The 69,271-nt window shown below is 54.6% G+C and overlaps 2 protein-coding genes across 3 annotated transcripts; one reads left to right on the top strand and one right to left on the bottom strand.

Moving 5' to 3' along the window:
• Positions 1-7,903: 7,903 nt before the first annotated feature.
• SLC16A1 (solute carrier family 16 member 1) lies at positions 7,904-13,477 on the bottom strand. 2 transcript variants are annotated; one of them, XM_075722412.1, is made up of 4 exons: positions 13,261-13,477; positions 9,902-10,045; positions 8,488-9,356; positions 7,904-8,176 (listed from the first exon to the last, which is right to left on the bottom strand). In XM_075722412.1, the coding sequence occupies exons 1-4, from the start codon at positions 13,475-13,477 to the stop codon at positions 7,904-7,906; spliced, it is 1,503 nt and encodes a 500-aa protein (XP_075578527.1). The 2 variants fall into 2 exon arrangements, with proteins under 2 accessions (XP_075578527.1, XP_009479186.2); XM_009480911.2 differs by having other exon boundaries at positions 7,904-8,181; positions 8,493-9,356.
• Positions 13,478-43,317: 29,840 nt separating this feature from the next.
• Positions 43,318-66,169, top strand: LRIG2 (leucine rich repeats and immunoglobulin like domains 2). Its single transcript, XM_075722238.1, has 18 exons — positions 43,318-43,360; positions 49,111-49,182; positions 49,643-49,717; positions 50,211-50,345; positions 50,858-51,001; positions 51,132-51,275; positions 51,890-52,033; positions 52,315-52,458; positions 55,218-55,298; positions 56,141-56,212; positions 56,352-56,420; positions 57,853-58,016; positions 59,212-59,532; positions 60,454-60,735; positions 61,554-62,003; positions 62,484-62,633; positions 63,918-64,199; positions 64,825-66,169. Exons 3-18 carry the CDS (start codon positions 49,647-49,649, stop codon positions 65,052-65,054), a joined length of 2,883 nt encoding a protein of 960 aa, XP_075578353.1. The 5' UTR covers positions 43,318-43,360; positions 49,111-49,182; positions 49,643-49,646; the 3' UTR covers positions 65,055-66,169.
• Positions 66,170-69,271: the final 3,102 nt, after the last annotated feature.

Below are 69,271 nucleotides of genomic sequence, written 5' to 3'. Positions count from 1 at the left end.
AGCTCTCATGCCCGGAGTTGCAGGTGCAGGCAGGCTGGGTTAACTCAGCACAGCCCTGCCTGCATCCCGGCCCGCAGCCCCCAGTTCCCATCCCAGCTCCCACCCGCATCCCCCAAACCCACCAGCCTCCCCATGCCCTGCCAGCACTGTGCCCGCACCGCCGGCAGAAACCGTGCCCGCGCCTTGGCCGCCCACTGCGGGACCAGGCTCCAGCAGGGACGTCGGGGCCGCGGGGGCTGCCTGGGGTGCAGCGTCCGGCCCCCCGGGATGCCCGTGGGCTGTGGGGCACGGCGGGGATGCAGGGTGCAGGTGGGTGTGCTGCTGGGGGAGCGGGGCCGTGGGGGGGTGGTTGCCACGAGAGGGTGCTCATGCAGCTGGATCCAGCGCTGGACTGCCTGTGCAGCGCTGTGCATGGCGAGGCACGCGCCTCCCAGCAGCCTCCTGCCTGCGAGCTGCTCCTGTCTGCACGCAGCCTCCTGCCTGCAAGCTGCTCCTGCCTGCACACAGCCTCCTGCCTGCACAGCCTCCTGCCTGCAAGCTGCTCCTGCCTGCACACAGCCTCCTGCCTGCACGCAGCCTCCTGCCTGCACAGCCTCCTGCCTGCAAGCTGCTCCTGCCTGCACACAGCCTCCTGCCTGCACGCAGCCTCCTGCCTGCAAGCTGCTCCTGCCTGCAAGCTGCTCCTGCCTGCACACAGCCTCCTGCCTGCACGCAGCCTCCTGCCTGCACAGCCTCCTGCCTGCAAGCTGCTCCTGCCTGCACACAGCCTCCTGCCTGCACACAGCCTCCTGCCTGCAAGCTGCTCCTGCCTGCACACAGCCTCCTGCCTGCACGCAGCCTCCTGCCTGCACGCAGCCTCCTGCCTGCAAGCTGCTCCTGCCTGCAAGCTGCTCCTGCCTGCACACAGCCTCCTGCCTGCACGCAGCCTCCTGCCTGCAAGCTGCTCCTGCCTGCAAGCTGCTCCTGCCTGTACACAGCCTCCTGCCTGCACGCAGCCTCCTGCCTGCACAGCCTCCTGCCTGCAAGCTGCTCCTGCCTGCAAGCTGCTCCTGCCTGCACACAGCCTCCTGCCTGCACGCAGCCTCCTGCCTGCAAGCTGCTCCTGCCTGCAAGCTGCTCCTGCCTGTACACAGCCTCCTGCCTGCACGCAGCCTCCTGCCTGCACAGCCTCCTGCCTGCAAGCTGCTCCTGCCTGCAAGCTGCTCCTGCCTGCACACAGCCTCCTGCCTGCACAGCCTCCTGCCTGCAAGCTGCTCCTGCCTGCAAGCTGCTCCTGCCTGCACACAGCCTCCTGCCTGCACAGCCTCCTGCCTGCACACAGCCTCCTGCCTGCGCAGCCTCCTGCCTGCAAGCTGCTCCTGCCTGCATGCCTCGCAGTGGCCATGACCCCACACAGGCCACCTCCCTGTGCTGATTTGGGCGGAGGGTTTGCCCCTTCCTTGGGCTGGCTCCCGCCTGCGCAGGAGCATTGCAGCGCGGTGCAGGAGCCTGGCTGGCCCCTGCCCGGAGCACCGGCTGCCCGTGGCCTCTGTGAGCCCAGGAGGGGCCCCCGGCACGGCCCCGGCCCCACAGCCCCATCCCGCTGCTGCAGGGCCGATGGACCCACTGCAGCCCCTACCCTCTCACTCCCACCATGCATGGGGACAGCTCCTGCTCGCTGCAGCACTGACATTTTGCCAGTTCTTGCGCAAGAAGTGTTTCTCCCAGTCTCCAGGGCCGTGTCCTGAAATGGGCACATGCAACATCCATCATATAGGAAGCAGGGCTGGCGGCAGGCCTGGCTCGGAGCTCCTGGAGGAGCAGCGGTTCATTCTGCGCCCTGCTGGGACCAAGTCTTTGCCCTTGCCGTGGCAGACGGCAGTCCCGAGGCAGCCCAGCCCAGAGCCATCCGTGGCGCGGGTCACCAATGCTCTGCCCCAGCCCTGATTCTACCAGCAACCGGCTGCTCTGGCTGTAAATCTTGGTGGCTGGCTCTGCAAGCCACCAGCACAGCCCCTTCTCGTGATTAATAGTAATAATTAAATTCATATCAAGCCACAGGAAAAACATCACGGGGCAGCACAGCAATAAAAGCCACTGTTGAGATGCTGACAGCCCAAGAGGGATGAGCAGGCGATGCACTGCGGCCCCAGGAGGCTCTGCTGATTTACAGCGGGGTAAATCAGCTCATCCTCATGTGCCCGGGGACTCCGGCCTCGCGGCTCCCTCCTGCTGGGCCCAGCGGGGTCCAGGGTGGCCACAAGCATCTCCTCCTCCCCCCACCGCACACCGGGGCACAGGATGGGCAGGGCAGCGGGCACGGCTCCGGGCACAGACAGGCATTTGGCCAAGGCACCGGCTCTGGCGGCTGCGGGCACCTCCCGGCTGCCAGTGTGGCAGAAAGCCTCGGGACATGTCTGGGCCCATCATGGGGCTGCTGCAGCCTCTTCCCACCGTGTGCAGTCACGGCACGCAGTGCAGACGGGACCAGCCTGCCCATTGCACGCCTCCAGCCAGCTTTTCGCACAAACACCTCCTTTGCCTCGTTGGCCCGGAGCCACCCCAAGCACCTTGCGGGTACCCCGGCTGCAGCGCACAGCCCCTGCCTGGCCATCCCCACGTGCCCCTGCTCCTTGGGGCTGTTCTCCAGGCTGCACCTGAGTAACACAAGGACGCCACGATTTCCATGAAGCAGAGCAAAGGTCCCTGGTCCACCCAGGGAAAAAGCCCGGCCAAAGTGCAGCAGAGATTGTCCTTGGCGGTGTTTGCAGTGAACACAGCCCATCCACCCCGCGGGAGCCATGCCAGGGCACGTGCTGCACCCTGCAGCCACCGCTCACTGCTGTGCAGCAACCGAGCATCACTCACCTCCCCTGTAATGGCTCCATGACACCGGCAAAGGGCTCTCATTAATGGAATATAAAGTGCAGTGAAAATAATTGATGATCATCTTGTAGCAATTGATTATCTGTCTCCCGTAATGCTGCTTTGCTCATGCATTAAGGGGCTGTTGCTTCTCCCCACAGAGTGCAGACCAGGCAGCGAAGGCTGAGCACGCAGCCACGGCCGTGGCCATCTGCCTGGTCCTGCCCATCTACCCCGTCCTGCCCGAATGCCCCCCATGCGGGGCTGTGGGGTCCGCGCCAACCCCAGGGCTGAAGCAGAGCGCTCACCGCGCGAGTGCAGGCAGAGCGCGCTCTGCCTGTGCCAGGGCACAAACCTGGAGCCAGCCCTGTCCCACAAATGGCCCGAGGAGGAAGGCTTCCCCGAGAGCCATGAGTCTCTCCTGCGGGTTCCTCCTGCTCCTCAGCTGCAAGCCGGGGGGTTTGGGTGATGCTGCAGGAAGTGTCTCTGCAGCCACGGTTCATCTCAAAGCCTCTTTTGGAGGGGAGCTGGGTGCTGCAGGGCTGCAGTCATCGCCATGCACCCGCCTGCAGTGACCCCGCCGCTTCTCCTTGCCCCTGTCCCAGCCAGGGTGGGCGCCCGCTGCTGCGGCTGAGCCCAGGCTCTGCACAGCCCATGGGACAGTCACCTTTCCCGGCAGCTGCCCTGCCTTCCCGGGCACTCGCCTCAGCATCGCCCAGGGCAGCTGGGAACGGCAGCGATTGTTTGCAGAGCAGCAGTCCCAAGCACTTGGCCGGAGCCGCACACTCAGCAGAACCCAAATCTCCTCAAAAACCTGAATAAACTCCCCAGGCGGAGTGGGAGCCAGGCAGGGACCCAGATCCCCTCCTCATGCTTGTCACATGAATGAGCTCTGCGGCCGGGCTCCCCCCTCACCGGGAAGGGGATTTGGCTTCATCGTGGGGAGGATTAGGCCACTGCGGGAGGCCAGGAGCATCTGTGCATGCGGGGCTGCCGCCTCCCCTGCCTGCCCTGGCCCCTCACAGTACCGCGGGCATCATGGCAGGAGCTTCCTGCCCCACAGAAGGGGCAAATGGGCCCAGGGCACCCACGGAGCTGGGGTGCACTTGGGCAGCCCCCAGCGAGGCGGTGGGCGGGTGGAGGATGCCCCAGCGCCAGGGCAGAGGCAGGAGCAGCTCCCCAGCTCCTTCCGCTGCATCCACAGGGGGTCACCCAGTGACCTCCCCCCACACCTCCCAACTTGCCTAAAACAGGGAAGAAGCAAAGGAAGGAGGGCAGCCCACGGCCTTGGTCTGCCTGGCTCACCCCGGCTCGCCCCGCCAGCACCAGCAGCCAACTGGGGCTGCTGCCGGCCGTCAGCAGCTGGCAACAGCTCCCAGCCGGAGCGACCGCCCGCTCCTCCGGGAACCCCTGAGCACCCCCCCAGCTGCTGCCGAGCATTTCTGGGCAGCAGCCTCAGATGTTTGGGAAAACAAACTGCACAGGAATTAGCTCCCAAGTATTTCCTCAATTCTGCTAGCTATGAAGAGAATTTTATTTTGCTACCCCCAGGAGGAAGGAAGGCGGCCTGGCAGAGCACGCAAAGGAAATCTGTGCAGTAACTCATGGGTGCTGGCTCCGCAGGGCTGCAATCAGCAGGGACCAGCCGGCAGTGCCCGCACTGCTCACCCGCTGCCCCCAGGACCTCTTGGCTCAGGGATTGGGGTAGCACCTCGTCCCAAGGGCCTTCCATGGCCCTTTGCAGAGGTATCGCCTCAGCAGGTCAAGCAGTCCCCTGGGTTCAGCCCGCAGGGATGTCCCTGCACGCAGGCTCTCGCAGAGCAGCACCTCCTTGAAGGCACCAAGGGCTAGTTTGAGCATCCACCACCCGCTCACCCATCACCATGGCAAAAGCCAAGGCTCCCACCAGTTGGCCCATGGCTTATTTTAGCTCCTGTTTTATGGATAGGTAACAGTGAGGGGGCTCTGGGAGCTGAACACCGCTCATGTACTTCTGGCACTGCAGATCGCTTTGCTCACAGAAATAATGTGACTAATTATAGCCCGGCTCCTTCTGCGAGCTGAGCTGCAAGGGAGGAACAGGGCAGAGACAGCCGCTGCCTGGCCAGGCTGCCACGGGAGAAGCTTGCCACAGGGCAGAGTCCACACCCTGCCGCAGTGCGCTGCGAGGGCCCCCGTGCTCTGCCCTTACAAGCAGGGCAATTATATGACTACTAGCCTGAGTCACTATAGCCTATATATATGGCAAGAGTAAGTTTCTCCTCCTGAACTCACACACACCCCCCCTCCTCCACATCTGCTTCCACAGCAGCGGATCCAGGAGCAGCCCCACAGGAGGTCCCGGAGAGGCCATGGAGCCGAGACAGGGCTGCACCCAGCTCCAGGCAGCACACTGCAGAGGGGACCGGGCGCAGAGGCCACCTTTGAAGACAACCGCGCATTTACTACTCGGGTGTTCCCAGCCAGCCAAGTCCAAGCAGCAGGAAGTTATTTAAACTTTTTTTTCCCCGCCTTACAAGGGGTTGGCACCCTGCCCCAGCAGCGCTGGTTACGGTAACACCTGCGTCAGCACCACAGCCCAGGGCAGACAGGAGAGCCCCTGCCCGGGGGGCCAGGCGAGGTCGGGCACTGGGAAAGCAGAGGCTGGGGCTGAGGGTTTCTCACTGCAGAGGACCCTGGCTCCTCTCAACGCAGGCATCGGCGGTGCTCGGTGGCCCCCACCACCGCAGCCCCCGAGCAGCCAGGTGACCTTGCCTGACGGGGAGACTCGGCCCCAGCGAACACCAGCCCACGCACAGAAGCGAGCAGAGCAAGGCTGCAGCTTGTCCGTACCTACAAAGACAGGGACGCCAGGGGCAGCTCCTCAGGGTTGATTTATTGCGACGGGAACCCATTACTGCAGCTACAAGAGACATGCCATTTATGAAAATACAGTTACTTGGCTTTACAGTATCACAGCTCAGCACTGTACAACAAAATCCTTTTGTACAAAATACTCTGTTGGCTTTATAAAGTTACTCTACAGTATGAAAACACCCTGGCCTGCTTTCTGTGAGATTTGGACCAAAATGAAGCCCAAAGTGGCCCCACAGCTGAGGGAGCACAAGGAGAGCGGCCATAGTGCAGGGCCTGACCCTGCCAGGGGCTCCGGGGACCCCGGGGCAGCTCAGGCATGAAGACCTTCGCTCACCCCCCGGTTTGGTTTCAGCACCGCCAGTGCCAGGCCCGCAGGCAGGATGCCCCTGGGCTGCGCACAGCGGCTCGGCTTGCTGAGCGAGGCAATGGGGACGGACAGACAGCAGGACAGTCTGTCTGTCCGCCTGTCACTGGCGAAACAGACATTTAAGTGTGTGTCCATCCTCCTCGCAATAAAGAGGGATCTCAAGGCTTTTTAGAGGCCACCTGTAAAGACAGGCAGGGGAACAGAAATGTTTCTAAAAGCGGAGTGCATGGGGAGACTCGGTTGTGGCCATCCCAAACCCCAACCAAAGCCTCCTCTTGCGGCTGAGGAGGCGAGAAGAGGCAGGGAAGGGGCATCTCGATGGGGAGCACCTTCCACAGTCGGTGGGACCCCTCATCAGGAGCCCTGGGGTGCTGGAGCAGCAGTGGAGACCCAGGCTCTGCCACAGCCCCACTCACCTCTCCCCAAAACTGACCCAAAATACATGTTTGTCTGGCACACAGAAATGTGATTCTAGGAAAGAAGTCCAACATTTGATGGGTAAACAGTAAAAAAAACCCAAGTTTATTTGAAAAAAAAAAAAAAAAAACCAAACAAACCCAAAAAACAAACCAAACCCTCAAACCCTCAGCCTCTTACATGATTTCTGATCAACATTTACTAGAACTTGAGAGCCATTAACTTGCTCCACGTACGCTGAGATATTTTCCAGCACTAAAAATAAAAAATAAATACATACAAATTCTTTCCTCCTCCTTACATGTCCTAGATGTGAGTGGTTAGGCATCCACTGCCTTAAGATCTCAGTTGAACAGAAGCAAGTAAAAGAGGTTTCTCTAAGAGATAAAAGAGCAAAAGCAGGCGGCCTGTCTCAGGGATGCAGCGTCTCCACCCACCCCACCCGGCCCCTCTGCTCTGCCCGGGGCCAGGCACCCGAAACACCCGTCTGGGTGGGACTGATCAGCCCAGGGATGCTCCGGTAGGCACCTGCCCCGCGGGGAAACCGAGGCCGGCGCCCTGACCCGGCACCCCCAGCCAAGCCCCCACGTTCGCACCCGTTTCGCATCGCCCAGCGCTGGTCTGAGAAGAGGCAGTGCCAGGGCAGGGGCGGGGGGCAGGGGGACCCCATCCCTCCCCACGGAGGGCTCGGCTGCAGCCGGGTGCACGGGGCTGCCACGGCCCCGGAGCGGGCGACGCTGCCCAGCCTGAGCCGCAGCCATCCTTCTCCAACCCGAATATCCCGTGAGAGCACAACTACAAAAGAGGGATTTTAAAGAACTACAGTAGCTAAAGTGTTTTCAAAACATACCTAAAAGACCACCTACAGAGCCAGAAGGCACCCGGCACAGGAGCCAAAGACCACCCCGCCCCGTGCCCGGATCTCCCCCTCCGCGGAGGGCCTGCGGTAAGAAGCGTGTGAAGCAGCATTCATCCGGGGCCAGCCCTGAAGGCCATCGTGCTTCAACAAATCCAGTATCCTGCTTTTTATGGCTTTTTAACAACAAAACTCCCCAAAACACACGCACGCTCACACACACACCCCCCAAGCAGAATACAGAGCTAAAGCACAGTTTAGAGTTAAGGCTCGTCCAGATTCAGCTAGATATGAAGACTGTAAGGCACGTATTAGTACATTCATGTTACTGTTAAAAAGCCCGACTATAAAAAGCCCCCCTGCCCCCCGACACACGAGGATACTGCGTGTGTAGCCCTGTTACCTTTGTTGAACACAGATGGAAAGACAATTCAGAGCCCGGTTAAAAATGAACACCTGGTTTAAACACTTCTCACAGCTGCCCAGCGCCAGCGGAGCACTGCCCCAGCCACCGCGCCAGGGCAGCGGCGCTTCCCCGACACTCCGGGATTGAGACCGGTCCCTCACATGTGGCTCTCCTCCTCTTTGATGCCATCCTCCGCGCTCTTCTGAGGCGAGGGGGCCACGTCGTTGTTTGCCTCTTTCTGCTTCTCAGTTTCGTCAATGTTTGTCTCCTCCTCCTTCCCTTCGTTCCTCGCCTTCTCCTCCACCTTCTGCTCCTTTGCCACCAGGCGGTAGTTGATGCCCATCCCGATGAAGAGGTAGATCCCGGAGACGATGAGGATAACCCCGCAGGCCCAGTACGTGTACTTGTAGTCACCGTATATGTCGTTGAGCTTCCCTGAGGGACAGAGAGGGCACAGCTTAGCAAGATACCCCCAGAACTGCTCCAGGTTGTGGAGGTGTTCCCAAGAGCACCCCAAGCCCATCACCCTCAGCTTCAGGCCTTTATTCCTCCATCCCCTGCTCCCTCAGCCTGTGCCAGGGGCTCAGACCCCACTTCCTCAGCGATCCCCCAGATGCTGGGGCAGCCTCAGGGCCAGTGCTTGCCCCCTCGCCCCTGCCCCAGCGCTGAGGGCTGCCCACAGCTCGGGGGGACCCGCCACCGCTCAGCGAGGCCAGGCAGAGCTCCCCGGGCACAGCACACCCTACCTAGCAGAGGGGGTCCCAGAAGCACGGGGCAGCACTCCACGATGGTCACCAGGCCAACGGCGCTGGAGAACCGCTGCGCTCCCACCAGGTCCATCAGCGTCTCAAACAGGACTGAGCTCAGCCAGCCGAAGGCAAAGCCAAAGAAGCCGGCATAAATGCAGAAGCCAGCGTAGGTGGTGGACATGGGGGCCAGGAGGTGGCACACCCCATTGTAAATCACAGAGATGGCAAAGAAATACTGGACTCTGGGTCTGATCCACTTGGTGTTTGCCACCAGTCCCATGGAAGGCCTGGCCACCATGTCTACGAAGGCCAGGATGGAGAGTAGAAAGGCTGCAGACTCGTTAGCAATCTTCTTGCTCTTCGCGTAATTGCTGAGGAAGACCAGGGGAGTGAACAGCCCGAAGAACATGATCACGTTGCCCGACAGATAGAGCAGGAAGCCCCTGTGCGTGAACAGGGACAGGTCCAAAAACTTGTTGATTGTCTGGAAAAATGTGCTCTTCTGTTTCTTGGTCTTCCCGCCGATGAGGTCTGTGCTGGTGTCACCATCGTCTTTTTTCACCGCCTTCCCAGCCTCCTGCAGCACCTCCTTGGCAGCCTCCTTCTTCAGCTGATCTGGCTTGGGGCCTATGGGCCGCATCAGGGATCCGGCGACGCAGCAGTTCAGCAGGAGACCGCCAAGGATGAGGAAGCTGCCGCGCCAGCCAAATATGCCAAAGAAGAGCTGGTTCACAGGTGCCAGGGTGGAGAGGAACACGGGGCTGCCCGCCATTGCCAGCCCGTTAGCCAGGGGACGCCTCTTGAAGAAGTACTTGCCGATCATGGTTAAGGCTGGGTTCAAGTTAAATGCAAGTCCAAGGCCTGAAGGAGAGGAGAGAGAAGGGTCTCAGAGCTCGGCCACCCCCACAAGCCAGCAGCACCGGCAGAAGGGCTGGCGGGACAAGCAGGAGCGTGGGGGTTCAGTTCTGGGGGTTTCACAGCTGTTTCGGCTGTATTAACATCCCGACTGCACAAGCAGCACTCAGCCCCTGCTGCCGACTTGGGAGGAGGTGCCAGGGCAGCAGCAAAGCCACGCGCAGGAATTCGGGAGCCAGAAGGGGAGAACCGCCCCAGCTCATAACAAACCTTACGTCGACTGGCGGGGCACAACCCTAACCCAGGGCAGGAGCAACAGGTGCTCTCTATTCTCAGTACCAAATACTGGTCCCGTGTACAGTCACTAATATGGTCCCCCCACATCATGTCACTGGGGCCATCTCTTATTAGAATACGTAACAGGAATCAGGATTTGTGCAAATTCACCATAGACATTCCCTAATAATGACTGGGTTTAAGTTGCTCCTCTTGCTGCCTCAGGAGAGGCCTTACCTCCATTGCAGCCCCTTCAGTGCAGAGCCATCACTTACCCCCTACAACCCCAACACAGAAGTAGAGCTCCTCCACCGTGTTGCAGAAAGAGGCTGCAATCAACCCGCACCCGGAGAGGCAGCCGCCAGCGATCATGATGGGCCGGCTGCCGTACTTGTTCACCAGGATGCTGCTGATGGGACCTAGGAAGTCAAAGATGAAGTGTCCAGAGATGAGCTATCTTTGCACGAGAGACAAGACAGATGCACGCAAGCACACAGGAGGTTTATTGCCACATACTTCCAGCTTTTGCACAGTGACACTTCACCCAGCGAGGGAACTGGGTTAAGGGGAAAGGACAGGAGGTCGAGATAAGAGTGACTTTTGGTTAGAGCACACGCAGGGCCCCAGCTGGAAAAGCGAGCCTCCAGCCAGTGCCGGCACGCTGCAGCTTCTGCTGAGCGCCAGAGGCTGTTTAGGGCTGCCGAAACCAGGGACTTCTCTGAGCAAGCCGCCTTCGGTGGGCTAAGCCAGGAGCTGCCAGGGCACCAGCCACCCCCAGGGACAGGGGTTTGGGACAGGGTGAAGCCACCCGCCCCATGCAGTGCTCTGCTCCGGGTGCGCTGCCCTGCCCACCACGGGCTGGGGTCTCAGCAGCAACGCAAGTGTGCGGCAACTGCCCACCTCCAGCGAGAGGTTTCTGATGGAGACCAGAGCTGTGAACAAGCAGCTTCGATGGGCGCAGGTGAAGCTCCCGAGGGCTCGCAGGAGGAGCAGCACTGTGCTGCCCCAGCGAGAAGGGGTGCTTCTGTTTTCACTGCTACCTCTATAGTAGGAAGAGCCCAATTGCTCTGCCCCCCCCACCTATTAAGTGCTTCATTATCAGGAGCTTTAATCCAAAGCAAACAGCGATTAGATACTGCAAAGCATGCTCTACAGATACTAAAATGTATTTAAGTAAACTGAATGAACATCCATTGAATATTAACAGACCTAGTTTTGCCATTAACAGATAGCAATGTTGTCAACATGTTATTCATGGGTCCTCAGATGCTACTTGACCTTTCTGCCCAGTTTAAACAAAGCCTGGAGAAGTTTACAGAAGCCCTGCTGCCGCAGAGGCTGCCCCCAGCCCCGCAGCCCCCCGCTCTCCGCAGCCGGCGTGGTGCCCACGTGCTCACCAGAGGAGCCCACGCCAGCGGCTACAGCCTGATGCCACCGGCAGTTGGGAAGGGGCCACAGCCCCGATCCCGTGAGAGGCAGCGGGGGGTCTGCCGCATCACCCCAAGCCCCACACGCTTCCCCGCAGAGAGCTCAGCACTTTGTAAAACCTGTACCTTGAACTCAAATGTGCTGCCCCTGGCCAGGGTCTAAAGGCAGCAGCAGCCTTTCCTCCCGGAAATCCAGCCGGGAGCGGCAGGCTCCAAGGGCAGCTAGCAAGAAGCCTCCTGGCTGGGCAGCATTGTGTACCCTGGTGGCAATTCCCCTCTCTTTTTTTTAATTAAAAGAAAAAAAAAAAGAATTCACACTCACTCCTATTTTATAGATTCACATGAAGCATTTCTGACCGAATGCTACCTGATCTATTTTGACTATTCATGCTGTCAAAAAAGCCTTAAGTAATGGAACCTGAGTCCTCCCTAATCCTAATGCGGAGCTGAGAAAGGGGCATTTGAGATCATTACATCCACGTACCCCGATGGTGATTGCACAGGGCAGCTGCATGGGCCTGCAGGACATGCTGTTCCGCCACCCCCACCCCACCCAGGACAGGAGCTGCCCCAGCTCTGCACGATACCGTCAGCCCAGGACCTTTTGCCAGAGCATGAGCTACTTTTTTTGTCTCCAAGCAAGCATGCAGTTCCTACGGGAAGGTGCCCCGGGGGACAGGGAGAATAGGATACGCACTGTGACCGCTCCAGCGCAATTCAGACCGTGGGGGCAGGCTGCAGGAGCCCTGGAACGAGCGAGTGGGCCAGCAGCACGTTCCCATGCTCCAGCAGCCAGGGGATGCACCTGGGCAGGTGGGGGGTACCTTTAGCATCCCTGCCACCGGCTTACAGGCAAGCGGTTCAAGACTGGCAAGCTGCTGGGATTTAATGGCAACAGTTCAAGGGGAGCGGGAGAGACAGCGCCAGCAGGGAGGGAGGGGGACAGGGGACGACCCCAGGACTGGAGGAGGGAGCTCTCAGCCCCACTGCCGGGCAGCTCCAGGCAGTGCCGCTCCTGGGGCACCCAGAGGGACCAGCTCTGAGCTATTAGGAGAGGAGGAACGGCCCAGATTGAGTCTCATTAAGGCAGTTACATGGTTTACAAGCTTGTTATAACACCGGGGCAGGGAAATGTGCTGGTCGCTTCACTAGCTGAGCAAGGACAAAGCCATGCCTGTTCCCCCAAAGGAAAAGCCTCGTGCTTAGCCAGGCGCTGATGTCAGCTCCTTTTGATGCACAAATGCAACGAGGACGTGGGCAGTTCGCCAGCTGGGAATGGCAGCGGTACAAGCGCCGATTTGCCTCTGAAGTGGACACAACAGCAGGCTCCCAATAAGAGTTTCTTTCAGCCAAGCGACCCTGTGCAAAGCTGCATTTGCAGGCGGGTACGAGACTCCGGGGTTTGAGATCGGCAAGGAGAGAGCCGGGAGCGCATCACCCTGCAGGGAGCACTCCGCCTGCTCCTCACCAGTTAAAGACAAGCATAAAGCACACAGCCTGGGGATTAAAATACTCCAAGAAGCAGTTTCTGAAGGATGGAGGAGGGGAGCTGCTTCAGTTTAAGTAGTTTTGCTTTATTCTGCTCATGTCTGTGTACTTCCAGTACACACTGCCACTCTCAAACAGCACACGCTGCCTACGGCGCTGCTCAGCACCAGCGAGGAAGAACAAGCAGCACCAGGTTTCAGTGCACTCCAGAGCACAGCTGAGCCATCAGAGCTGACCAGAAACTGGGGACAGAACCCTAGATACAGCCACTGTTTGCTGAATAAAAACAACCCCAAAACCCGATGTCTTATCTAAAAGAAAGAGACCCCCTGAGCTGGGCTCCTACGCATGGCACAGCGGCTCCCCTGGCCTTCGGGCAGGCGCTGGAAGCAGACACAGCATCTGCAACGTGCTGTAACAGGGACAAGGGCAGAATTACACAAGTCGTAATTCCCCGGAAAGACTTTACTTACAGCTTTGCAGAGGAGGACAGATTAACCCGGTTTTTGCATTCTGGGCATTAAATAGAACTTTTTGAGCAACCTCCTTCAAGCAAGCTCGCTAAGGGAAGTTTTGCTCTCGCATAAGGAGAGAATTCCAACTTTTAGCAAAGTTTTGATTGTTGTCACTACAGCAAGGTGCGAACCAGACCCAGCAGGAGAGCCGCATCCTGTAGTGGAACGCACGAGCATGTGTACTGCTGCCTCCAGTCCACTTACCTCCTGCATACATAACAGCCAGCATGATGGAAGAGATCCATGAGACTTTGCTGCTGGACGCATTGAAGATGACCTCAATCTCTTTGAAGAACACTGTGATGGATTTGGGGAAGGCATAGGAAAACCCAATGGAGATGAAGGCTCCGATGACCACGGCCCATCCCCATCCTCCTTCAGGAGGAGTGTATCCCACAGGGCCTCCGATGGCCGGTGGCATCTTGAACCAACTTGGCGATGACCCAGATGGGGTTCAAAGATCTGCAAAGAACAAAGTATTGCTTCAGCTGAACGCAAACGGCTGCCTCCCCGCTCCCTGGCATGCAACAGGCCACAGCACGGCTCAAGCCCTGCTCACAAGGCTGGCATGGCACCAGTGCCCCGGGCCACCTCCGGGAGAGCTGATCCGAGAGGCGAGCACTTGGGGCTCACCAGCATGCTGGCCTCATAAGGCCACCCCAAAACACGTGCTCAGATTGTGGCTGGCCTTTAAGAGCCCTGGCCAGCAGGTATTTATAAGCAACAAATTTAAGACACAATACCCTGCCCCAAGCCGAAAGGGGCAGGCAATGCCCTCGCCAGCAGCAGCCGGGGCACAGCGGTGAAGCAGGCAGGGCTACCGAGAGCACAGGGCTGGACCTGCGGAGGGTTGAGCAGGGCAGCGGCTGGTCTGGTCGGGGCTCGCCTGCTTGGGGCAGAGTCCCTGCAGCTTCTCCAGGAACGCGATCCCAGCACCGCCCTGGCGCGCCACAAAAATCTTGGGAAGCCCCAGGCCACCCAGAGCAGAAGCAGCACACCCAGATTATTAAACAGAAACACAGCAGGGAAAATAAGTCCACGTGCACAAGCCAGGACACCTCCGTTTCTATGGAAGAGCAGGCAGGCAGGTGTCAGAGCACACCCACCAGCCCCGAAGGACGCGGGCTGCCGCTAAGCTTAGCCTGAGCGGTGACCAGGGAAGGCTCCCGCACGCTGCCAGCGCCGCCCGGGGAGCCAAGGGGAGGTGGGTCCGCCCGGAGCAGCCCCGGCAGAGCCCGGCTCCCGGGGGGCTTGGCCCCAGCAGGGCACCCCCGGCCCAGCTGCGCCCAACCCCTCCTCCCCTGCTGAAAAGGCTACAGCGGGTTTCAAAGTATCCAAGCGTAAAAACAGTTCACCTTAAAGGCTCAAAACCAGAAGGGATTAGAAACAAAATAAATGGGGAAGTGTCATCCATGCTTGCTGAAGTGTGGAATTCCCTTAGAGGCCGAGCAGAGAGAGGCTGATTCGGAGCAACGCGGAGACTGGCAGGGTCAGGCTGCTCACGCCTTCCCCGTGCTGCAGCTGCTGCATGGCTGGATCAAACCCTGGAGCGGTGGTTACTCAAAAAATAAGGCTGCTTCAGGCAGCAGAGAGCAGCACAAGCCATCCCAGGGAGGAAACGCAACCAGAGCAGCTGCTTACAAGTGTGGTTTACAATATGCAAAGCAACAGGAATTGTTACAGTCCCCAAAACTCCTGTGTGCCCCCGCAGATTTTAGGAGACATCTTCTGATGCCCCATGGCCCTCCCTGGCCTTGCAGCCAGAGACACCCCACCACCACCCATATTAAGCACCATCAGCCAAGGGGGGCACTTCGGGCTCCTTTGCCAGAGCCCACCCCTCACTCTGCCGTTCTCTGCTCTGCTGCTCAGGTTTCCACTGCAAGAAAAAGCCACCCTCGAGCGGGAGAGCTTTCTCCAGAGCTCTGCCCTGTCACGCCAGGTGCAGTGACAACTTCAAAGCTGCATGCTGGCTCACAGAGGTGCAACCTCCTATTTATAGCGCACATCCGTTCAGGCTCACAGCGATTACCATCTCATCCACGGCTGCTGACATACCAGCGCCTACCTGACACATCCCCTCATGCCCTCGGCACACCACAGTACCGTGGGTGCCCGCCTTCTTTTGCTCGCTCCGTGTCACTTTGGTGCACATCCGAGGCCGGGATCCAGGCATCCTGGCTGAAGTGCAGCCAGTGGCCCCAAGCCACCGGGAGCCTCTGCAGCACCAGAGGCGCAGGCAGCAAAGTTACCCGATACAGCACGGCGCTCGCCACAGCCACCCGACACCCGGACACGCTTAGGTGATGCCTTGGACGCGCACGGAGCAAGAGGAAGCAAAGCACGAGAGGCTGGATTCTGTAAGCTGCTAAGACTGGTTTAGCACAACCCAGACACCGATTTTTTCACTGGCAGGATATTTTCCTGTGTCCCAGCCAGTGTGACACATGACCATCACGAGCAGATCCGAGCCACCCGGCCGCTCCAACAAAGGAATCATTTACAAGACGCTGCCCTGGGCACGTCCGCGGCTGAACTATGCCCAGGAGCCGGTTTCCTCTCTCAGACCCCGGGGCCCACAGCCGTGCCGAGCAGCCCGTTCGACACCAGGCCGAGCCCGCGCCGGCGGCGTCCGGCTGCAGGCAGAGCCCGGAGCCAGCGCACCAGCCTGGCACCGGCAGTCGGGGAAGAAAGTGCCAGGCTCTGCAGAGGCTCACCACGTACCTTTGGACCTTCGGAATGGGGAGCAGCGCCTGTCATGCTCTTTCTGAAAAGCCGGTATGAACACTGGGTTTTGCTTAACATCACTTCCCCACACAGGCTGCACACTGGAGTTTCCAGCCACCTCTTGCTTTGAGTCATACTGAGCTTTCAGAGCATTCAGTGAACTTTAAAGCATCATCTAGCTACACTGACTTGCCTGAAACATTTTCAAAAGATGAGACTACCGGGTGTTGGCAATAAAAGCTACCAGCAAGGAATACAATCTACTTGTTAGCGCTAATTAAAACTACTGGCAGTTAAAGCTATCCAAAGCAAAAGCTGGGAGGTGCTGATGAGGTGTTGGGGATTTTTCCCTTTTGCTCCCGAGACACAGGTTTAATTCTTCCACCACTCCCAAGGAGATCGACTGCACCGAAATTACTGTGGCTTGGTTCACCTATTTCTTCTTTCCCCGAGAGCAGCATTCCTCCTCCTGTGGGTGCTCAGGTGGCATCTCTCTATAAAAGAGAAGACTTTTGGCGGGTTAGACATGACCTCTCTTGCATTGCTGAGCCACAGTGAAAAGCCCTGAACTGAACACAGTTTGAGACCATGAAGCAAGATTCCCAAAGCCTGACGCCAGAGGGTTTACATGATGAGTTCTGCATGCCACAACATTTTTCCCTAACTCATTGAAGATCCTTATTAAGTAAGGCCAGTTTTAGAAAGCTCTTCCTTCAACTGCGTTAAGGCTTCTTGCCGATTTCCTCCTTTCCCCCACACAGACAGAAGTAGTTTCAAACGAGAGGGGAAAAAAAAAAAGCACATGTAAGGCAGCCAGTTCAATTGGAAAGCTTCCCTCCCCTTTGCGAAAAGGAAAAAAAAACACCCTGAACATAGTTATGACATTTACAGCTCTGTTTTGGAAGAGCTGCAACATGTAAGACGTGTTTGGAAATCAAATTCACAGCTGCCAGGCAGCCAGCTACAGTTTGCCCTATTAGGAAATAAAATAACCATATTCGCAGTAATTAAGACTGATGAGACCAAGTAATGACTGCAAGTATCGCATCTGCTCCCCATAAATGTCTTGACTAATCCACAGGAATGGGTAGCCTACAGCAACCCTCCTCTGCACAGCAATGGTGAGAGCACAAGTTGAGGCTACTTAGGCAACGAGGACTGTATCGTCTGGAAACGGATCCGGCAGAAGCGTAAAAGCCTTTCCATCTCCTAGGTCCTATGCACAAGCACTGTTATCCCTTCTCTGGAGAGGCCTGGAACAGGAAGGTTTCAAGACTTTTAGTTACATAATGCGGCAAATTGCTGCACTTTTAAAAGCCCAGATTGGCAGGACTCCAGAGTGGAGAGACAGAGGCTCACATTTATGAAGTGCTGCAAATGCCGCAAAATATTTCTGGGGCAAACCCTTTACGAAAGTGTCCTCACAGCGCTCCTTTTCAGGGTGGAAGAGGGACGTCCCCCGCCCACGCAGGGGGCCATGCCCGGCCACCGCGCACCTCTGCCTCCCATCGCACATCCCTCCAGCTCAAGGCTTTCCTACTCCGGGTGTACGCTCACCTGGCATTTGCTGCCGTGCGAGCTGGCAAAACCTTTCCCACGGAGCAGGGCGCTCCGAGCGGCTGGCAGAGCCAAGGCTGGAGAAGGGCAGGCTTCCCCGCTGGGCTGCAGGGCAGGCAGCAGAGCCCCAGCTTCTGCTCCGCAGCCCATCGCCGCCCGGGAGCCTGCGCAGGCTGGCAGGGCTGCCCTGTGCCACCGCAGGCAGAGGCTCGCCTGGCACCTGGGCACGCTCCTCCTCGGCAGGCGTGAAGTTCACAGCAGCTCGTCCCAGCGCCGCTGTGGGCAGGCTGCCTCCGCTCCCTGCCATCTGCTCCTCCTGCGCTCTCCCGGCTCCAGAGAGGGACACGGCAATGCCTGGAGCGGGACTGCAGCAGCAAGATCGCCAGGGACACCCCTGCTGTACAACAGCCGTTTGGGCTCCTCGTGCCTTTGTCAGCTGGACCCAGCAAACACCAGCACTGGAACACCCAGGCCAGGCAGGACGGGCTCAAAGCTGCCCCTTGCCAGCAGCACCAGACCCCGCGTCCCAAGGGGGCTCCCACCTTGAGCCCCCAGCAGGAGGGACGGATGCGGGAGGCACGCTGCTCCCCAGGAGCCTGGCGAGCACCTGTCCCCACCAGCCCCGTCCCAAAGCATTATCCAAACAAGGGCCCGAAACACACCTACCCCTCCCCACCCCAGCCTCCCAAACTCAGTTCACAGCAACGGGCTCGGCTCTTTCAGCGCTCGACGCGCAGTGGGATAGCACGGGGCCATAGCCACCCCTGTGGGACATTTGTCCACGTGGGGAGCCGGTAGGCCCTGGGCATCCCCTTCTGGTCCTCAAAACTAAACTGAGATCTCATACTTACTGCTGGGGAAATGGAGGTGCTGGCAACCGCGAGCTGTTCACAGCCTTCAAATGTGGCCTTTTTCTGGCCAGAAGCAAGATGAAATAGAGATTGTTATGAGCTAATGAGACACCACTTTCGCCAGTTTTAAGCAGGTTTATAGCATTAAGCGGAGCTGTAATTCCAGCGAGCACCCACAGCCAGGGTTTAACCTGGCGGCACATGGCCTACGTGACTCCCCAGCGCTTGCAAGAGCTCTGCACCAAGACAATAGTCAATTGAGGTCCTGCTCCGCCACAGCGTTTGCTCGCAGGGTGAGGCGAGGTCAGCAGCACGGGCAGGGTTTGCTCAAGGCCGGCAGCCCGCATGGGCAAGCTCAAGGTTTTTGCCAGAAGCGGCGCGGCCCGCTCAGCACCTCTCCCCACCGGGGATGGCCAGCGCACCCTCAGACGTGCCCCGGTCTGCCAGCCCGGTGAGCTAACCTGGGCAGGCAGACAGGCAGACGCCACAGGGCGCAGCGGCCGCGCTGGCAGAGGCGGCATTGGCAGCTGCCCTCCTCCCGCTCCCAGCTGCACCGCGCCGCCGGCGCGAGCCCCAGCCTGCAGAGGCATGGAGCGGCCCACTCACCCCGCCGGTGGCCAGCGCTCCCGGGGCATGGCTAGAGCCCTTCCCTGGACACCCACCACGGGTCTGTCGGGCAGACAGAGCCCCCCGGCCACCCAGGGATGGCTCCCAGCAGAGCAGCTGCGGTGCACGGGCTGTGAAAGGCTGTGAGCTGCCTTGTGAAGCGGGATGTTGGGATGGTTTGTCAGGAGCTTTGCAAGGGAACAACCAACCAAACAGGAAGACGGGCAGCTATTTCTGCCTACCAGACAGATATCAGACAAGCTCCCATCCTGGGCTGCCGTGCTCAGTTATTAGCACCAGTGATGCTCAGCCCGTCTGAGCAAGGACCAAGCGTCTTAGTGGTACGAGAAAGTGTGAAGCCAAGCTTAAGCAAGCTATCAACAAGATCAAGGCAGAAAGCCTGGCTTATTTCTGTATCGGAGCCCAGCTGTGGCCACAGCTCTCCTGGAGCCCCTGTGGGCGGACCCAGAGAGTTTTGCAGGCAGGTTGCAAGAACATTACGTGAAGCAGCTCTTACGGGCATCCTCTGGGCTCACATTGGCTTCAGCCACAGCTGCAGCACCCAGAGCCCCCCTCCAACCGGCCCCATGAGAGGACGGCCCATCCCTGGGCAGCAGGGGCTGGCAGCTGCCCCCCTCACTGCCAACCCAGCCCTGCCAGCGCTTCACCCTGGGGAGCTGCAGGGCTGCGGAAAGGCTCAGCTTTGCTGGGGAGTTTCACAGGCAGGTTTGAAGGGACTCACCCAAAAGGCACAAGCTTAAGAAGTGCCGCCCTTAGAGTACAAGGTACCATCCCTCCAGCTCAGAGGCACCGGGGACAGAGCAAAGGCACTGCTGGCAATACAGCCCCAGGCTCCGCTCATGCCCCTGTCCCTAGGGGAAGGGCTTCCCACAGCACCGGCTGTCAGCCCCCCGCCAGCCGAGCCCCCCATCTCAGGAGGGGATGGGGGCTCTGAGCCCCTGCGCAGGGTTCCACAGTCCCACCCCGAGCACAAGCCGTGCTCTGCTAGGGAGCAGAGCCAACCCTCCCCGCACCAGCAGTGCTCAGGAACGCTCCTGGGACACCCCATGCCTGCCAGGAAATCCTCAGAATGAGAAAAATGCGGTACCGAATAGCATCGGCATTCCTTCATTAGACACCCGCACTGCCAGCCAGGGACGCGGCCGCTCCAGGTTTCACGGCAGAGCGGGGCAGCAGGAGGCTGCAAAACTCCCAAAAGTCACAGCCATCAGTCAAAATGTAGCTGCCGCTCTCTTCCCTAGGAGCGGGAGTCCGAGCTGCCTTTGCTCCCAGCCACCGCCGTATTATCCCTTCATTAAAATCCAGGGCAGAGGCAGTGCAGGGATGGAGATGGGAGACTCTCAGGGACGACCCAGCAGCACCCAGGTGACTGCTGCTTCAGGAATTCACTGCAGCCCCACATGAACTTTCCTTGGCTACAGTACAACTGCACTGCAGCAGCTTTAAGGGCGCATTTGAAGGCGAGCCATACGGACACCACTGGTGAGAGGCTCACTTTCTTAAGGCTCACTTTCTTAAGAGTCGCTGTTATAGGCCGATTCCACAGAAGGAAATAGGAAAAGCCATAAAAGTGCAACAATGAGATTAGTGCTGTGGTGCTTAATGGGATGCAACTCACCTCCCTTAGCCTACGTGCAGCTTTTCAACTCCTCATAAAGGATATGTAAAATAATAGCGTGCAAGTCACTGGGTATTTTCCACCCTAACTGCCAGATAGATCGGGCCAATTGTGCGAGATGGGAGCCCACAGAAGGCACACGCAACCATTCGCACCTTTTTCAGGAGCCACCTCCTGGCAAGGGAGGATGCTTCACACCTTCTGCGGGCCTGGACCCGCCCAGTCACCTCTGTGACTTTGGGGTAGGGACATTTGCAGTACACTAGCAGAACACTTCTTTGTAATTAAGAGATCCATCACCTCGGTGCTTAACCCGAGATTGAGAAAGCCCCTCCTCACAAAACCACCCAAAAGGAGCTCTGGGGGTTTCTCTACCCCTGGACCCCAGTCTGCCCCCCACCCCCAGCACACACCAGCTATTCCGTGCCCTGGCCCATTTCTCAGCCCTGCTCCTTTCCTTCTAGGCACAGCCAAAAACCACTCAGAGCAGACACCCGGGAGAATCAGCCAGCACTAAATTACCTCACTTAGCATGAAAATAGGATGCTTGTGCACCACAAAAAGGCTTAAGGCTCACAGAAAAGCACAAAACCAGTACACCATTAGATTTCAGGTTTCTTGTGATGCAACTAAAAAAACCCCATCTTTTTTCCTCAGAAGAAACTTAAAGCCCAAGAACACCAGTAACCCTTGTGCAAAGTGCCCGACCCCGCAGGGCAGGGTGGGAGCGCAGCAAAGGGGGCTGTGCAGCACTCAGGCAATTTGCTGTCACAGGGAAAGGCACAAATCCCACCTCTCCCACTGCAGCTACAGGTTAATCCACCATTTCCTTGCGATCCTCCAGTTCATGCTCATCCCCTTTCCTCAGGTCAACTCCCAATCCCGCAAGCACTGCTCACCCTGTCGTGACACGTTTGCACATCCCTTGCCCGCGGGACCCCGGCCCGAGCTGGGACGCCCACCCTGGGTGAAGCACCCCGGCAGCACCGTCTGCCGGGGTCCGCTCACCCTCCACGGGACCCCAGCTGCCGCCTCGGCTCCCCGAGCACCTCGCCCTGGGACTGCAAACGCCTCCCGCAGGCCCCCGGGCTGGGCACGGAGCGGTCCCCGGGACCCCAGCCGCAGGGAAGCTTTGCGGGAGCCGCCAGCTCCGGGAGCGCTTCGACGGCCCCGCGCTGCCGAAGGCGAGCACGCGCCCCGTGCCAGCGAGCTCCACCTCCCGCTGCCCACCCTCGCCGGTGGGCGGCAGCCGCCTTCGCACCTCGGGGCGGGCCTACGCCTCGTGCGCCGCTGGCGGGGGCCGCGGTGGGCGCAGCCTCCCCGAGCTCCGCAAACGGGCGCGTTAGGAGGTGCCTCTCCCGGGGCTCCAGCGCGGTCCTGCGGGCGCGGCCGGCGCCGGCCCCAGCAGCAGCTGGCGGTGCGGGGAGGACCCAGGGGCCCGCCCGCCCGCGGGCCCTCAAGCGCCCGACGCCCGTTTCCCGGCTCCCGGGCGCCTGTCGGAGGGAACCCGCGGGCAGCCGAGCGCGGAGCCGCGGCTCGGAGCCGTCCCCAGGCACTCGCAGGGGACCCCAGCAGCGCTCGGCACCAGCGCTGCCCGGCGGGGAAGGGGACAGCCCCCTCCCACCCCCCGCATCGCGGGCCCACCCGCGCTCGCAGGACGCGCGGCTCCCGAGGGCCTCGGCCGAGCAGCCTCCCCGGAGCCCCCCCCTCTCTTATCGGGGGCCAGGAACCGGCTTTAATCACCGCTACCCCCTGCACCCCACCGCTATCGGGCACCCGCAAGACGGCGCGGCCGGACCCTCCCGCGCAGCCCCTGGGAAAGGCCCGGCCGGGCCTGCGGCGGGCGGGGCGGTCAAGGGCAGCCGGGCCCCCGCGCCCCGTCCCCGCCGGCCCAGCGGGACCCCTCCAGCGGGCCACGGCGGAGGGACGAGGGGCCCAGCGGGGCGGGGCCCCCCGCAGCCCACGGAGGCCGCGCATCCCCCCCCCACCCCCCCGGCCCCGCGGGCAGCCGGGACCCCCCGGCCGGGACCCCCCCCTCCCCGGGCCGAGCGCGGTCACCGGGACCCCCCCCACGGGCCGAGCGCGGTCACCGGGAGACCCCCCCGCCGCGGGCCGAGCGCGGCCACCGGGAGACATCCCCCCCCCCCCCCCCCGGGACCGAGAGCGGCCACCGGGACAAGGGCGCGGTGCGGGCGCGGCGGGACCCGGCCCCGGGCCGCTGCTGCCGGCGGGGGAGCCCCGAGCACGCGGTGAGACCCCACGCACACGGGGCCCCTCCGGGCAGGGAGCGGGGACAAAACACGGCCCCGCCGCGCACCCCCGAGGGCCCGGAGCGGCGCCCCCGGCCCGGCCAAGCGCCGCCGGCGGGAAATAGCGCGGCCCGGCTGCGCCCACGCACGACCGGCCGCGGAGCCGAGACCCGCCGCGACGGCACGGCACGGCACGGCACGGCCCCCCCACGCCCCCCCGCCACGTGGGCCGCTGCCGCCGCGGCGCCGGGCCCTACCTGCGCGTGCCGCCGCCGGCCGAGTGCGGCCGCCCCCGCCCCCGCCGCTATAAGGGCGGAGGGGCCCCGGGGGGCGGGGGCCGGGCCGGGCCTCCGCCAGCGCCGCCCCCCGCCGCGCCACGTGCGCGCCGCCACGGCGGCCCACGCGGGGCCCCCGCCGCCCCCCGCGACGGCGGCGGAGCCCAGCCCAGCCGTGCGCCCCGGCACGTACCCTCCCGCCGGGAGCGGAGCGGACCCCGGCCCGCCGCGGGCCCCCCCCCCCCGCGTGCCCGCGGGCCCCCGGTGGCGGCCGGGCGCGGCGTTTCGGGCCGGTTCCGCCGGCGGCGGGCGGGAGGCCGCGGCGGGTGCAGCCGGGACGTGGCAGGGCGCAGCCTCGCCGCGGGGACTCGTCCCGCACAGCGGCTCCGTGCGGGAGCTCCGCCCGCGGGTGGCGGGGGGGGGGGCACAGGGCGCCCCCGCCACGCCCTGCGGCTGGGCCGGGGTCGCCTCCACGCGCTGCCGCTCCCCCGGGCCCTCGCCCCCGCGGCAGGGCGCCCTGCGGGGCGTTATTAAAGCCCGTGGGCTCCGCGGCCGCCTGGCACCCGGGCCTCCCAAGCCCCCGCCCGCTGCCAGCCTGGGCTGGCTCCCTGCTTTTCCACGAAGGGACGCGCGCTGCCCACGCGGGATGTCCCTGCCGTAGCTGCGTTTCGGGGGGAGCAACCCCCGCGCAGCCCCCGCTCCGGCCGGCCGCGGCCCGGTGCCCCGAGCAGCCGGGCGGCGAGGGCTGGGGACGAGCTGGATGCCCTTGGCGTTCCCCTCGCGATTCTTTTCTGCGGCAGCAAACAGGCCCGGGCTCGGTGTGCCCAGCGCCTCGGTGCGCGGACCAGGCCCTTGCTGAACCCGTGTCCGCATCCCAAGCAGAGCTCCTCGCCCTCTAGATGCAAAACTGCCTGTGGAACCACGCGCCGAGCACGCTCCGTTCCCCACGGGTACCGAACGCTGCGCAAAGCGACGATTACCTGCGGATGTTTTTCCTGAGCTGCTCTCTCCTCCGGCAGCCTAATGACACTAATTGTCTTCTGGGTTGCGTGTCTAATGCTCTAATTTGTTTTAGGGCCGAAAGAAGCGTGCTGTAGTTCAACGCAGAGCCAAGAGAGGGAAAGGAGGGAAAAAGCAGTGACACTCCGCAGATGGAGAGCGGAGCAGCTGCAGGGGAGGTGCGAGCCCTTTCATGTCAAAGGAAACCACCGCTCCTCGCCGTCGCAGCGAGCGTGTTTATGGGTGTGCTCTGTGCATGTCAAGGCGCTTAATGGGCCAGGTGCGCTCGGCAAAAGAGCGGGGACTACAACAAACTCATTCACCCACTTCTGAGGCAAGAGACCATAAACCAAAGAGCGAGTGGGTGGGAGGTTTTCTTGATACCTCTACTTCTGTGTGACTTAGCAGGGAGAGGTCTGCACTCTATTTTGCTTAGACAACAAGATGAATAATATTTAAAAGGGCGATTTGGGATCAAAGTGCCACTTAGCTTTGCCATTCTTCAACATCCCAACCAGGATCAAGTGCTCTGCGCTGCCTGGGCCAAGTGCCGCCAGCGGTAGGTGGGAAGTGCTGCCGGGGGATCCCAGCCGGGACATGGGCTTCCAGTTTCCTTTGAGGAGGCCCAGTGCTGCTGGGACGAACGAAGCCGCACAGCAGCCCGAGAGCATGTCCTTTCTCCAGCGCTGCTGCGCAATGCCCCGAGCACGGCCGTGTTTTAGAGGAATGCAGAAAACAAGAGGCCAGGGATGGCAGAGCTGGGTGAGCAGGGAGCTGCCGGAGCAGCGATGGGCTGGAATGCCAGGCGAGAAGCCGTAGGACAGCACTGCTGCTGCTGCTGCTGTTTCTCCATCTCATGGAAAGTGGAAAGGAGTCCTTCCTGTTCTGTGCTGCTGCATTTTTGTCTCCTTTAAAAGACGGATTTAATATTAATCCCATTAGGAATTTTTTTCTTGAGAGCAAAACAGGATATTGTTTCAGGATATTGGGCAACAAAGCTGTCCTTGAAAAGCAACTCTAAGCAGCCTTGCAGTCTTGCTACTGGCTGCGTTTGTTGCGGACACTAATCAAATTTAAAGTCTTCCAGAGTGCGAGAGAGGCCACGGCAGAGCAATTCAAGTTCAGGTTTTCTGTGTCCCGTTGTAAACACTAAGGACCTGTAGTAATCTTAAAATAAAATCACTAGCTCTGGTTTCTCTTGGAATTAATATCTCTAGCAGGTGTAAGAGTCTAGCCCTCTCATCTGTCATGAATACGCGTGTCCTGCTTGATAAGAGAAGTAACAACGTGAGTCCAAATCCAGGAATTATTGAAATCTCTTGGGAGAGTCTGTTCTTTTGAGATATCCATCCTAGTTTCCTGACTAGGCTTTGGGAAAAGGTTTTCTGAATTTTTGGATTCACATTTCACTTTAACTGAGCTTCCAGGCTTTGAGTTTACGCATCATAGCAACCCCGTGACAATGGATGGGGAAGAGAAGGCGTCGGAGCGCCGACCTCGGGGAACACGCAGGTTCTGCCTCCGTCGGATGATAAAGGCACGACATTGTTCAGGGGTGTGTTGGTGTAACGGCCTCTATCATTGTTTAGAAAATAAACTGTCTTAGGAAGAACGTGTTTGCTGATAAGAAGTTCAAAATGGCCACTAACAGGCCATAGAAAACCTTTGCAGTTGTGGTCATCTTTACGCTCATTTCAGTCAACACTTCTTCTCACCCACTGGGGCTCCTTTCGCTGCTCTGTGCTCCGCCTGCCGTAAGGCTCACACACGCGTCCCCCGGGGACGCAGACCGTCCCCTGGCAAGGTCATGTCTCCTCAAAGTGGTCCCAAACCCCCTGGGTGCAGATGCTAGTCACCACATCAGAGGCACACTGCATGTGCCGGCGGAACCAGGAGCTAGGGTTTTCTTACGCTCACTCAGCACACTAATTGCACCCAATACGTGTTACCTAACAGTAGCGGAGCTAATTCCTTATCAAAATCAGTTGTAGGGGCACGGTGTGACCAGTGAGCGGTGAGACAGATACAGTGATTTGGGGCATGAGATGATGTGCGGCCAGCAGAAAGAGGGTGGTCTCACGTAGTGTCTCCCAGGAGCCCTGACCGAAGGGTGACCGCCACCTCCACGTGAGCCCCGGGGGGAGTGGGAGTCAAGGAGGACGGCGTGGGGTGGTGGCACTCAGAGGCATGTGGCAGCAGGTAAGCTTGCCCCGCTGTTGCTAGATGGGAAGAGGGTAACTGTGCTCTGTGGAGAACTTTGCCTGCTTCATTGGCTTTGGCCTGGCTTTTCTGCGTCCTGCCTAGGAAAGACAAGGCTGCGCCGTGCCGCCTGCCTGGCTCCAGCCCGCATCCCAGCAGCTGTCACGCCTGATCCTTGCTGCCAGGAGAAGGATGCTCTCCTTGGCTAGCTTGCCTAGAAATAAGGGATCCTTGACCGCACGGAGACCACATAGCAAATGTTGAGACATCCACGTACGCTGTGGTCCTCCCTTGACCCTTGCACTGTGCCTGTTCCCCATCTTCTGGGGTGAGTGCTCTCTGGCTCCTTTCCGTGGGTCCCTCGTGCTGCAGCGTACACCAGCGTGTCGCCTTTTGCCAAGGAGCTTATCTAGCACAAGAAATAGTATCTCTGTTCCTCCTCCCTTGCCATCCCTGGAGCCAGGGGAAAGTGATGCTGTTCGATGTACTTTCCAATGCTAATTCGCTGCTCCGTGAGGACTTGGGAGGGTCTCTGCTTGCTCTTCAAGGAGTGTGGGGGTTGCTGTCCTTCCCTGCAGATTGCCATCCCATATGTTCCCGGCACAGTGACTCGTTCCTTCCACGCTCTCCTTCCTCGTTTCCTGAGTGCTGGCCGCCTGACAAGCGCATCTTGGCAGCGCTGGCCCTCCGCTCAAGTAAGCAGCCCATCCTATAGGGTCCATAGCAGGTGCTGTCAGCACCCCCACGCAGGCAGGGGAAGGGGCCGACGTTTCCCCTGGCAGGAGGGGTTCTGTTCTCTGCAGGGAGGCGAATCTCACCCCAGGGAGTGACTGCGCCTTTGCACGCGTGCAGGCTGCCTGGATGGGGCATCACCATGTGCTGTAGGTGACACAGAGGCCTCATCCTCAGGATGATGCTGGTGGATGAACACCCAACTGCAGCCCAGCCGCACCGCTGTCCTCTTTGAGCTGGGGTCACCCAAACCAGTCTGACCAGCGCGGGATCCTGTCCTGCTACATACACCAGATGCTGGGATCATCTTCCTCAAAAAGCTTTCTGGCAGACCTGGGGACCCCTGAGGAAAGAGGTGGGGGGTACCAGGTCAGGCCATGGCGGTAGGCGTACTTCTCACCGTGTCCAGCTCTCCCATGGGATCGCCGCTGTCCCAGAACATGCTGTTTTAATGACTCTATTCCTGTTCTTGGGGTGGGAAGGAAAAGGTGGGGGCTCTGCAAATAATTTAACCATATCCTGCACCAAATAACTTCATATATCGATAACACTGCCTCACCTGCATTTTACTTTCCCTTGTATCCCTGCCCAGAGAGCCTGTTTCCGCCTTGTTTCATAGCCTGCCTTGCGTGATCCCCAGCTGTCAGAGGCTGGTGGCATTCGTGGCCATGCCTCTTGATCTTCAAACAGGCTGCAGCGCTTCTCCCTCTCCACATGATGCATCTTTAGGATCGGTTTCCACTGCTGGTGGGTTTGGTGACTGGGCTGCTTCTGGGAGGATAGCGTGCTCGGTGATCTCAGGGTAGCATCGCTGCGGGGATAAGCTGGAGCTCCAGGCTGCTCTCCAGCTCTGGTCCTGCTTTGCGACATCTGTAGCAGCTGTTTCCTTGGGATGTTGCACAACACCCGGCTCCTTTCTGTAGTACTTTAAATTTTTGGTCCTACGTCATCTTGGGGGAGCTTGGGGCACTCTCAGTGGTCTGAAAAGGAAGGGAGAGGCCTGCAGGCAGCCTGAGAGCCAAGAGGGTGGCAGGCGGCCTGCCTTCCTCCAGGCACGGGGCTTGCCCAGCTGGCTCTGATGCCCGTGGAAATGCCTCTCGTCCCCAGGTGCTCTGCTCCCACTGCACAGGGTTGCACAGGGTTGCCCACAGCGCCGGGGCAGCTCTTCCTGCTGCCTCCGGTGACCGCCAGCCCTCAGGGCTCCCCGGCTGGGGGCATCACTGGGGTGCACTCGGTGCTTCGGCACGTGCGTGTGCGGAGTCCGGGGAGCCGCGGGGCAGGGCAGCAGGGCCAGCAGACACTGGGGCTCTGCCGAGCGCCATTTACAGACGAGGAGGCTGAAGTGGAGGGCGAGTGCTGGCCAGGACGCGTGCCACAGACCTGAGCGTGAAACGCTGCACTCCCAAACCCCGCGGACAGCCTCAGCCGCCGTCGGGCCACTCCTGGCTGATAAGCGGGGCTGAGCGCTCCCGCCCTGCAGCATGCAGCGGATGTCTTGCCTGGTGAGCTGCCCTCCCGAGCCACGATATGGCCGAGGACTGCTGCCGAGACATCAGGGCTGCGTGAGTCGCCGGGGAGGCAGTGAGCTCTGAGCCAAGTGCCTGCTGAGAACAGACAAAACACAACCCCCAGTATTTGTTCTGAAACCTGCCCAGAATTGCTTTGGCCTCAACGAGACTGGAGGATTATTTTCCTTAAGTATTTTTAAACCTGGAGCCTGGCAAGTACCAGAGGGCTGGGATTTCCTGGCTTGAGCCCACGGGTCGCGGGCGGCAAGGAGCCTGCTCCCGCCACTCCAGCTGGGAAGCCACGACTGCCGGTGCGTGGCTGAACCAGGGCGACCGAGCTGGCAGGCGCGTGGGAGGAAGCCACCTGCGGAGCAGGCCATGCGTGCCACCCTGAGGGTCCATGCCTGCAGCCCCCGGGTGCCGAGCTCCCGTCTGTCCTCAGAGGAGGCACCGAGCCCTCTCCCTCTGCCAGGCCGGCACCAGCGCAGAGCCCCGTGCCGCAGGCACTGCCCAGCCTGGGCTGCTCGGTGTCTGGGCGACCACCAGGAAGGAAGGGCAGAAGCTGCAGGGAGGGGGTCAGGGACGTGCTCACCTTCTTCTGCACCAGTAAGGGGGATGCAGAGCCCTCAGGTGATCTCCTGATGGTTCAGACTGGGTGTCCAAGCAGGAGCAACTCTGGAGCCACATCCGTGTCCGTGGAGTGAGCGTGACTTTGCTCGTGCGGATGCAGGGTGGACATTAGTCCGTGTGTCTGTCCCCTGGCAGCCCTGCCCAAGTGCCCCCACCCAGCACCCTGCAGAGCCTCTCACCCGCAGGGATGGCAGCAGCAGCGTGGGACCATCCAGCCTCACTCACTCTCTCCAGGCTGGCAGCAGCCAGAGAGATGGGCTGGCTCAATACCTGAAAGTTCCCCCAGAATAACCCCCCGGAGCCCATTGGGTGGCAAAAAGGGAGAGAAAGGTGGCCCCTGCGGCAGGCAGTGCCAGCAAGGCCCCAGCCGGAGCGGTCGCCTGCCCCCTTCTCTGCAAGCACGGCTTCCCTGGCAGCATCCCAAGCACCGCCGCACCGAGAGGTGTCCCAGGGCACGCTGTGCTCTGTCCCCGAGATTACCGGGCACAGGGGACAGTAAAGCACAGCTCGGAGTAGCAGTAAGGTTTCTCTACTGTGGGTCCATTTTTCACATACCCTGCCAGTCGCCCACAACCCCGCAGGCTGCATGGAGGCGAGCACAGATGGAAGTGAATGCAGTGCTCTGCGCACTGGCAGTTCTTCGTGGCTGCGTTTATCGGTGCTGCTGGCTCGGTCTTTCCTTTGCTGGCAGGACTCAGCAGCAGGACGGCCATGGTTTGCTCCCATTCAGTGCTGGTGAGCACACGACCTATTGTGTGCACGTGTAAATACACACTTGTGCTGCTTGTTCCAAAACCCCACTTGTTCCGTTCCCAAAGAGCCGACACTGACAATGTCAGGAAAGCCTCTGTCCCCCCGGCTTTGTTCGACCGCGCTTGTTTGGAGGAAAGATCCCCGGAGAGGAGCTCGCAGCCGCTGCATGCCTCAACACGGGCTTGCTCTTGACAAGGAGCAGCCCCTGGTTGCTGGCAGAGGCGGGGGAGCCCGCGGGCTCTGCTCCCTCCCAGGGCCCAGCTCAGCGTCGTTCCCTGGGAACGAGGGAGCAGGAGGCAGCGCCCACGGGCAGCGGTGCGGGGAGAGGGGGCAGCGGGGCCCCGGGTGCTGGCCAGAGCCCATCCCAAAGGCTCGCTTGGGAGCCAGCTCCTTCTGAAGCGGATCAGGTCCCTCTCCTGCACAAACACAGGCCTAAGTCCGGCACCACCAAAGTACACTGAGAGCTGGATGCAATCCTGGCCCCAGTACAGGCTTTTGGGACTTTGCCTTCTGCTGCTGCAGAGGCCGGGATCTCATGCCCTGCCAGTGGCAAGGGCTGGAGTGGGATGCAGGTGGCTTTTCCCTGGGAAGCGGCTGCTGCTTCGTCAGGGGCCTGCCTGCTGCTGCTCCCTCCTCCCACCTCTGTCCCGCCGGGATGCTCTGCGGGATGCTCTGCGGGATGCTCTGCCCGCTCTGCCCGCAGCCTCTCTCGCTCTGCAGGTCCCACTCCTCTGTCTCCTCTTCACCCACAGGCCCCCCCAAAACGCCCTCGGTGTTTGTGCTGCCGTGTGTCTGGCCACACAGCTGGTCTGCCGGAGATAGTGCTGTCGGTAGCAGTGAGCAGCAAGAAAACTGGTGTGGGGGAGAAAACACATTTACAGACCCCGAGCCCTGCCTTCCAAGTCCATGTTAGCAGGGATAAGGTTTGGGCAAATACTGCAAAGCATCCATTAAAACTAGCTTGCACTGGTGAATTCAGTTCTGCTTTCTTCATGTGCTTTTTGTGTTTGGTTTACACAAACTCTGGTGGCTGAGCTGTAAAGGCAGGAGAAGTTGCATAAAGCAATTTCATGAGTCTTATGTACAAGTTAGAACTGTCTCCTCACCCGGGCAGTTGCCCCATGAAATGTCTTTTGACCTGCCTACGCACCACGGCGGCACAACAGCCCGTGGCATGCATGCCTGCATAGGTGCAGGGCACATGCATGCTGTCTCCAAAAAGCCTCAGAAGAAAATCCTTGCTACAACCACAGTTACCATGTAAACAAATCTCGGATCTTCCATAAACAGAGAATGGGGTTAAAAGTGCCTAATAAGCTGCTCATTCTGAATTATCATCCCTGCTCTAATAATAGCTGATAAGCTAGTCTTTTGTGGGACAACAAACATCTCTGTTATTCCCCAAGCCCAACTTCGGGATAAATAAAGCCAGCCCTTGTTTTTAAGCAGGAGGTCATGCTCCATCTTCAGATAAAGGCGCTGCTACCCTTTCCCTGCTTTACAGGCTTAAAAGAACAAAATGTATCAAGTGATGCAAAAAGTCAGAGAAAATTAGAGCAGGAGCAGCTAAAGACAAGTCAAACATGCTGGCATTAAGCTCCCTTCACATGTGTGTTTAGCAGATAATTTGTTATCATCCCAGTCCAAAGTTAACCTGCTGGAAAGCTGCTGTGGGAGAGTTGGCTGCATCTGCAATGTTTTAGATTTCAGTGTTTCAGCTGGGCACAAACAAACAAAAAAATGCTATAAAAGCTTGGTTTTGATTAAACCTGTTGCTGCCGGGTACAAATACTTATTTTCTGGGTGGAGGTTCATTGGGGCACAAGCACCAAAGATCATTAATCCTGGCTAAAACACAGACTTTGTGCCCAGTGCCGTGGCTCGGCCGGCAGCAGCTCTCGTGGGGCCATGCACCACTGCCCCGCAGTTCCCACTTCCCCATCCCGAAGCGAGGGGATGACGGAGGACGAGGAGGACGCCAGGGTTTCCTACCGCCCTTTGGCAGCCCCCGGCTCGGGGGATCCAGCTGCCGGCCCCGGCTGGGCCAGGGTCTCGCACCGCTGCGCCGGCTGAGCAGCCGCCCTCCTGTCCCTGCAGCGGCCCCGAGCCCCCCGTGCATCTCCGGGCGCCCCAGCGCAGGGGCGGTCTCCACCATCTCCATCTCCTTGGGGCTGCGGGGCCGTGGCAGGAAGCTGTGGTCGCGGCTGTTTTTCTGCCCTAGCTCATCTGCTATTCTTACACATCTCGTGGGGGTGAGCCATATTTTCACTGCCTCAGAGACAGCATTAGCCTCCGTCACGCCTTAGAAAAGCATCGGACTGTGTTGCAGGGAGCCAAGGGAGTGGAGGGGGAGGTGCGTGGTCTGGGCTCACAGGAGGCGTTTGTCACGGGGCCAAGCGGCAGTCGCAGACCCGCTTCCCGGTCGCACACAGCATCCCAGTCACCAGCCCCCTCTGCCTCCCTGGGACGGCCTGACCACGCTCCCCCAGGATATGGGGGGGCTCAGCTCTCCCGGGATGGGCACTTTCCCTCTCCGGGTCTGGGCTCTGCCGCAACCGGCCCGCACGGGCGGCGCCCAACAGCGGGGGCACGCAGTGGGCAGCCGGCTCCCGAGCGCTGCACGCCCGCTGGGCGATGCTGCGTGCCAAGCTGCGCGCTCGCCTCTCCCCTCTGCCTGGGGAAGCCATCCCTGGGGCGAGACCCCAGCCCTGGCGCTGCCAGGGGCCAGAATGGCCACGCTGTCGCCTGCCAAGCCCCCCGCACCGTCCTGTGGGCTCTGCGCCTGCCGCAAAGCCCGGGCACCACGTCCCAGCTTCTTATGTACCTTGGATAGCCCCAGGTCCCAAATGGCACCAGCCACCCTTGGCCAACTGACCCCCCCTCTGCCGTCTGGTCTCAGACCAACCTGCAGCAAAGGGACGTCCTGGGCGGGTCCTCACGTGTCGCCAGCCATGGGCACGCCGGGGCTGCGCGTGCATGTGGCTGTGTAATGCCGTAACAAGATTACCCTGTGACATGATGGCTGTGAAATAATCCACGGTATCATTCAGTAAATCCTGGGATCCAATTACTCTTCCACATGACACCCCTTCCTGGGCGCAGGGAGGCCGGAGGGCTGCAGTCCAGCGCCCTGCCCCTCCGACAGCCGCCCGCTCGGCTCCTCCACTCCCTTGCACCTCTCTGCCTCGGTGTCATTTAAGATTAGCAAAGTTTGCATTACCCTGCGGGAGCCCCGACCCTCTGCCAGGCTCTGTTGTGTTTTCTCGCCCGGCTGCGCGCTCCCCAGCACCGCGCTGACTTCCCTGCCCAGCCAGCCCCGTGCTCCCTCACCACCCTGGCAGCACTGGACCCGTTTGGGCCGGTGTTCAGCGGGCTCAGGTGGTGATGCCAGCCTGCCCGGGATCGGGAGGGAGCCAGCCCCGCTGGCCGGGAGGTCTGCAGGACACCGGAGAGGTAAGCAATGCCACCCTGTTGAACCCAGCTGTGCGGAGAGCCCTGGCACATACCCTGCTTCCCACAGCAGCAGTTGTTTGCAAAGTTTTCCAGGGCATTTTCCTTGTCCCAGCAGCTGCTCCCTGCAGCCAGCATATCCCTTTCTGTGAGAATAAAGCCTGGGGCATGGGTACACCAGCACTCCCTGGCCCTGGCAGCGGTGCCAGGGCACGCATGATGCCCCGCGGCTGGTTCGGCGTGCTCCGCTGCAGGCACCGCAGTTGCTCCTGGCCCTGGCAGGTGTTCAGACACCAGCGCTGCTGCCAAACCAGGCAGGGAGTGTGGCCAGCTGCAAATTTCGGCTTCGTTTTTGGAGCCTTTGAATCGCTGGCCAGCTGCCAGGGTTGTTATTTGTTAGTCTAAGTATTTTTTTCCCAAGTGAATTTCAAGCTGGTGAGAGGAACTGGGGAGAGGGAACTTGGCAGGGTGCCCTCGGCATCCTCAGCGCCGGGGGAGCGGGGGTGAGGGCAGGATGCTGTGGCGTGGTCCGCCCTGCCCAGGAGACCTCAGGCGGCAGGGCAGTGGGCTGCGGTGGTGCCAGCAGAGCCTTAACACCAGGAAACCTTGAATGTCACCTCAGCTGTGGAGGGAATACAGCTAAAACTCCCATGCATGGGGCGGAGTTCATGGACCAGCCTGTCTGGAGCAGGGTCTGCACCTCTGCAGACCCCTAACGCCGCACGGGCCTCCCTGAGGTGTCAGATGCTTGTGACCACAGGCATGGAGCCCCAGGGTGAGCAGGGCATTCGTAACACCCTTTTCTGTCTGCAAAATCCCAGGGTCCTGCCTGAGCCAGGGCTGAGGCCTCGCCGAGGCTGAGGTCTGTCCCCCAGCCGGGTCTGCTCGGCTGGATGCTGGGGCCCACGAGGGCGCACCCTGGCCCTGCACGCGGACCCCACGCTGCCCGGCTGCCCTCTGGCACGGGGCACAGCTCTGCAGCTGCAGCTTTGTGCTCGGCCAGTTTGCACTTGCTGAGCCCAGGGGTGCAGGCAGCTCCCCTGGAAAGGCACCCAGCCCCCGCGCCCAGCTGTGCAGCTACAGAGGCGCGGGCAGAGCTCACGGGGGACTCGTGCTCGCCGGGCGCCGGGGTGGCCCTGGGAGCCAGCGGGCAGCCACCGTGGCGCCTGCGAGCTGCCCCAGCAGGCAGCTGCCCCAGCCTCCCAGCTTGTGCGAGTGGAATCAGCAGAGATCAGGAAACAAAACAAAACAGGGGCAATTTGCAGGGAAAGAAATTGCTTTTCCACCTTGGAAACCTGAGCCTCAGATCCATTTCTCTCCAGAGAAGGGAAACAAAAGCTTTGGTAGAGAAGGGCCGGGTGGTTGCCTCAGAGGGCACGGGAGGAGGGGGGCCAGGACAGAGGATGGCAGGGAGCCGTGGGGCAGGGAGCCGTGGGACCAGGGACGGGACCGTGGCCGGGAGGCAAGTGCCAGCAGGAGGGAGCCTGCCAGGCTCTGGCAGCAGCAGGGCGCAGGGGACTGGAGCGTGTCCTGTCATCCCCCCGACTCTTCCCAGCTCTCCGCCACCTTCCCTGCCGTTCCCCGGGGGTGATGCACAGCATGGAGACCGGCTGCCCTTCCTCCCTGCCTCCCGCCTGCCCTTCCGCCCCAGCTCCCGCTCCACCACCTTGCAGGCGATGCCCGTGCCCAGCTGCCAGGGCGCGTGCCACCAGCTGCCCAGGACGTGGGGCTGGGGCACCCTCCCCTCCTGCTGCCCCGACACCCAGCTGCGGTAGGAAACAGCAATGGGCTCATCCCAGGACAGGGCAGCAGTGACCAGCACCTCCCCAGGAGCCAGCCCAAGGCCAGGAATGGGGCCAGGATCTGGCCCCACACAGACAGGGATGCTCACAGCAGTCAGAGGCGAGGGGCTCTGGGGATCCTCTGGTGCCCCGTTGGTCTCACTGTTTAGATGGATAAAGCCTCCATGATCCCATCTGCAGACAAAGTCATTTCTGTCACATTACTTCATTCCCCTGACATTAACATGGTGGATTTTGTAAGGAGACCTTTCCACAGGGCTGTCCGAGTGTTATTCCTGTCGCTCAGCAGCTGCCGCTCGCTGGCCACCGCAGCCGTGTCAATGCGTCTCTCAGAAAGGCAAACCAAACCCATCCGACGGCCGCGCCTCACAGATTGCAAGGTTGCTCCTGCCAGTGAAGTGGGAAAGACGTGGGTACCCCGGCACACGGTGCAGTGGCCTGCAGCTCTCTCCCGGGGGGACAGTCCAGATCCCAGGAGATGAGTCCCGGTTCAGGGCCCCCACTAGTGCTCCCAGCACAGAGCCGGCAGCTCGCGGGCTGGGCAGCCTCGCAGCCAGCACAGGTACGGGGCAGAGGGGTACGTGGCAGCCCCCAGTGCCACGGCTCCAAGTCCCAGGTGAGCCTCAAAGATTAATGACTTTTTTTCAGTGTTTGCTTTAGGCAGAGCCATCACTGCAAACCAGAGGGCTCATGCTCCAGGGCCTCGTTCAGATAATGGTCTGGTATGAGAATGAGCTCCCCTGGTGAGGTGCAATTTGGAGAACTTGAATGGGGGCTCCAAAACTGGTTGCAAAGAAAGAGATTAAGATCAGTATTTGCCCTTTTTTTTCCTTTTTCCTTCCTACCGGAGCAAAAATATTCCTGTTTATTGCTATAAACCTTTGGGGGCTATATGGTAAACTCCCAGTGGGAATTACTGTCTCAAGAGATCAGAGATCCCGAGAACATCCCCTTGCCAAATTTACAGTTTCTGTTAGCTCTAATCAGCCTTGTTTATCTCTCCCTGTGGTGGTATTTGGGAAGCTAGCACAGGTCAAACACGGGACAGTTCCCTCATTGCTACCAGATACACAAAACCTCCCTTCGGGCCACACCGAATGCCTCACGGCGCGGACACCTCACGCCTTCTCCTGGAGCCTGGCCCCGGGCTCCTGCGTGTCTGGGCCCGGAGAGCGAAGGTGCTGCTCCTGCTCCAACGGTGCTGCCGGGGAAGGGCCAGGCAAGGGAGAGACCCCGGCTGCTCCCGGCGCAGGCTGCTGCGCTCGGGCCCCGTCAGCCCGGCCACGGCGCAGCTCCCGCAGCCACCGGCGACCGCAGCCCAGTCCCGCTCGGCGGAGCCGCAGGAGCCAGCACGCAGCGAGCGCCAGCGCTGGCCGCAGCTCCCAGCCGCCCCGGCTGCTCAGCCCCTGCCTGCTCCCGCGAGTGGGGATGGCTGCGTCGCCTGTGCGCTCACATCCTCCCTACTGTATATTCTTCCTAAGAAAATAAAGTATCACTGTCCTATTAATTATGTGAGTTATGGAGCAATATTTTTCCCAGAGTCACCTACTGGTTCACATTATTCGTGTTCCAGGCAGCTTAGCCAGTAGCCTGGCAACACGGTGACCTTATGCTCTGCTCAGCTTTGAGCGTTTTATTAGCCACACTGGACTCTCTCCACCGCTCCATATTGCTGAGCCCCTCATTAGTACAATTAATAAGCTGCTTCTGTCAATTCAATCAAATGCCAGGCTCGACAGCAGGAGAAAGCTTTGGCAGATCAAGTAGGGGAGATTCTGGGTAGCACTGGGAAATTGCAGGAAACCTTTCATCTCCCCCAAGGAGCCGAACAAGAATGGAATTGTGGGATTGGGATTCTCTCAGGTCATGTTTATTTATCGTCGGCTCATTAGTATAATAAATCAGGTCCCCTGTCACTTTGAATGAAGTCATAGGTTTGCTGGAAGGAACTTGGCAGAACACCTTGATATTATTAGTGACGGTGCAGACAAAGCCTCATGAAAGGCGATGCCCTGGCCGGGGCGTGCAGGCACCCTCACACGCACCTGCTCGTCCCTGCGCCCTGCCAGCAGAAGGCCACCGCCGGCCCGGGCTGGCGCGGTCAAACCAGGGCAGCCTGGGGACGGGGATGGTCTCGGGACGCGCTGTCCAGCGCAGCTGCGAGGCAGCAGCAGCACGGCTGCAGCGCAGGATGTCCTAGGTACACCGTGGCCGTGGGCAGGGATGCTTCTCCCTGCTCCTGCCGCCTGCTCCAGAGACACGGCATGGTGGGAGACATCCCTGTGCTGGCCCTGCTCTCCTCCCGCTGCCTGCGTGTGTTGCCAGGACGCGGGCGCTGGTCCTCCGCTGGCAGTCACGTGCGTTGGGCACATGTGACGGAGCTTTGCCTTTCACACCTCTCTGCATCCTGCCAGACTTTGCCCCGGCTCTGACGCCGGCGTGCTCTTTGGATCCCGCGCTGGCTCTGGGAGCTCCCGCGGCCACGGCGCCCGGAGGTGCTGGGCAGGACACGGCTGCCGCTGCGGCGCGGCTGGGCGGCAGGCGAAGGCCCCGTGCTTGCGTGACTGCACGGCTGCGGTTCCTGAACCTGATCGGCCCCTGCGTCCTCTGAGCAGGACCTGCCAGCAGCAAGGGGCCGGGAGGTGGCTTTGCGGAGCCCTCAGCGTGACACCTCCCCTGAACCGGGCACCCCCGCCGGGGTGCGTGGGGCGCGGTGGTCTGCTGCAGATGCTGGGGAGGTCACGGTCTCCTTGCCTGCATCCGGCGCTTTTCCACACCAGAGAGAAGTCTGCAGGGTGGTTCCTATCCTACTGCTGGAAGTAAAGCTGGGTGGCGACGAGGAAGAGCTGTGACTGGTCTGTCGAGTGCCCCAAATAGAGCAACATCACAGGTGTATGTCCCAAAAACGTTCCTAAAATAAACTTCCCCAGGAAATCCTTTGATCTGGTCTGACGACGAAAACATAAATCTGAATAAAGTCAGATTTTTTAAAAGATTAATTTCCATTTAGTTTAAATATAGCTTAAAGGTTATAAAATAACAGCTCTATTTCATCATTCAATTTATCACAGTATTTGGTCTCCACGCTGGGATAAATATTAAACTGTTCCTAATTTATTGCTCACAGACCCAGTTCAGGGAGACAGTTAACTCTTGGTTTCGTAGTCTCTGAGCTGGGCCTGCACTACTGCTGAAATGCGGGGTCGCCCGACTCAGCTGTGTGCCGCAGGAGTCTTCCCCACGCCAACCCATCCCCACTCTCGTCCCCATCCCTGTCCCCATCCCCTGTGCAGCATTCCGTAGGTAACCTGGGAAGCGCCCCGGGCCGCGCTCCTGCTCATTAGCTCTCTTGACTCCAGCTGACCCATAAATGTTGAAGGAAGGAAACAGATCGCCGGGAGGGGAGGGAGAGGAAGAGCTATAGGTGTTGGCCACATGTCAGCAGAGCCAAGCCAGGCTCCAGCTGAAGATGCTATTGTGTTGCAGTGATTTCCCAGGAAAAACAGGCCTGGAGATCTCTTTACTGTTCCTGGGAAGCCCTTGGTGACCTGGAGGGTGTGGATTTGGGGCGGGGGCGGCCCAAAGGCTGCGGGCGTGTTTGGTGCTTTTGCTGTTTCTTTATGACGATGCCGTGAATGACACCACGAGCAAACGTGATTGCAAAACCGCGGCTCTGCGCCTCCTGGCTGCACCGCGGCAGCACTGGATGAGGCACCGGTGCCCACGCGTGCTGCGGGACCGCTGACGGCTGCCAGCGCTGGGGCTTGGCCCCGGCTCCCGGCCGAACAACGGGTGTTTCACAGGACGTGCAGGCGCTGCACTTGGGGAGGTGCACGCACACAAGCGCTCACGCGGGCACGGCAGCTCCTCGTCCGCCGCGTGTCGGCAGCTGCGGGGTTCTGTCCCTGTAGCCACCAAACCAAAGGGACCTGGGGCCGGGGAGGACACCGTGGCGGTGGGGTGTCTCCGTGCATGCTCCAAGCAAGACCTGCGATTCCTGGCCAGACCCGCGGCTGCTGTTCTTTGGACTCTGCCGCCCCTTTGAAGGGCCGTTTGCAGGCAGGGTGGCTGTGGAAGGTCGGCGCCTGGCTCCTGGAGCAGGCACATAGCCGCCTGCTGCAGCCCGGTGGTGCTCGGGGGGGGCAGCGGTGCCGCCAGCCCCCCCAGCGCTCGCCCTTCCCGCCAGCCAGGCGCGGTGCCCCGGACACTGGGGCCACGGGTGCGCAGAGCCAGGGTCGCCCACTTGAATCCCACCCCTCAGGGCCGGGATGGTACAGCCGCCCTGGGAGCGGGCGGGAGCCGCGGGGGCCACTCCACCAAGCCCCCAACCGCAGTCCAGCCGGGCCCCAGCCCCTGGACCATCCCTGCTTCTTGAGCAGCCCGGTGGCATCAGGAGGGAGGGTCCGTGGGTGAGGACGTCCTCCCCCCCAGTGCCAGGCCTCTCCAAGGCTTCTCAGGCAAATCACTCGCATCTTTCGCATCTTTGGCAAAGTCCGGCCTAAGCAAACCACCAGCTGAGCATCCCGTGGGTCCCCAGTTGCTGCCTGCCGTCTGCGTGGCAGCATGGCAGGCTGTCTGGGGACATGACGCTCTCGCTCCCCTGCGCCGCGGGGGACCCTGCTGCATCCGCCGCCCCTGGAAAGCCAGTAAATGCCCCCTCCCTCCTTATCTTCCCTTTAGCAGCAGGGGTCTTGGCATCTCCTTAGCCCCCGTTTCCTCTCCCAGCTCCTGTTGACACAGCGGCCGCGGGAGAACAATGGGGCCAAGGGCGGCAGGGTGACATCCTGCCCCTTCCCCTGGCCGCCCGCTCACCTTCCCGGGCACGGCCGGGGCACCCGGGCCCCGGGGACCTGCAGCACGGCCGACGAGGTGGCGGCACCGAGGTGAAGCCCGGGCAGCCCGGCTGCACAGGGGAGCCGCAGCCTGGGCAGCCTGGTGCTGCCCCATCCCAGCAGCGCAGCTCGGGCATCCCGCAGCACAGGGCCACCCCGCGCCGCCCGGACACCGGTGGGAGCCGTCCCAGCGAGGAGAGGGATGCAGAGGTACCTGTGGGCTGCCAGGAGCCCTCGGAGCCAGGAGAACAGGGCTGAGAGGGGGACAGGGCAGATGAGGGAGAGGGAGCTGGTCAGGGAGTCGGGGGAGAGAGGCTTTTATTGTGAGTGATCGTCCGGGCTGACACCCTCTGCCTTCCACCACCGTCGCTGGCAAGAAGGACGATATTAAATAAAGAGTTCATTTCAGCCCATGCTTGTCAAGGCTGGCAGGTTTAAAGACCTCCCCAATTTTCCAGGCTGCGAGGAACAGGGAGGTGAGCTCGCTCTTATTTGGAGGGAGTGCTGATCGGGAAGAGCCTTGTGTGCTCCCAAGGAGCGGCTGGGTGCCCAGCCAGAGGTGCAACAGATAGCGCCCAGCCAAGGTCAGAGTCCCGCTCCGACCGAGCACCAACGCTCCCGAGGGCTGCAAGGAGGGAGCAGAGCTGCGGGGCTGGGAGCCCAGCTCCTCCCAGCACCTCCCAGCACCTCCTGGCACCTTCCAGCTCCTCCCGGTACCTTCCAGCACCTCCCGGCACCCCCAGCCTGGAGCAGCCTGGGGTTTGCACCGTACCCCAGGACCACCCGGGCTCCTCCGCCGGGGCTCGTGTGCCATCCAGTGGCGAAGGCCCAGCCCCAGCACAGGCTGAGCCTTCCCGTGCTGCGGCTCAGTGCCGGGAAGGAGGGAGCCATGCTGGGCTGGAGCCTGTGGAGCATCTCCCCGGGCAGGACCCTCCGCAGAGGCTGCAGGCGGCAAGGGGCCACGCCGAGCCCCCCGCGCCGCCGGCCAGGGAGGCAGCCTAGGCCCGGGCTGCGCCTGGCAGGGCCATGGGGGCTCCGGAAGACGCAGCGGCGGGAGCCCAGGCCTCCGCTCGGGGTGCTGGGGGAGAGCAGCCCAGGTGCTGGGCGTGGAGAGAGGCCCGAGGGGGCCAAGCAGGGCTGGGCTGCAGCAGAGCCTCCTGCCCCTGCCATGGGGGTCCGGGAGCGACCGGCGCTGAGGAGGAGGGAGACTCCTCATCTTGGGGACAGGGAGCCGTGCAAGTCCTCCCCCGGCGAGCCCCTGGCCGCTCCACACCACTCTTGTCCCAGCCAGGGACAGGACAGGGATCGAGAGCCTCCACCATGCTGAACCACGCCGGCACCGCTGGCCGGGCTGGAAGTACCTCCAGCGGGACTGTTTGGGCTGGTACCAGCTGTGCCACTTCTGCCTACTCAGCACGGTCAGCGGGCTACTTGCGCCCGCCTCAGCACAGTCAGCGGGGCGGGGGCTTGGGCTACCCGGAGGGAGGTGCGGGCAACCCGGGGCACGCAGGAGGTGCACCGCGTACAGTGTGAGCCGCGCGTGTGCGCATGGCTCCCGGCAGGCAGGATGGGAGCCCGGGCCTTCACCCCTGAAGTGATACTGTGGGCGACTGCGCAGATCTCGTGGGAGCTGCACAGGACTGGGGCTGGCACAGGGAGTAGCAGGGAGAGCTTTAAGGGACTTGGCTGGGAAGGCAGGGCCCCCAGCAGCGGCAGTTGCAGCTTGGTAAAACACAGCAGGCTCCTTTCTGCTCCAAGACATTGGGAGCAGCTCAACAATTAGGACTGGCTTCTATTAATATGCAAATTTCTGCTGCCATGGCAATACTTTTATAAATGCAAATTGCAGTGGGAACCATTGTTGGAGAGACCGGTGCTGGGCCCTGGACTTTGTCTGAGCAGATGCTCCTAACTGAGCTCCCCCAGAGCCTCTAGCCCCCACAGCCCAGCCGGGGACAGCACTGTAGTGGCCACCGTGACCGTGGCAGCGGCTGCCCCAGCTGGCAGCATCACCGTGGTGCCCCTGCCCCTGCCCCGAGCTCGGGCCTGTTTGCACAGATGCTGACGTGCCTGCCAGCAGCAACAGGCAGGGCGGTCCGGCCTCGCTGCTCCGTGGGAATCTCCTTCCACCTGCCACCGGCGTCTGATTCCAGTTTCCGCAGCAGAAGCCGTGCCCTGAGCCACTCTGAGAAGCAGGGATGTGTGCAGCTCCCTCGGCCAAGGCGCTGGGGAGGGCACGCCTTCCCCATGCAGCCAGACTCGCCCGTAGCAGGACCTGGCTGCTGCCCAGCCTCGCTGCAGGCCGCCCGGGGAAGCTGGGGCTGGCCCAGCACCGCAGGCGCTGCAAGCGCCAGCACCGGCTTGCCCTGCTTGCGGGCACTGCCGAGCCGCAGATCCCGACCCGAGGGCAAAGGGGATGTTTGCTCCTGAGCCTGCTTGGGACGGAGCCTCCGGCAGCCCCACGCCGACTGGGCGGGCTGGGTCTGCCACCAGCTACCGGCCCTGCCGCCTGCTGCGGGCTGGGCCCCGCGCCGCAGCACCGAGGGCTGCGTGCAGCCGCGGCTGCCGGGCTGCGGCGGTGAGCGCGGTGCCCACGCCCGGCCCACCCGAGGCCTGGTGCGGTGGGCGCTGGCAGAGGGCCCCGCACACGCGGCCCTGCGCGGTCGGGGCCAGGCCCACGAGATGACCCTGCGTGACCAGCACCAGCGCTGCCCGGGGTCCCGGCACAGAGACCCCTCGGACCGCCCGGGAGCAGCCGCATGGCTTCCACCGAACCTCGGGGGGCATCCGCCGGCTGCCTGCGGTCCTGCTCCCCACAGCCCTCGGCCCCGGTGGAGACACGCGGCTCGGGGGGCGCGACAAGCTGCGCGGCGCCCTCCGTCAGCCCCGCGCCCCCGGAGAAGGCCCTGCCCTGCGCGATGCCCGCCGGGCGCGGCTCACGGCGCTGCCCGGGCCGCGGAGCGGACCCCACGGCGGGGCGGGGGGGGGGCGGCAGGACCCGGGGGGGGCGGCCGCCACCGGGGGGGCGGAGCGCGCACAAGCCCCGCCCCTTCCACCACGCCCCCGCAGCGCGGCCCCGCCCCTCCTCAGTGCAGCCCCGCCCCTCCGCAGCGCGGCCCCGCCCTCCGCAGCGCGGCCCCGCCCCCGCAGCGCGGCCCCGCCCCCCGCCGTCTGCGCGCTGAGCTGGCGCGGCGGGGCGGGGCGGGGCGGGGCGGGGCGCGGCGGCCGGGCCGGGCGGGCGGTGCGGGGCCGGGGGATGCGGGGAGCGGGGCCGGGGCCGGGCGTGCGGGCCGCCCGCGGGGCGCTGCCGCGGGCGCTGCCGGTGCTGCTGGCGGCGGCGGCGCTGCTGCTGCTGTGGGCGCGGGCGGCCGCCGCCGAGCCCTGCGCCGCGCCCTGCTCCTGCCGCCGCGGCCTGCTGGACTGCAGCCGGCACCGCCTGCCCGGCGGCCCCGGCCCGCGGAGGATCCCGCCGCTGCCCGCCGGCACCACGGGCCTGTGAGTGAGCGCGGCGGCGGGCGGCGGGGCGCGGCGGGGCCGCGGGGCCTAACGGGCGGCGGGCTGCGCGCAGGCCGCGGCCTAACGGGCGGCGGGGGCGGGGGGGGGCGTGCGCGGGGCCGGGGCCCGGCGGCGGGGTGCGGGCCCGGAGCGCCGTGCGAGGAGGCCGGGGCCTGGCCGGGCCTCCCGGCCGCCGCCGAGTGGCTCCGGGGGGGCGCAGCGGCCGGCGGTGAAGCGCAGCCGGTGCTCGGCGGCCGTGAGCGGCTGTCGGGGGCCCGGAGCGGCCGGGTGCGGCGCGGTGCGGCCCGGCGGTGCTGCGGGCGGGCCCGCAGCGCTGGAGCCTGGCTCGCAGGAGCGGGGGCGTGGGGCGAGAGAGGCTCTGGCACCGGCGGCCGCCCGCGGGAAGGCTCCGTGCTCCGCAGGTTCCGTGCTTCCCCGCCCCTGCTGCGCGCCGGTAACGCTTGAGGGGAGCGTGAAGCGGGAGCAGGCTGTGGCTGGTGGAAGGTTCGGTAGTGCCGGTCGAGCCCGGACTTAACGCTTTCTCAGGTCAAGCTGTAGGCCGTAGTCCCCCACAACCGTGCTTAGGAACGTTCCTTCCAGCCCCGAGCTCCGCGGTGTGCTGTGGCGGTTCCTGCAGCTTCCGATTTCCTCTGTGTCCCTTTGCTGCTTTGCAACTCAGCGACTCCCTGCTTTTCCCTCGGGGAAAGCATTGCGGGCTCCCCTGGACATTTGCTGCCGTTGTTTTTCAAAAAAAACAACCCCCACAAAACAGCAAAACAATTCATCGCCCACCCTTGGTCTCTGCTCCCAGCAGTTCAATTGGACAACGCGCTAAACAGCGCTCACGCGGGGTCGAGGGCTGTACGCATTTATCCTTCCGTGGCCGCTACTGGCAGTGTTGCATTTGCCGCCTTTGGCTGCAGTGTACTGGGCTGCAAGAGATGCTGAAGTATGAGGGACATCAAAACCCACTTTTGTGCACAGAGGAGTTCTTGGGCCCTCTTGGTGTGATCATGTTTCTCGGTTGATAGAAATAACAGTATTCTAGACCAAGAAAAAAAATCCCCTTTGGGAGATAGTATAAACATTTAAACCAATGTTCAATTAACTCCAGGAATTCCCCTAGCAGGACTCAAGACTCTGCTCTGTATTAAAAACTGGGCACATCTAAGGAAGCTTGTCACCCTCTTGCCCCTTCGTGGTTCTGTAGTTCTCTTCTTTCCCTGCATGGTAAGCAATTGGAAATGTTTAAGAGACAACGTGCATTTCAGCATAGGAATACAACTAACTTGTCCCCGAAACCTTCCATGTTTGGAAAGGTACAAGGATATCTTAACATTAGCCCTTGTCAAGGAGGGTGTCAGGGCCTGGAAAAGCGAGTTGCAAGTTCATCAGGTGGCTACTAAGCAAAACTACATCCACGCAGTTTGGAGAGCAAGCTTTCAAGCTTCAACAAATACTTGTATCTTTCCCCAAGCTGATAGAGGGTGTGTTTAAAACTGCTTGGCACAAACTGCAGTGGGAAGAAGCGGTGCTGGCGCTGTGCTACGTTATGCAATCTGACGTGCTGCAAACAATAATTAAGTGTATGTTCTCTGTTGTGGCTTTCAGGATTTTGGCACACAAAGTGTGTGTGTGTGGATGACATTTTTTCTTCTAGGACTGCTCTAGCAGTTCTGAATCTAAACGAGCCATAATGCATACAAGCTGTTTAAAATTAATCAAAGCTTAATTTTTCTTGCATGACAAAGTTCCTGATGTGCTTTTTCCTCTCAGTTCTGTGATATCATTTCACCTAACTTTGAGGACTAAAAATTCTTGGTTTTCTTTCAAACTACTTGCAGGTGATGTTTCCAGTGGGGGGGGGGGGGGGGGGGGTGTTAGGTTGATTTTGTTTTGGTTTTTGTTTTTAATAAGGCCAGGAGAGCACCTTCAGAACTCTTTTTCATGACGGAAGTATTCGGGCAACTGTAACTTCATGTTTCCTGCTAAATTTACATATGTTTTGCGGATAAACTGGCGGGTGATGAAAAGGGTAGGGAAGTCAAAGAGTTAGCGAACATTTTTTGATGTGTCTGCATCTCACCATTACGTTCAGAACAAGGAATGTGAGCCCTGCTTGTAGGGCAGTCATCTGCAGGGGGAAAGGGAAGCACGATGCTGGTGGTCGCTGCCTTCCAGTCTTATATGAGTGCCTGAAGGTGTGTTTATATATGCTGGTAATCAGGGAGATGATGAATAAAAGTAGACTAGGTATCAGTTAATTAGTTCAGCTAGTTCTGTTCACAACAGGTTTTTTGGGTGAGCTTGTGTATTTGCAGCTCACGGCTGGCTGCGTTGCTGCGTCAGCACCTGTGCCAGCACGGTGCCATGGGGAGGAAGGGTGTGCTCAGCTGGGCTGAATTAAGATCGTTCTCCAGGGCTAAGTATACAGTAATCAATTTGGTGTGTATGTTCTGGTTTATTTACTTAAGAGATGAATAGCACTTCAGCTCAGAATGAATGTTTAGATGATTTTATATACAATACCAGCTGAATCTCTAAAATACAAATTTTGCATATCTGCTCTGTATCTCGCATAGCATGGGCCTCACAGTAAAAATGCAAGTGCTTCTAAAATGACGAGTTCTTCAGTTTTGGCTTCTTTAAAGCCAAGGTATTATATCTGGTTCTGCATGATAGCAGAAATCTTAGCTGTGTGACCGAATTATTTATAAACACAGAAAATCAGACGATGTATTTCAGTTTGGATTTAATGATCAGTCAGTCTGCTTCAAAAAGAAAAGCATCCGTAACAGTAACTAGATATAAATAATGTCAGAATTGTTTTAAGTATGAACTATACCCAGCTTCTTGAAAGAGGACTAATTGTTAATGCAGACTTTGTTATAGTCAAAATCTGAGTAATAATAGAAAAATACTTTCCTGTGCTTTCTAAATTAAAATCTTAATTTCTAACTTAGTAAGACAGTAGGCTTCTGGGGGGGGTACCTGAATGCTAGCGGATCCTCGTCACCCGGGCCCCGTACCTGCCAGTGTTTAAGGGGCATTTGGACAATGCCCTTAATAATTTGCTTTAACTTTTGGCCCTGAAGTGGTCAGGCAGTTGGACGAGACGATCGCTGTAGGTCCCTTCCAACTGAAACACTCTGTTCTGTTCTTCCTGAAGGCCTTAGAAAAATCAAGTTTCTGTTTTCTTTGCATGTTAATCTGACTCCCGAGATCTTTGTCAGCGCCCGCTAACCGTGCCTGACGCACAGGTTGGTCTGGCTCTGCACCCGTGGGCATGGTTTTGCTCATCGGTGTAGTACCTGGACACCTTGAGTGTGGTCTTATCTCCTGTGTCCGTTGTCTCATCCTTCCTCTGCGGGTTGTGCTCGGGTCCTTTGGAAATAGCGTGGCTTAGCACTCCCTGGTCTGGTTAAACCCACTGTTACCAAGAATCGGCCGCCTCGGCCCTGGCTGGGTGCCTGCGGCTTTGGAAGATCCAGGAAGGACTCTTCCCCTGGGATCTGGGATCGGGGCTCCACTGAGCGTGGCTGGGGGCTCCCGCGGGCCGTGCTGGCTCCTCCAGCGTGCCCAGAGCCCCGGGGCCGAGGCGGGCTCCGGCCGCGGTGCGCAGGGTGGACGCAGGCAGCCGAGAGGGTGTCCGGAACGCGCAGCCCCCCCGACGCGGGAAGGCTGCTCTAGGAGCAGGTCGTACTCGCTTGTTTTTGTGTTACCGGCATGTAGGATGGGCTTAATTGTTGGGGGAGCGGGCCTGCAGAGTAGCGTTCAGTGGCTGCGTGTGCATTGTTCTCTTCTCCGCCTTCCCTTGAGTCTTTTTTTTAATTGTAGGAATAAATAATTGTTTGCAAACCTGTTTGCTGCTGTATCTGTATAATTTACATCTTGATGTAATTGGAAGGCTATGTTAACAACCGTCTGACTTGCCACGACACCCGGGATTTTAATAATTCACTGCTAGAATGGTATCTTTATTGCTGAGCCCGAGTGGAAGTTAAGGACAGTCTGTCAAGTCCTTGCTCTCTCCCGGTAGATTCTGGTCTGGCTGATTAACAGTGTATTGGTAGTGCTGAGAGCACTGGGGTGAATAAATCCTGTTCATGTTGTCTTCTGGTTATCGGCAAGTCATTCCTGCGTGGAGGGCTCTCCTGACAGCATTAACACCCGCGGACGGACGCTTGCTGGTACTCGTCGAGGGCTACGTTTGTACTGCAACCCCTCCCTCGGCAGGGGCACCAGTACAATTTCTTGTCTTCCCCTCGTCGTGGTTTTTGGGCAGCTTCACGCGCGTACGGGTTCGACCCTCGGCGCAGCTGAAGTCGACCGCAGGCCCAGGGCAAGGGTAGAGGAGCACATGGTGCCCTGACTTCAGTGGAAATATTTCTTAACTGTGCTCAATTACATTTTAACCTTTTTAACAGATACATGGTAGCTTCGTTCGTAAAGGATAATTGTGTCTCCTGTGTCGGCATAGCTGCAGCCTGCCTGACGATCTTAAAACTAGCTGTAGTAAATGCGTAGTGTTACTTCTGTACCGTGAAAGAGAATCAGCGACGCAGGAGCTCATCAGAAGGGGAACAGCTCTTGCTGAAAATCGCTCGTTATGGCTCCGTGCTCGATGTCAGAGCTGGAAATGGAGTGAGAAGCGTGATGCCTTGCTGACAGGCGGGCACAACTAGCTAGCAGAGGCAGAATTCCTGATTTAATAGGCAGCGTTCTGTTATATCAACAGTTTTCTGCCTGTGGTGAGGGTATCGGTCGTACTTTGCAAACCCTGTGGTGGTGCCGGGCCTGTTACAACACACGAATGGCTTGGGCTGTCGGCACAAGCTTTGGGGATTTGTCTCCCTTCGGGACTCGCGCCAGAAAGGCATCAAAAGGACGGGTTGGTTTTGCTGTGTGGAGTGACGTCTGTCTCTCCTCGCTGGTATGGCTAGAAGCAGGTTTCCATCGTAAACCTCCTTTTTTTTGGGTCGTGGTTTGACTCGTCACAAAATGGAGGTAGTCGGTGCCCAAAGAGTTAGCTCTCAGAAGTGGATGTGTTTTTACTTATAATGTCTTATGCACCAAGTCCAAGGCAAAAGCAAAGTCCTGCTTTAAAGTTAAATCAATGGGAAGAGCATCAACATCCAGTGTAGGCATTAAAAACAGATTTAACAACTCTCTTGCCTGTTGAAACAATCCAACTCCCGCATTTGTTTTCTATAAGCAAAACCAACTGGCACTAAAGCATGCCTTCTATAAGCTTCCCAGCCTGGTGTTTCTCTCCCCTCCAGCTTGTTTGGTAATTGTGTGTATGTTGTTCCTCTAAAATAAGCCTGCCTTGACTAGTCAGCTGCTTTGAAAAGCTGGGCAGGCTGAGAGAATGGGGATCCTTGCTACAGAAAACAGTTCAACAACGAGGATTTTGTAAGAAAGATTTTCGTGTCCCTGGAAGAAGTTTTCCTTTTTTGTGATAGGCAAGCATTGTAGATAAAGCTATGATTTAAAGGAAAAATGCTCTGATCACACATGATCTTTCTTTCAAGAAGCCTTTTTAACAAAGTTATTTGATTCAAACAGAGAAATAGAACTGTCTAGACTTTTATTGTGAATGACCACTAGAACAAGCTAGAACATCTTTTTCCTTTGGCAAAGGAGGAATTGTATGTATCAAAAATATGGTTTAAAACTTTTAGATTGCATAAAACGTGCCTGTTTTTTTAATTCCAGGAGCCAGAATAACTTTTCTCTTTGTTCTCTAGGGATTTAAGTCATAATCATTTATTGTCGTCCAACTGGAGCATTGATTTGTCTGTTCATACACTACAAGAAGTGTAAGTTGTTTTTTTATGAGGATAAACTCTGAAGATTTTGTACCTAATTCTAATTGGTACATTTCACTGCATGTCTAGATATCTGGTCTGACTTGTAGAAATATTCAGTGCCGTTTAATTAAAAATGGATGCTCTGTATTGGCAGCACATTTTATATATAAAACTGATATTTTGTGAGCAGAAAACTTTTTCATAAAAGGTTAGAAGACCAATATTTTTAAAAAGAAATGAGACATTTGTTTTGACTATAGCTGATTCTAAGTTAAAGAGAGGCAATAATATCCATGCGAATGGTAAAACCTAGTGTGCTTCGCTATTAAATTGTTCAAATTATCAGTATTTAAGCTTTTAGGGAATCTTTTTGTTAAATGTGTTCTGTGATACAAGTTATTTATGCTGTGTACAGAAGGGTTTTTCTTTTCTTTGAAGTGCCAGTAATCTTTTTTTGTTTTTTTCTAAGGAAAATGAATTACAATGAGCTAAGTGAAATTCCGTATTTCGGAGAAATGACTTCTAATATAACTCTTCTCTCATTGTAAGTAATAGCTTGTCTGCCTTTTTCTCGTTTAACAAATGGGAGAATTGTGTTAGAGTTCTGCTATCAAGTTGTAGGAAAACATAGCTGCTTTTGTCTTGAAATACTACTCATCTAAAGTGCTTTAGGGAATATGTAAGCCCTCTTTAAAGAAATACAAATCAGACAATCAAGTCACCCTAAATTACCAATAAAATGCAGTCAACCAAGGCAGGCAGCTTTGAAGTGGAGGGATTCAGTCTAGGAATGGCAGTTCCCACAAGGAACAGCCCAACTACAGGCCCCAGAATTTGAATCTATTCATATGCCAAGGTGGCAAATAGCTCTTGGATTTTCAGTATTGCTTTAGGAATTAACACTCTGAAGTGTGCTACATGCCCCATTTAAGACGCTTGCTAAGAACATTGATATACAGAATCTTACAGCTGTTTCAGCTGTGCACCTTGAAGGATGGCATGTTTTGATAATCATATTTGTTGCTGGTATTTTTCAGGGTACACAATACCATTCCAGAAATAAATGCTGAGCAACTCCAAGTTTACCTTTCATTGGAAAATCTAGATCTTAGTTCTAACCTTATCTCGGAAATTAAAGCTTCTTCTTTTCCACGGATGCAACTGAAGTACCTGTAAGTATGAGTGATCTGTTATGTCTGGGATTCCTGGCTCTACAACAATAATGTTGAAGGCCTCATCTACTCTAAGTTACTGCCTTAAAGTAGGCAGCCTTGCGTGGCTTTGAACTGGTAACAGTGCTCAATGTAGCTACAAGTGTGTTTGAAATAAAATACTTTTCATACCAATCTGTATTGCATTTTCTCAAATACTATGGAAAACAATAACTGCTGTTGTCAAAGTGCAGGTACTTCAGCCAGCAAGGGACATGGAATGATTTCTGACCCTTTTGAGTAAATTGTTTTGGCCATGTCTAACTGAAGCATGGGCATGCAGTAAAAATCAGCTCCTAGCACTGATTCCTTTGGGAAAAATTATTTAGTTTGCTATACCAGAATTCAGATTTCTGATGTGACTTCACAAAGAACAAGTTTTAATAAAAAGTGATCGCTCTGAAGTGCTGGTGCAGTTGTGTTCATAAAACTCTCTGTGCTCCGAAAGGCTTCATTTCCTCTTCCTTCCCTAGGAATCTGAGTAACAACAGAATAACTACTCTAGAAGTGGGCTGTCTTGATAACTTATCTAGCTCACTAATGGTGGTAAAGCTGAACAGAAATAGGATTAGTGTGATTCCACCGAAGATCTTCAAGTTGCCTCACGTGCAGTTTCTGTAAGTAGCAGTCTTGAAAGCTTAAAAACGTAGCGTTTACAGCTGTGTTGTTCATCTCAGTATGTGTTCTTGACTTTCGCAAAGTGGTGCTTATCAAAAGACATCTTAATATTTGAATGTTATCTTTAAGGGAACTGAAAAGGAACCGGATTAAAATAGTGGAAAGTCTCACATTCCAAGGGCTGGAATCCTTAAAATCCTTGAAAATGCAGCGCAATGGGATTAGCAGACTAATGGATGGAGCATTCTTTGGCCTGGGTAATATAGAAGAATTGTGAGTATGCCTGGTCATGGAATTTCTTTTAGGGACTCTAGCTGTGGAGGGTTGTGTCCTGTATGGCTTCCCTTACATCAAGGCTGTGCTGAGATATTGATGAGCAGCACAGGAAATGAGTTTACAGATTTGTATTTTCCCATTATTTTGATACCGTGTCTGGTTACTTCAGAGGTGGAAAGATATTGGCTCTCTCCCCAACTTCTTCCCACTGGGCGATCAAGAATGCTTTGACTCCGTAGGTTGCTTTTTGCTGGTTTTCATTTGCACTCCCCATAACATGGGATGGTTCTTTGTTGTGTGACTGTTTGACAGAGATAGTGCAGGGGTGTGCCATGCAGTGTTAGCAAAAGGTTTTTAAAAAAGAAATAATCTTTGAGAACAGAGATTACAGTTCTGCTCCTGCCACTGGATACTGCAGCTCTTGTTGAGTTACTCAGTTCTTACACTTTTGTTTGCTCTTTTGGTTTCAGTGGACGGAATATAATCGTGCATTTCAGGTTGCCTAAGGCTTAATGTTAGTAAATAATTTTGAGATCCACAAGGTGAAATTTTGTAAATACATGTTTCATTGATTATCTATTTGGCAAATGTTTTTCCTTCTAATTCCTTAGAGAACTGGAACATAATAACTTAACAGAAGTAAACAAAGGCTGGCTGTATGGTCTGCGGACATTGCAACAACTCTACGTTAGCCAGAACGCCATTAACAGGATCAGTCCAGATGCATGGGAGTTCTGCCAAAGACTTTCTGAGCTGTAAGTCCTGGGCTGCTTTTCATTGGGGATTTTGTAATGTTGCAATAACAGATTGGATGGCACGTATGTAGCAAGAATGAATTGCTTCCTTTGGTAGTTGAGTACTTTGGAAGTACTCAATTTTCTTGTTAGGCCCATGGTAATGCTGTGTATTTTACTTATTTTTATAAGTGTTCTGTTAGAGAAATTAATCAAAACTCAATAGTTAATCAAGTTTGATAGTATCTTCATAATTAATCCCCCCTCTACTTGCCTTTAAAGTGCATGTTCAATGTTTCTAGAGACTTGTCGTACAACCATCTAACTCGCCTCAAGGAGTCTGCGTTTGTGGGACTTGGTTTACTGGAGAAACTAAACCTGGGTGACAATCACATTAGTCACATTGCTGATGGCGTGTTTAGAGGTCTGACAAATCTTCGAACCTTGTAAGTACAGAAAACTTCTAGTTAAAATCTCTGTTTAATGCAGTGAAGCTCTTGGAAGTAAAGATAATGAATATTGCACTATGCAAACCCAGGATCAGTGGTTTGGCATTGTTGTGTGCTGTCCTGCTTGCGGGTGTGGTGGGGCTGATAATCTTTTGGTCTGCCACAATAACAGAATTCTGGCCCTGCCGAAACAAACCAACCACTTAATTCTAGTGGCGATAAGAAACAGTGGCTTGGTGACCTTGAGTGCCCAGTTGCATGTCAAACCAGTGCTGAGAAGGTGTGGATAGTCGGCTGGCATAAATGCCAGTTGTGGAGCGAATGGTCAGCCTGGACCTCTCTTCATTCCTGATGGTTCTGTTAGAGTTGGAACCTCAGAAACCCCGCAGTCAATCCTTTCGGTTGCAGAAGGCATGGTCTAGCCCGGCCTGCTTGTGTGCCGAAGTCGTAGGCATGGCGAGTGGGAGAGCTGTAGGATTACTTCTTGCTGTCAGGGGCACAGCTCTGCTCTTGCCAGCACCTTTCGTAGCAGTGCAGCTGTTTGATATTTCTGACAAGAAAAGACTCAATCTTGGGTCTTAATAAAAAAAAAAAGTGTCCCAAGTAGATCTGAACAGTTGTAATCATACTAAACAATGGTAGTTGGGAAAGGAGTGAAAGTTTATAACCCCTCTGTCAGTTCATTAAATAAATGCTTAAATAAGCAAACTCACCAGAGAGATTTATGTAAGCAGTCATATTCTGTTAACCTTAATGCAACCTTTTAATTAAATAATTAAAACTAATTTCTTAGATTTAGAGTAGCATGAAAAAGAACAAGAGCAGATTAATTAGTAGGTTTTCCTGGGCTCCTCAGGGGCGTCAGCAGCTGAGAGGCTGGCCATTTGCTTCAGGGTTGGAATGTGCAGGACGAGGCCGTGGTGATTAGCAAGGCTCCAAGCATTCGTGCCCAGCCAAGCATGAGGAGCCAATTCCTCAGCTCGCGCAATGAGGGGCTTTTCTTTTGGGTCGCTCACTCATTTTGCTAAGTGGTCTGAGTAGTGGAGTGTAAAAATACTTCAAACAACAAGAGATGCCATGTTGCTGTCGGATTAGTTCCATTGTTGCTTGTATGCTGGTTATTTCAATGTTAAGGCTGATGTAAATATTTCTCCAAGTTCAGCTCCTGCCACTATTCTGCAATGTAGCTTTAATGAGAATAAACGGTAAAAGCTGTCTATTAACTACAAGGTAATAAAAGCGAGGTAGGATTAAAGGTGTATCTAAGAATAGCACTGAAGTTTTACATCTTACTGCATTATTTACTTCATAATACATTAAGTAGCTTGGCATTGATACCCCTCTAGCATTCACAGTCTAAAATTCTGAAGCGTACCTGGAGGTAATTCTAGAAACAAGTTTCATATCACAAGAATTAGCAACCTGGAAATAAATTTGGTGTATTATTCATCTAGTCATTCTTCTCATTAGATCACATCCATGTCCAGTACCTTAGCTTGAATAATTTTCAAAGCGGAAAATACTTAAAGTGGCAAGTATCAAGGCCATATTTGTTAAGACCTTGTGATGCATGAATCATAGAGTTCTTTTCTTTTTGTCCTAAACTTTAAAGTATATATGTATTAATTGTGGAAATGACTGCTGCATGGCGTAAAGAACAAGACTTCTGTATTTCAAAGTAAGAAAAATAAGAAAATAATGTTACCGCTGACAATGTCCTGGAGGTTGATCCAGTGCTCTTCCAGGATGGTGTTCTACGCAATTTACAGTCTCGCCCAAGGGAAAGTAGATACTTCATTTTTCCATCCTTAGCACAAGGAAAGAAGCGTTTGTATGAGATGATGTATGCAATTGCCTGTCTATGTAGTTTGCTTTCTGTGTCAGTTGACTTGTTTGGAAGCTCCATCAAGCTGATGCATATAGTATCTGGTAAAATGCAGCACAGACTATTTTTTATTGGTGTATCTTCCTTTAAACACACTCCTGTCTGCAGAGACTTCTGCGCACAGTTGTACCAAAACAGATGAAAATTGTGGCTTTGACGGAAACTCTTGGCTCAGTCCACGCTATTCAGGCTAGAAATGCAACTGAATTTGTTTCTCCTTCTCTCTAAAAAGCATCTAATCCTCTCTGAACCATCTTGCTATATTGCTTTTGCTGTTTAGACTGCTCTTCTACATGAGGAGCCAAAATGTTGTGCAGAGGTCAAACAGAAATCCCATTAGCTGGTAACGAGATTTGTGAGCAGAATATCGACTTCGTTCTGTAAATCTTCTACTTTGTGCCTGGCAACCTTACGCTATAACCTGTGTGTAATCTCTTAATATGCAAATGCTATTATAAGCCTGTTACTCAGGAAGATTAATGCTGCTAGTGTATTGGTTAATTCACTTACATGAACCAACTTGCTTCAGGAACCTCTCCCAGCTTCTGGTAAATAGTCCATCACATGACGAGTGCTAGTCAGACTGGGTCTTTCCTTAAATACCACATCAAGAAGGTGTACTGCAGAATTTGTTTGTGGTTCTGTCTGCGGCACTGATCTCGAACAATTCTATTTTCTCTTGCATCTCTGAAATGGAATATTCATCTTCTGACAAGCTTAGTTTTATAAAAGATTTGAGACCTTCCAGGTGACACTGTGCCAGGACACCATAGCAGGCTGTGCAACAGTAAGTTCTCTTCCCTAGCTCACCGCTAGCGGTGGTCGTGATGATGTCACAAGGCTTCTTTATAGGAAGGCTCTTCTCCTGCAGGGACTTGCGGAACAATGAGATCTCCTGGGCCATAGAAGATGCAAATGAAGCATTTGTGGGACTCAGCAGGCTGGATAAACTGTATGTATTACAAACCATTGAAATGACAGTACTTCCTAGGCACGCAGAGTAGAGGGAGAGTGCAAAATATTAAGTAATTGTAAATCAATTTACAGGAGGCAGAAGGCCTTTCTAGTTGGCGGCTGTATTCAGTGTGTTTCCACCTCTGTGCTACAACCTCTTGATACAGGCTTGGCTTCCATGGTCAGGAGCGTCGGATCTGTGTAGCATTGGATCACCTTGCAGCACCAATTTGAAGAAATTAAGCATAAATATTTGACCGCATTTATTATTGAATAGCCCAGTCCTGCTTTGTGGCGATTGTCACTTTTTGTGCTTCTTTAGTTTGGGTAAAAGTTAGTGCTTTTTTTTTTTTTTAAAAAAAAAAAAAAGCAAATATGAAACACTTGAGTCAACAGCTTTTCAGTACTTAGATTATGCACTTTTCATCCAGTGCCGTGTGCTCTGTAGGAAGCTCTATCCTGTGGAGCTACAGACATTGCTTATAACAAATAGCTTGGTATGAGGGTGCAGTCTCAGGAACTAATGTGATTGTGGCAGATTGGTATTAGGAAGTTACTGCTCCACTCTCAAGTTCTACTTATCACAGTTTCATTCTGCTGACTTAAATTATCTTCTGACACATCTCTAACCTGAATCTCTAAGTTAAGAATGGAAAAGAAACCTTGTTCTTGGGAAAATTAGTTGAGCCTTTAAGCTCAAAAAGTAGTATTTGATCTTTTAGTTCACTAGAATTAGAAACAATTTAGTTAAACATCATAGGGAATTTCTTCTGGGTCATATTTGTGAACTCATATTGACATTCAGACTGGTTTCTGGGTTTGGGGGGCTTTGTCTTTCAGAATCTTGCAAGGAAACCAGATTAAGACAATTACCAAAAAAGCATTCTCTGGTCTTGAAGGACTTGAACATCTGTAAGTACTTTACTTTGTAGAACTTATAATTATTTGTCAACTTCAATCCTGTATTTTCTGTCAAATTTTCAAGAATGTAACTGAAGGTAGCATATGAAATCATACTTACCCCTTATTATTCTCTTTGCTTAACTTACAGAGATTTAAGCAACAATGCAGTAATGTCCATCCAAGAAAATGCATTTGCCCAGGCTCACCTGAAGGAGCTGTAAGTTCATGACAATTATTTACAGATTCTTTATAAGTCCTACCTTGTAAAGAATCCCTCAGCCATTGTAAGATTGGCTGAAGTTGACTGAACTGTGTCCGCTTTCATCATGAAATATTTAAAGTAATGCTGATATATTATCGACTCAAAGTCAGTAGCAGTATACTTAGATTTAAGGTTTCATAAAATCTGCACCTTCATTTCCTTAGTTGCAATTAGTAGAAAATAGTTCTTTTCTTGCAGTGCTGAACCATTAAGTTTTTCCATATGTTACGATTTTGCAGCAAACTCAGTACACACTAGCATGTAGACAGTGAATAAAAGAAATTGGTCATCAGGAATCTTTCAGGGGGGGTAGCAAATGCTGCATTTTGTCTTCATTTTTGGGGCTAGGGAAAGGCTTTAAATTCACAGCTAGACAAGAATTTTTACTTGCTCAGCAGATGCTTAAGCTGCTAGAGCCTCTTGTGATCTTCAGACATTTAAAGTATTCTAATGCGAAGTGACCTTCACACCTAGGACTAATCCTACTGTAACGCGGTCATCTCTATGAGAAAGTCTCTGAATATTGTGTAATCTGTTTTAAAACTGTTACTGAATTAGTTAATCTTGGCCAGATGGACTGTTAGTTTGCAAAATCTACCGGTTTGAGGAGATGCATTTTAGGTATTAAAGATAGGACTTTCATTGCCTTCTCTAATGTATCTTAAAAGTGAGGCATCATTGGTATGTATGGGGAAACAGCAGGATGGAATCCTGGCTTGTATGTGTGCCTTTCCTTCTCACTACTGGATTCATCGAGTGGCAGATCACTTGCTGTTAAAATGCTGGGCTTTCGCCAGTCATACTCGTAGATAATATTCGGGAAACTTTGAAAGCAGGAGGTGGTGGAAAAAGCGACCCATCACTGTTTCCTGCTCACAGTTTTTCTGTGGAGCAGAGAAAACAATCTGCAGTAGATACCTGTATGAAACAAATCGCTGTCATTCTTAAATATTTATTAGCTGGCATGAAAATGAATATTGAGGCTTACACGCATTTCATAATGGCAAGTGTGTTCAGTTTGAGACCTAGCGCGGCTCTGCAGTGTTATGTTCCTTTTAATTGCCTTAAAGAGGGATGGGATAACTGTAAAGACAGGCTTAATTTTTTTTTTTAGAAATTGAAAATCCAAGGTTATTTTCTTCAGAATTAGAAAGAAATGTAAGGTTTTAATGCTGACTTAGAAAGAAGGTCTTTCTGGATTGTTTATAGCATATATAGCTGACATTTTATAATAAATACCCATAGGCTTAAAAGAATACTGTAAATCTTGGAATTTCTGAACATATATGCTTTAAGTTGTTTTGCTGCATGAAATGACATAGAATCACATGTGGGAATGTGAAATACTAAACTTTAATCACACTTTTATTTTGCCTTGTTTCTGCAGAATTTTGAACACTAGCAGCTTGCTTTGTGACTGCCAGTTGAAATGGCTGCCGCAGTGGCTCACTGGCAGCCACTTACAGCAGGCTGTAAACGTTAGCTGTGCTCATCCCGAGTGGTTAGCAGGACAAAGCCTTCTCAGTGTGGACCCTGATGACTTTGTCTGTGGTTCGTATTTTTGATGACTTTTGATATACAAAGATGGTAACACAAACCTGTGCAGGTACCTTCCCGACATCAGGCTGAAGCGCTGCTGGAGGTGCTTGGTCTTGGCCATGATGCACGCGTGGGCCTGTGTACATCACCGGGTCTGCTTTGGAGTTTGGGATTTAATTCTGTCTCTCTTTGCTCTGTTTTGTTCTATTTGAGCACCGAGGGAGTAATTCTGTGAGACTGCATTGTTTTTCATTTAGGTTACTGTTAAAAAGTGATTGTGCTTCTATTCTCCCTGCTTATGAATGCCTCTAGCTTTGGAAGGGCTGTTTGACGCTTCCTTCTTGGTTCTTGTCCATACCAGCAAGGCTAGAGTAGTTAATACTCTGGCACGTTTTCTGGTGCTCCATATCTGTAATGTTCATCTGGTCTCTGCCACCACAGTTTCAGACATAAGCCGTATTCAGACATATTTTTGTAACCAAACTGTGAGATGGAAAACTGAGAGACTTTGCCCAGAGTCATGTGTGAAGTCTGTGGCAGGCCTGGAAATAGTCCGATGTTCCGTTTTCTGGGTGAGCAATCTGATAAGCATTACTTGTGTGTACACAATTCTTTCATTCTTTTGGTGGTAAAGGCTACAATAATTATCATGTAAGCACAAGCACCCACTTCTCCATTCTAATACCACCACCGTGGTGCCTGAGACCGAACGCTGTGTGTGCCTACGAGAATGTCTTTGCTGAAATAATAGGTACTGAAATAACTCTCCTCGAGTGGTATGAGATAGTGAACTGCCAGCTTGCTATGCTTTGTATTTGTAGAACGTAAAGGCTCTTCAAGATATTTAAATTATCTGAAAATAAGTCTCAGTCCTTCGTAAAATAGCCTAGCTCTTCAGCCGAGCACGGCTTTTGTGTGTGATCTAAATATAGCAAGTTCCAGAGAGTTGTATAAAATGCAGTGTGCTGCTCAAGACCACGCTTCTACGCTGACTGTTCTCAGTGCTTATTCTGTATGCCTATGTGTGGTTCTAATCCTATTTCGCAGCTTGATTTCCAACTGAAAACAGCTGAATATGTGCACATCAAGCAGGACATCTGTTCCTAAAGCTTGCTTTCTGCTTGCATTGTCTTTTCAGTGAGTTTTCTTGCAATATTAATTGGAAGCTGAAGAGGAAAGTAACTAATCTTGGTGCTTTTATTTTCAGATAATTTCCCTAAGCCGCAGATAAGAGTTCATCCTGAGACCACAATTGCTCTGCGAGGCATGAATGTGACTCTGACGTGTACTGCTGTGAGCAGCAGTGATTCACCCATGTCCACTGCCTGGCGTAAAGACAGTGAAGTATTGTATGATGCAGAGGTTGAGAATTTTGCCAGATATCAGCAGCAAAGTGGTGAGGTGGTCGAGTATACCACTGTCCTGCACCTTTTCAATGTGAATTTCACTGATGAAGGAAAGTATCAGTGCATCGTCACCAATCACTTTGGCTCCAATTATTCCAACAAAGCCAAGCTGACTGTCAATGGTAAGCAATCATGGTAAAAAAGGAGAAATGCTTTTAACCTAAAGCTTTATTTAAATAGCTGTAAGTCTATTTTTCACTAGAGCTGGCCCAAAATAGTCTTGCAAGACTGTCTCACTGGTATTTAGAAGTATCAAACATCGTTTTATAAAGCAGGAAAGAAGTTGGGTTTGGTTTTTTTTTTTGTGAGTGAAAAGCCTTCTGTTCGCTTTTCAAAAGGGGCAGATATCTCCCATGCTTTCATTATAACTCAATTAGTTGTTCATCTAGTTAAATAGAGGTAGAAGTCTCTTAAACGAAAAGCTCCCTCTGCTGTCTCTTCAGAACTAAGCACCTTTCCCATGTGTTTGTAAAGCTAGGGAAGATTCAACTAAAAATAACTTGTGGGACTGGGAACAAACTCTGAAAAGAATTGATTATGAAGTCCTTTGGTTTTAGCCATAATGATTCTATTTATTTTGGCTTGAGGGAAGGGAGAAGACAATGTGCACATCAGTCAGTAGACCACTGATCCCCATTGTACCCGAGAGCAGAGGTGCCTGTGTTGCTTTTGCTTGTCCGGGACAGATAATGCAGACTTGGACTCATGAAATGGAAGTCCACCTTCCCTATTACCAGGGAAGAAAAAGTGTGACAAAGGGCTTAGGAAGAAGGCTAAACCTTTTCCCTGTCTTTTCCCCATGAGAAATGTTGTTCTTCAGATCATCTTAAATGAACACTGTAGATACTTTATTTAAATTTGGAGGATAGGCTCTTAGAAATGACCACTGAAAATTTGTGCAGTTCTTCAGAAGAATGCTCTCTCTTACGGAGAACTACAGGTGTGTTTCAGATTTGTTTGTTTTCAGATACTCTCTGTGCTGGGGAGCTTTTGCTGCTTTTTCCCTGGTACTGAAAATACTGAAACTGTCTCCTTTGATCCAGAGCTACCTTCTTTCCTGAAAACCCCCATGGATCTTACTATCCGCACTGGGGCGATGGCCCGGCTGGAGTGTGCTGCAGAGGGCCACCCTACTCCACAGATCTCCTGGCAGAAAGATGGTGGCACAGACTTCCCTGCTGCAAGAGAGAGGAGGATGCACGTCATGCCTGAGGATGATGTGTTCTTTATTGCAAATGTGAAAATAGAAGACATGGGAATCTATAGCTGTATGGCACAAAACATTGCGGGCGGTTTGTCAGCAAATGCCACGCTGACTGTGTTAGGTGAGTGGCGTGCTAATCTGTGCTTGCGTATGGATTGCTTCACTTCTGCAGGGGTAGTGTAGCTTATCTGGAAGTAGCAAGCTTAAGTCCTAAAGAGTGAAGTTAAAATACGAAGAGCGCAGTTTCCTCTTCCTCTAGCTGTAGATAGAATTCTGCAATAAGGAACAAGAGAAGACTTTTTTCTCCCCATGGTTGCTCCCCACCCTGCCCCCCTCCCCCCCCCCCAAAAAAAAAAAAAAAACCAAACTTTAAATTTAAGGATGCTGCCTCTGAAGCAGCATCTCTGCTTTGTATGGTTTTGGGGCATTTGAATGCAGCACTTGACATGATTTTTCAACAGTGAAGCTTTAGAAGCTAAGCTGCAGTGCTGACCCCTGAAGTTAGTAGGATCTTTGCAGGAGAGAACTGAGGGGCATATCTCGATCCAGCAGTGTAGGCTAGATAGATAATTTGTGTTGTCGCAGAACAAATTTAGTGGCAGGTAACGTGAACTATGCTGAGTAATAATGGAAGGACAGTTCCTTCTAGAGTGCAGTATTTTTTGAAGACACTGGCTTTTAACATTATGGTCACATGCAAATTCAGAATTGGAATACATAAAACAGACTGTGGCTAGCATAATTTTGGGGGTGTTTGTACCTGTGTTTGCTGCAGTGATTCACAGAAGAGCTGAACTCGCAGGATTTCCTGAATCCTGTGTTTCATTGCTCAAGTTTAGGTTCAGGTTGTAAGATCAGATGTTTAAATATCATGGAGTACACACTGGTGTTGCACAATGAAGTTAACTTACAATTTTTTTTTTCCCTCCGCTATCACAGAAACTCCTTCCTTCATTAGGCCCCTGGAAGACAGAACGGTAACCCGAGGTGAAACCGCTGTCTTGCAATGCATAGCTGGTGGCAGCCCTGCCCCTCGCCTCAACTGGACTAAAGACGATGGCCCTTTGACAGTCACAGAGCGGCATTTTTTTGCTGCAGCAAATCAACTCCTTATCATTGTGGATGCTGGACTAGAGGATGCTGGAAAGTACACGTGCATTATGTCCAACACGCTGGGCACTGAGCGTGGCCATATTTACCTAAATGTCCTGGCTTCCCCAAATTGTGATTCTTCCCAGAGCGGCCTTGTCCATGAGGAGGATGGCTGGACAACAGTGGGCATTGTGATTATTGTCGTGGTGTGCTGTGTTGTGGGAACTTCCCTGGTATGGGTTATTGTGATTTACCACATGAGAAGGAAGAGTGAAGATTACAGCATCACTAACACAGGTAAAGTGCAAAAGCAAGTCTTCAGCCCTGTTTTTAATCCAAAACACTTGTTAAGAATGGTGAAATTTCTGGTTTCATTATGGATGATAACATTGAAGAACTGAAGATTTCCTTCTAAAATCTCTTCAGGGATCCGCTCAAATTCTTTCATTTTAGAGTGGGGTTTTTTAAATATCAAAAGTGTGTTAATTTTATTCCTTATACACTAGATTTGTTTTTCATTGAGAGAAAACAGTAAAGTTTGGAAATAAATATTTGAATAAACTTACAAATGTTTTCAGGACCTGGAATAATGTGTGTAAATTTCCATTCCGGCCCTGTTAGCTTTGAATTAGCTACATGGATTTTTAATCACTGAGGTAGAAAAAAGAAAACTATATGTGAGTTGAAATTCTGGATGACGTGGGTAATAGTGTTGGTACTACCTTGAAATCTTCACACTTAGCTGTTAACATCATCAACGTTAATTCTGCCTTGCAGAGGAGATGAACCTACCTGCAGACATTCCCAGCTATCTGTCTTCCCAAGGAACTCTGTCAGAGCCTCAGGAGGGCTACAGTAACTCAGAGGCAGGAAGCCATCAGCAGCTCATGCCTCCAGCCGGTAGCTACGTGCATAAAGGCACAGATGGTAAGCAAAGCCCTCGCGTGTATTACGTGTGTTTCAGCAGGTGCCAATGCAGTCTGGTCCTCGTAGCTGGCAGCAGTATTGCACAGTGCAGGGTAGTACTGCGTATTAGCGCCAAAGGTGACTTTTCCCAGAGAAGAATTCAGCTTGATCCAAAAATTTCCATTGATCGTTCTTCGTTTGAGGCATCTCCTGTTTTTCTTCTAGTGTTTGTTTATATTCTGCTATCAAGGCTTCTTCAGTCCATGTGTGTTGTTTAATCTTTGGTCCAGCAACGCCTGGGCTCACATCTGCTATGAGTGCCTTTGCATGTAGGTGTCATGACTGCTGTCCTTCAGGTGCCACAGTAGTATGGTTCCCTCCAGAGGCTCTTTGCTTCAGGGTTTGCGATCTGTTCAGCAAGGTGGGGATGCCGTTAGAGAATTCCTAGGTTAAATGTCAAGGTAGATTTTTATGCTGTTTCTTTCCTTTGGCATCTCAAGAGTCCAGGCAACGGAGGTGGAAATAACGTTCACTTGGATGATGACTTGCTGTACCTTTTGTCCTTGGCATAAAATTACTGCCTCTGCCAGACATACAGTCCGCTTGCTCCAATTGTAACTAAAGGGTCTACGCTATTTCCCCGCCTTGTTTGGATGCTTTTCAGGATATTTGTCATTGAGTCTATAGAGATGCTATTTCTACCATCCAAGTGCTGAGGAGCCATGCAATCCTTGTATAGGCTGGCTTTCAAAAGTGATCCTTCAGTGTAAGGTTTTTTTCACATCTGTCCCGTGATCCATTCCCTCTAGTCTGTAGTCCTGCTACACTAGAGTTTGTATCAGGAAGCTGAGAAGCAGCTCATCTCAATGACCGCTTTATCGTCTGGTCTGAGGTGTGTGGGCGTGCAGGGTACAAGTCTGGTACAAGAGCAAAGCCGATGTGGATAGGTGTCCCGGTTTGATTCCAGAGCTGTTTCAGCCTGGTGCCCAAGCTGGTTAGACCTGCATGGAACTCTTTTGCCTTTGAAACAGGAGAGCCAACATGAGATCTCTCTTGGTCATGTCCATGGTTTTCCCCGTTCAGCCTCAGTGCTGTTGAGAATTTGGATGGTTGTGAACCTAGAGCATTTCTCATGTGACTTCTTCAGTAAACAGTCAAGCTGAGTACTCTGTTGCCATGTTAACTGTGTAAAGGCCCTTCAAACTGTGCCGCTGCAATACATGATCATGCTAAGACATGAAAGTCTGGAAATCAAGCAGCCATATCCTCTTTGAGAGTGTTTTGTTTTTTCATCGTATTTGTCAGGTGGTGCAGCACCATTGGTGATCTGCTCGGACTGCTATGACAATGCAAACATCTACTCCAGGACACGAGAGTACTGTCCTTATGCCTACATCACAGAAGAGGACCCCCTGGATCAAACTCTCCCTAATCTCATGGTGCAGATGCCTAAGGAAACGTATACAGCACGCACCCAGCATGAAACCAGTACTCTTGATAATCTCTTAGCAGACAGAGATATGTCTGTCTTCCTCACCAACCATGACAAAATAAGTGAAAAGAAAGTCTCCTCCCAGCAGATTAATGGTGAGTTGTCCCCTTTTTCCCTCTTGTTGCTTTTTATTCCCTGATAACTCTGGCCTTCCTTGTGCTCTTCACTATTGATATACAGCTAATTCTTCCAGTGACCATAGTTTGTGGAGTAACTCATCTGTTTATTAACGAGCTGTTCTCAGAACTAGCCCTCAGTTTGCATCCAGTACCCAAGAGTTGAAGAGGGTGACGTTAAAGAGATAGTATTTCTTAATCTGCAGTTCATCTCTTAAAGCTTGTGGAATGTGATCCCTTGCATGTGCTTCAAGGACGCCTATTAGCCAGGAGTTAAAGCTTCGCATAGGAAATTCAATTAGTTTGAGCTGGCCTGAGCTTCAAAGAACTCCAGAAGATACTTTTTTTCCTAAATTGATTGTTTCTATGTTGACTTTCTTCCAGGCAGCCTTTTTAAAAATTCACACTGAAACTGTGTGTGTTGTTTCTGGTTACTGTAACAGATTGCTGAAAGGGGAGAGCATCCAGTCAAATATGCTCTCAAAAATAGAGAAAATAACCCTAGAAAGACTGTTACTGCTGAGTGGCACAACTCAAATCTGTGTAAAATTTGAGTGTGTTTGTCATGAACTCACTTCTGTTCATCTTTAATTTTCTTCCTCAGAACCCTTTCAGATTCCTTTGTGGGGAGTAAACAAAGACCTAGCACACTCTCACTCGCACTTTCTGCATCAGCAGTCAGCCCGTGAGACCTCACGACCTCTTCGAAGCGAGGGCATTATTGACAGTGACCGGGAACAAGCTGCTTCACCCAGACCTTGCCACAGGTTACGTGAACATAACTTTGATTTTAATAGGACACGGAACATTCATGACTATAGTGAAACCACGTAAGACACTAAAATGAAGCCTTGAAAGCAAATCCGTATCAACTGACTTTTTGTATTTACTACCTCAGGACTAACCCCAAGGCCAAAGATGCTTGTGTATGTGTGTCTACAATTACAGGCTGACTAAGCGGAGTCAGACTCCCTAGGAGGAGGTGGCACAAGCCCTTTTTCCTTGGATTTCTGTGTATTGGAAAATGGGAATGTGCAACAGAACACATGGATGGTTAGTGATGTCCACAAGGATAGCATTAAGACATGGATTTTCTGATGTTGGAAGCAGCCTTTGTGTTGGTGCATGCTTTGAAAATCTCTCAAGAATGCATAGCTATTTCACACTGCATTGTCTGCTTGAAAACAAATGTTCAGGGCCTCCTCATGGAATTCCCCAGTAATTATAAGCATAAAACTCTTGGCCAGCTTTTTGTTCCTTAGACTGTTGGCAGGCGTCTGTTACCAGTCTAACTTTGGGGCTTGTTTTCTCCTATGAATAATGGACTCTAGTTGTAAATAAATTTGCATTTATAAATATTTTGTATACACTAAGCATATAAATGTGTTGGCTGTAATGTAAATATATTTTTTATTATGCCAAAGTATGTATCATACTGTTAGTCTTGACAGCTGCATATCAAGCCATATGGGTTGGGTGTTTTTTTTTTGTGAGACTGAAAGCTTGTTTTTGAGGGGATAGATCTGTCTTCGTTTTGGAAAGAAATGAATTTACTATAGGTATGTGGTGAAACTGTGATATTGATGAATTTCATTGTTAGATACAACTCTGTATGCATTAAGCCTGACTGACCTGACTGCAAGCTGATCCATTTCATGACATTAGCAGAATTCCAAGTTTGACCCATTTCAGTGTTGAGAGAGCTCTTGAATCTCTCTATTAGGCACCCACCTTGTCCAGTAGAGCAGAAAGTGCAACAGACCCTGCATCAACAAGCAGTGTTAGCTTGTATTCCAGGCTGTAGTGTGCAACTTCCCAGAAGTTCTTGTAAATAGCAAAGAAAAATAACAGTACACAAAATGTTTCCTTCTGGTCATCTGATAAAATAGGTATAAGATGGGGGTTTTGAGTGGTTTGTTTTGGAAGTCTGTCTAAGCTTTTATCTTTAAAAAAAGCCTTTGTGGGTATGTTGCAGAGAGGTCTCCATGTGTTTTTCCTAGCTGACGGTTAAGGGAACTTTTTCAAAGAATGTTGTGATGAAAAGCATCTGATAAATTGCGAGATCACTTGATGAATACTCAGTGAGCTATACTGTGGATTTTCTGTTTCTTCTGCACAGCCAAGAGGCCTATTTAGTTTTAAAACACTTGTGTCCTTTTCTGTCATAAAGTATCAGGCAAACTTGTTGCTCTGTTGAACTCTTTAATAGTTCCCTAGACCTCAGTGTGGCCAAAATGTTTAAATATTTGGCAGGTGAGAAATTAAACAATATGCAGGGAACCGCTCAATATTGAAAATCCAGTACTTGCTGAGACAGAGGAAATGCAAACTTCATTAGTTACAGTGGAATGTGCCTGACAAAATTAGGAGGAAGAACATTATAAAGACTTTTTCTGAAAAGTTCGTTCTTCTGGGAAAATGCATCTTTCTGTGGCAGGGTTAAAGAGTCGGCAGTGATGGGTTTTCAGCAAGTATATTGTGCTCAGCACTGGAGTGCTTCAACATTAGGCTGTATGCTCACACCTGAAGAGCAAGGGGCTTCCTAGTCGTTGCATTTTTTCAATTTGGAGGATATGTACTAAAATGAACACAGCTGCATGGTGTATTTTTATAAAGACAGAAAAACCTTTCTGGACCGGCCCAAGAGAGGTACGTAAGACTGCCCGTTGAGCCGTTCCTAGATAGAAGGGTGTGTGAATGAAGGATCAGATGCAGTCATGCAGAATCACAGCTGAAACTTTTCAGACTGTGGATTATTTGAGTAAATGAGAGAGGAAACACTGGGAATAACAATTGTTTTCCCACAGCTCTTCAGGCGTGAAGAATAGGCAGATCTATGCAAATGAGCAAATATTATCGAGGGCTCTTACCATGCTCTCAAACCAACTGTGGTTGCTTTGATAGCCAGCAGCTTTAGTAGGAAGAGGATCCAATTGTCCTTGACCTTTGGATAAAGTAGAGAAACACAGGTGTGTTAAACTCTTTTTGGGCTCTGACATCTGAAATGTTTTAATAACATACATGCTAAAAGCAGAATCTTAAGTTCATTCCGTTCTGTTTTTATTTCCTCCAGGCTTTTCCTTTCCAGGCAGCATTTAAGTCATGGTGCTTATTTTCAATCCAACGTTATCTCTGTTGTAGGAACCCAGTACTGTCAGTTTAAATCCAGATGAGAAAGGTCAGGTCATGAAACTACAGCAGCAGTAGCAAAGTCTCTTCCGTTTGGGTGCTTGCTGCTTTCTCCAGATACTCACACCGGCTGCCGTGGCAGAGTGCTGCTTGGCACGTGCAGAGCCACGATTTCCCACTAGCAGGAAAAGAGCAGCCCTACTGCTGCTCTGTCTCCCATCACCATTTGGCAAACGCTTGTCACTTTTTCTTTCAGCCTCTTTTGTGGAGCTGAGCTAATACAGCTCTGTCGTGGTACAGCTGTTGATGTCCAGACCTTAGGTGTACTTTGGGCACAACTCCTTAGCATGATTGAATTCCCTTTAGGTAGGTAAGGTGACGAAGGCTTTAATGCTGTCTGCACCAGAACAAACTGAAATGCTAGCTCTTGAAGCCATTTCTGTGAGATATCGACCTATAAAAGCTGCCATTATGAATCAGGACATTTGCATCCTTCCATGAGCAATGGTATCTCTATAAAGTCCATAAGCTGGCTGTAAATAGCTGAAGCTTGTACGCAGGTGAACACCTTGCTGTGCTTAGCGTTGTGGAAAAGCCTCCTAGGCAGACTTGCAGAAAAAATCAGGTGTCTCTTCTTCCCCCGTTCCTCCAGGAGGTGCAGAGAGGGCAGGGTGGCCGTTCCATTTTCAGTGAACACCGACAGTTTCTTCAATCAATGCCAAAGTACTAACAGTATAGGAACTGGGGGTTCATAAGACACTGTGAGCAAAGCTGCTCTTGTTCCCTGTTGCTATTTCCTAGTGTCTATTTATATTTTTTTCACATAAGAATGTATATTTTGTATAGCATGTGTAATATATGTTTGTCTATTGTAATATACCTTCATTCAATAAAATGCTATATACATTGAGCATCCAGTGTAACTTTGTCAGTTTGCAGATTAAATAATTCATTTTTCTTCCATGATACCTAATTTTCATAGGGAAAAATGCAGTAAGCTTTGCCCTCTGGACGTGTTCCTGGGCAGCTGGCTCCAGGCGCCCCTGCTTGAGCAGAGCTTTGGACAAGGTGACCTCCAGGGGTCCCTTCCAGCCTCACCCATTCTCAGATTCTGTATTCTTATTGCAGTTTTCCAGTAGGAAACACCCTGTACCCCTTTCTGAAAATGTGCGGGTAATTCTCCAGCAGTGCTGTTGACTCTGGGCCAGGCAACTCGCAGATCGCTGTGCTCCCAATGCTGTCCTCCTGCTATTTGGATCCTTCGAAGTACCAAAGAGATTTTCTTTCTGGCAACAGGCTGTCAGCACAAATGAGCTGGTGAGAGCATGCACCCACATAGCTGCTGCAGGAGGGGAGAGGTGCATGCCTACCAGCCACCATCCCTCCTCAAAGCCAGCGTAAGTTTGGGGGTTTTTTATTCCTTTGAATAGCTTACTCTGTTTCTACCGCTGTATCCTTGTGCTGGTTCATGTTCTGATAATTAATCACCTTTGCTCTCCTGTGCTCTGTTTATATGCTTCACTGTTTTACCTGTTCAGCTCTCAGCACTGTGTAGCTCTTCCCAAGTTAACCCGCGCTCCTGTGAGCTGCCTCGTCCTCTGTTCTTGCTGACAAGTGAAGTTTGCACCCAAGGAAAGCGTGGCTCACGAGAGCGGGGTGTACGCGCAGCCTGACATGCGAGAGTTAGTCACCCGGCTTGGCACGCCGCTGTTGAAGCACGGCACGTGAGAGCCTCCGGCGCAGGGCGTTCCTCTCCGGCGCAGGGGCTGCCCAGGGGGGCTGGTTTGGCCGAGAGCAGCCCCCGGTGCAGCTCCCGGGAGCGGCAGCCGGCCTGCGCGGAGGCTCCTGCCTTGCTGGCAGCTGTAGGAGCGGGCTCTGCGGCAGAGGCCGGGGGTGCCGCTGGCAGCCTCGCCTCGGGTCCC

Source organism: Pelecanus crispus, chromosome 17 (assembly GCF_030463565.1).
Source record: "Pelecanus crispus isolate bPelCri1 chromosome 17, bPelCri1.pri, whole genome shotgun sequence".
NCBI classification, from domain to species: domain Eukaryota; kingdom Metazoa; phylum Chordata; class Aves; order Pelecaniformes; family Pelecanidae; genus Pelecanus; species Pelecanus crispus.
This window is presented reverse-complemented; position numbering and strand designations above follow the sequence as displayed.

Coding starts and splice junctions, on each gene's coding strand:
- SLC16A1 (XM_075722412.1), bottom strand. CDS start 13,477: ATGCCACCGGCCATCGGAGGCCCTGTGGGATACACTCCTCCTGAAGGA. Junction 10,046..13,260: donor GGCTGTTATGTATGCAGGAG/GTAAGTGGACTG, acceptor TTGACTTCCTAG/GTCCCATCAGCAGCATCCTG. Junction 8,177..8,487: donor GACCCCCTCTGCTAGGTAGG/GTGTGCTGTGCC, acceptor CCCTCAGGGAAG/CTCAACGACATATACGGTGA.
- LRIG2 (XM_075722238.1), top strand. CDS start 49,647: ATGAATTACAATGAGCTAAGTGAAATTCCGTATTTCGGAGAAATGACT. Junction 51,276..51,889: donor CTGGGTAATATAGAAGAATT/GTGAGTATGCCT, acceptor CTAATTCCTTAG/AGAACTGGAACATAATAACT. Junction 56,213..56,351: donor CTTGAAGGACTTGAACATCT/GTAAGTACTTTA, acceptor CTTAACTTACAG/AGATTTAAGCAACAATGCAG.